General features: G+C 38.9%; 1 protein-coding gene and 1 non-coding gene across 2 annotated transcripts; both read right to left on the bottom strand.

Moving 5' to 3' along the window:
* Window positions 1-23,990: 23,990 nt before the first annotated feature.
* LOC110800711 (bZIP transcription factor TGA10) lies at window positions 23,991-36,573 on the bottom strand. The gene is made up of 11 exons (XM_022006024.2): window positions 35,986-36,573; window positions 35,764-35,876; window positions 35,052-35,191; window positions 34,759-34,923; window positions 34,547-34,615; window positions 34,330-34,389; window positions 33,953-34,030; window positions 33,750-33,816; window positions 33,266-33,537; window positions 31,735-31,974; window positions 23,991-24,292 (listed from the first exon to the last, which is right to left on the bottom strand). Exons 1-11 carry the CDS (start codon window positions 36,402-36,404, stop codon window positions 24,143-24,145), a joined length of 1,773 nt encoding a protein of 590 aa, XP_021861716.1. The 5' UTR covers window positions 36,405-36,573; the 3' UTR covers window positions 23,991-24,142.
* Window positions 36,574-48,830: 12,257 nt separating this feature from the next.
* Window positions 48,831-48,936, bottom strand: LOC130471142 (small nucleolar RNA R71). Its single transcript, XR_008931807.1, has one exon. It is a non-coding gene; the product is annotated as a small nucleolar RNA R71 (small nucleolar RNA).
* Between the last annotated feature and the right edge of the window lie 23,153 nt (window positions 48,937-72,089).

Raw genomic sequence — 72,089 nt, 5'->3', positions numbered from 1 at the left:
CATGCGCGCCACAAGCCCAGCCAAGGCAGCGCCCAGGCCTACCGCAAGGCAGGCCCAGCGCGCGCCAAGGGCCACGGCTGCGTGGGCCGTGCTACGCGGGCTGCTGCTCGCACGCGCATGGGCAGCCCTTGTGGCTGCCGTGTGTGTGTGAGTTTGTGCTCATGCGTGATTCCTGAATCTACAAGAGTCAGTGTATGATTAAATTTCTATTCCTAATTGGATAAATTAATTAAATAGAATTCATGTAGGATTCTAATTCCAATTAATTCGCATCCTACTAGGATTACGATTCCTTTTCCATAACTCTATAAATAAAGGCCTAGGGGTCATAATTTATACATAAGTTTCAAAGTATTCAAAAGTGAGTTTTTGAGAGAAAATTAAAACACACATCTTGCTCATAAAGTGCCGAAATTTTCTAGTACCTTAAGGGCGATTCTAGTTGGTCAATCTTAAGGCGGATCCGGACGTGCTGTGGACTATCTACGGAGGGACGACACTTGGAGTCCTAAAAGACTTGTTCTTGTTCGGTTCGGGCGCAGCTAGGGAGGGCACGCAACAAAGAGTATGCATCTAAATTATGCTATATGATTATGTGTAAATAATATGTTGTCCTGGGTTAATGGTTGTTTCCGCATGATATATGTAGTGTCATATGTATCATAACCTAACAGTGGTATCACGAGCCCCTTATTATTTTCATAATCTAAATTGCATGAACATGGTTAAATATTACAAATTTGCAAGAATTAAAAGGGGTGATTAATTTTCGTAATTGTTAATTAATTGCAAATTGCGTTTATTTAATTATATGTACGCAGTTTTTTCGGCAGTTTCTTCATTACTCATCCGAATTGAGTGATTTTTGTGTCAATTCCGCATGTAAAAGGCATTCTAAAATTTTCTGCCGAACCCAGAATTCTCAAATTCGAAGCCTAACTATGACTTTTCGAAGGTTTTAGTTTTTCGAATGCAAAATTTCGTAAATTTAAGATGTTAAATTAAATATTTGCGATTCTTGTTGATAAATCTTGAATTTTTGATTGACCTACTGCATATGTTTAACAAGTTTGAATGCCTAGTCTTGTTAATTATGCAATCTAATTTGTAATTATGATTAATTTGTTGAAAATTAGAATAAAATTTAGAATTAATTTGATTTTCATAATTAATTGTAATTTAATTAGAAACCTATGATTAAAAACCACCATAAAAATTGTAAATTTACGATAAATTTTAAATTTTTATGACCTAGACTTGAATCCATATCAATCGGAAATCAATTGGATAATAAATTTTCGATTTTTTCGCCCTAAAATTATGAAATTAATAATATTTATTAATTTGTCATTAATTTTAAATATAAATTTTAAATTTTTATGCGATTCGTTCAAATAACTTGCACGCACGAAGCAATGGACGCTTCGTGTTACCCTTAAGGGGTGTTGTATAATGCGGGCATGCGACGACGAGCAAGGGAGCTCGTCGCCCGTGCGGCACGAATGCAATGAGCAAGGGCGTAGTGCACGAGCACAAGGCAGCAGCCCTGCCTTGTGTCGTGTGCCACGAGCAATGAACGAATGGGCATGGGCGAAGGGCGAGCCAAGGCAGTCGCGTGTGGGCAGCAAGCGAGCTGCGCCACAACGCGCGCTGCCTCGCACAAGTGCGCGCAGCCTCGCGCGCAGCGAGCGCAAGCTCGCGTGCCACGAGCGCTGCGCCCAGCACTACTCGCGCGCGCAGCGCGCGATGTCGCTCGCCCAGCGAGCGATGTCGCGCCCCAGCGAGCGATGGCTCGCGCGCACAGCGCGCGATGTCGCCCGCCCAGCGAGCGATGTCGCGCCCCAGCGAGCGATGGCTCGCGCGCACAGCGAGCGAGCCAGCGCGCCCAGCGAGCGATGTCGCGCGCCCAGCGAGCGATCTCGCGCGCGCGCACTGCGAGCGATAGCTCGCGTGCGATGGGGCGCTGTGCGGAGGCTTGCGATAGGACAGCAGCAGCTATGCGACGAGCGCATGGGCTGCGCGCACATGGCCAGCAATGGCTGTGTGCGTACGGCCCATGGGCGTGCAACGCGTAGGGTGTTTTGCGTTACGATTAGATCGTTTTGAATGTTTAATTTGAAAATTTCAGTTCACGTAATTTTAATTAATTTTAAAATTAATAATTTGAATTAATTTCTTGGATTTTAATTTTGAATATTATAATTATAATAAATGTTATTTATTCTAATTATTTTACTAAAATTAAAATCATGAATTAATTTAAATGCGACTGAAATTAAATTAAACTTTTTGGATTCAATTATAAATTTATATGAGCTTTAAATTTTAATTAAATTTGTATGTTTCCGGTTAGACTAGAAATACAATTTTATGTTTAAAATTAGTAAAGCATATGAATTTATTGGTTTGAGTGGGAGCGCCTTTTAGTCATAAACTCTTGATTAGGTCTACAAATCCTTAAGGTTAAAACAACTCGATTAGAATTAATAAGGACTGAATAATTGGTAGATTATTGGTGCCCTTGATTAATTGCTGCAAATGTTTACGTGATGCATAATGTGTTTTACTAACCAGCTATGTGGGCCATTCATGATAATGAATGGGTGAATGGTATATATTGTATATGTACTGTTTTGCAGGTTATGAAGTGACTAGTATGGCCCAAATAGGATAGAAAATATGGTCTGCGTACCATTAATTTGAATGTAATTGGTCTAAAGTACCAAAGTTATTTTTCAATTCAAATATGGTCTGCGAACCATCAAATAATTGTAATTAGTTATAGCTTATCCTATTTGAAGAAAATGGTGCCTCCCACGGAGATTTTCAAGACGGACTTTGAAGTCAAAGCTTCAAGATGAAGTCGGGCCATACTAGATCACAAATATCTTATGCATGTTTTAAGTTATTTATTGTTTTAAATATGTCTTAAAATGCATGAGATCATAAGCTTGATTATGTTGCATGATTAAGGATTTTAGTTCACTTAAAATCTAACCAACATAGTAAGAGCCTTAAGTTCCAAACTTAAAAATTGAGTTAAAAGGTGCCATGCCAAAATATACACTTGCTTGGATATCCTTTACATCAATCTAGTAATAGTTTTCGCTCAGCGAGGTGTTACTTATTGGTCCTAAAGGGGCAAGGTACACAAATAATTGTGAGTACATGTTAGTTTTGGTGAAACTCAACGATATAAGTAAGGAGTCCTTTTATGTCGTGGCAAATTCGATAGGTTTACCTAATAAGTTCTTAGACGTACCTATCAACCAAGAATAGTTTCTAGACTATTAGCAAAAGGCTTTTGCTTACCTAAGATGTTCTAGGATTAAGTCGACAAACTGTGCTTAGTTCTTCAATGATTTTAGGATCTTGGAATCATTTTATTCACACCTGCCGGAACACATAACTTGAATAAAATGCTTAATAAACATTGAATTATGCATGTATGCTAGAATTTAAGTTTATTAAGAGAAACTGTGAATGGTTATTTATTTGTTTATTCTTTTTCAATTGTAGTTTTTAATATGGCAAACAACAATCAAAACATCATCATGGGTTCTGAGCTTATGGTCAAGCTGAACCTGACAAATTTTCTTGAATGGGAAGCTAAGCTAGTTGAAATAGTCAAACTCAATGGACTTGAGTATTTACTATCACATCCCATGCCAAGCTACTATGCCAGAGACATGACCCCTGAGAGATTTTACGCCTGGGATGCGGATCTCAAAAAGGTTATGAGTCTCATGCTGAACAATATCCCTGATGATTGGGCTAGAAGGTTTGTAGCCTATGAACCTTTTACGCTCATCAAGAATCTGAGGGATATCTGTCGTGGAAGTACGGAGGACAGGGACCTGAACGTCCATGAGTTGATTGAATCAATGTCTGGTCTAAAGGTTAGTTCTCCCAACAGGTGTTATAGGATGGAGGTCCAAGAAACACATGTTCAGCTCCTTCGCACTAAACAGAGGGTAGGCGTCCCACTGAGGTTCCATGTGGATCTTATGTGTTCATATTTTGATCGCCTAAGTCTACTAGGAACACCAATAAGCGAAAGGATGGCAGTCTCTGTCTTGCTCAATTCACTACACAGTGGGTTTGGTCGCTTCAAGCAACAATACCTAAGTGAACCAAGAGAAGAAACAGTTGCAGAATTTATTCACCTTGTCAGAAAGGCTGAAATAGTACTGGACTGTGAAGCCAAAGATTTACTCAAGGCTAGAAAGAGACCATTCAAGAAAGGTGGAAAGTCCAAGGGCAATGCTAAATCAAAGCAGGACAAGTCCACATCAAGCTGTCTTTATTGTGATGGAATAGGCCATTACAAAAGAGAATGTCCAAAGCTAAAGGAAGATCAGAAGAACGGAACAGTCGTTCCATCTTCAGGTATTTTCGTTATAGACTGTATACTTGCTAATTCAACTTCTTGGGTATTAGATACAGGTTGTGGCTCACACTTATGTTCCAATCCACAGGGACTAAGAAGAAGTAGAAAGTTAAGCAAGGGTGAAGTCGACCTACGAGTGGGAAATGGAGCACGGATTGCTGCATTAGCTGTAGGAACTTACTATTTGTCGTTGCCCTCCGGGCTAGTTTTGGAACTGGAAGAATGTTTCCATGTTCCAAGTCTTACTAAAAACATCATTTCAGTTTCTTGCTTAGATGCTAAGGGATTTTCCTTTATAATAAAAGACAATAGTTGTACGTTTTATTTAAAAGAGATGTTTTATGGATCTGCTAGATTAGTCAATGGACTTTATTTATTAGATCACGACAAACAAGTATATAACATAAATACCAAAAAGGCCAAAAAGGATGATTCAGATCTCACCTATCTGTGGCATTGTCGATTAGGCCATATAAACTTGAAACGCTTAGAAAGACTTCAAAGAGAAGGAATTCTAGAACCATTTGACTTAGAGGATTATGGTAAATGCGAATCATGTTTACTTGGCAAAATGACAAAGCAACCTTTCTCTAAAGTTGGAGAAAGAGCAAATGAACTATTGGGTTTAATCCATACAGATGTATGTGGACCAATGAGTACAAATGCTAGAGGTGGTTTCAGCTACTTTATCACTTTCACTGATGACTTCAGTAGGTATGGTTATGTCTACCTAATGAAGCATAAGTCTGAATCCTTTGACAAATTCAAGGAATTTCAGAGTGAAGTAGAGAATCAATTAGGCAAGAAGATTAAGGCACTGCGGTCTGATAGAGGCGGTGAATATCTGAGCTATGAATTTGATGACCATCTGAAAGAATGTGGAATTCTATCAGAATTGACTCCTCCTGGAACACCACAATGGAACGGTGTGTCAGAACGGAGGAACAGAACCTTGCTAGACATGGTCAGGTCAATGATGGGTCAGGCCGAACTTCCATTAGAATTTTGGGGACATGCACTAAATACAGCTGCACTCACTATAAATAGAGCTCCGTCTAAAGCTGTCGAAAAGACTCCATACGAATTATGGTTTGGAAAGCCTCCAAATGTGTCTTTTCTTAAGATTTGGGGATGTGAAGTATACGTCAAACGATTAATTTCAGACAAACTTCATCCAAAATCTGACAAATGTATCCTTGTGGGCTATCCAAAGGAAACAAAGGGGTATTACTTCTACAATACATCTGAGAACAAAGTGTTTGTTGCTCGAGATGGTGTCTTTTTGGAGAAGGATCACATTTCCAAAATGACAAGTGGGAGAAAAGTAGACCTCGAAGAAATTCGAGTCGAACAACAAACTCTAGAGAATGCTCAAGATGACATTCAGGATGAAACTCAGAGATCTTTAGAAGAATCTGGTGAGAATCATGGTCAATCTAGAAATGTTACCCCGCGTAGATCGCAAAGATATAGATCTCAACCGGAAAGGTACTTAGGTATTTTGACGAACGAGAGCTATGACGTTCTATTACTTGAAAGTGATGAACCTGCGACTTACAAGCAAGCTATGACGAGCCCTAGCTCCAAGCAGTGGCAAGAAGCCATGCAATCTGAATTAGACTCCATGTCTGAAAACCAAGTATGGGATTTGGTCGATTTGCCAGATGGCTACCAAGCCATTGGAAGCAAATGGGTTTTCAAACTGAAAAAGGACAAGGATGGGAAACTTGAAGTTTTCAAAGCTAGATTGGTTGCAAAAGGTTACAGGCAAGTCCACGGTGTGGATTACGATGAAACCTTTTCACCAGTTGCAATGCTAAAGTCTATTCGAATAATGTTAGCAATCGCTGCATATTACGATTACGAAATATGGCAGATGGATGTCAAAACTGCTTTCTTAAACGGCGTTTTAACAGAAACTGTGTTTATGACACAGCCTGAAGGTTTTGAGGATCCAAAGAATGCTAAAAAGGTATGCAAGCTAAAGAAGTCAATCTACGGATTGAAGCAGGCATCCAGGAGCTGGAATATACGTTTTGATGAAGCAGTCAGTGACTTTGGTTTCATCAAGAACGCGGACGAATCTTGTGTATACAAGAAGGTCAGTGGGAGCAAAATTGCTTTCCTAGTATAATATGTCGACGACATATTGCTTATCGGAAATGACATTCCTATGTTGAACTCTGTCAAGATTTGGCTTGGGAAATGTTTTTCGATGAAGGATCTAGGAGAAGCACAGTACATATTGGGCATCAAGATTTACAGAGATAGATCTAAAAAGATGATTGGACTTAGTCAAAGCACTTATATCAATAAGGTGCTTGATAGGTTCAAGATGGCGGACTCCAAGCGAGGCTACCTACCCATGTCTCATGGAATGACTCTAAGCAAGACTCAGTGCCCAAAAACACTTGATGAGCGTAGACGAATGAATGGGATTCCATATGCATCATTGATTGGTTCAATAATGTATGCTATGATATGTACACGCCCGGATGTTGCGTACGCACTCAGTGCTACGAGCAGATACCAGTCAGACCCAGGAGAGGCGCATTGGACTGCTGCCAAGAACATTCTGAAGTACCTGAAAAGGCACAAAGATGACTTCCTGGTCTATGGTGGAGATGATGAATTAATTGTTAAAGGCTATACGGACGCAAGTTTCCAAACCGACAAAGATGATTTCAGATCACAGTCTGGGTTTGTCTTCTGCCTCAACGGAGGAGCAGTAAGCTGGAAAAGTGCTAAGCAAAGCACCATTGCGGATTCTACAACTGAAGCGGAGTACATTGCTGCACATGAAGCAGCAAAGGAAGCTATATGGCTAAGGAAGTTCATAGGAGAACTTGGTGTAGTCCCCTCCATTAAAGGACCAATAGCCCTGTATTGTGATAATAACGGAGCTATTGCACAGGCAAAAGAGCCTAGACACCACCAGAGAGTCAAGCATGTACTTCGTAGATTTCACCTTCTACGAGAGTTCGTTGAAAGAAAAGAAGTCGAGATAAGCAAAATTGGAACTGATGACAACATATCAGATCCATTAACTAAACCTCTGCCGCAAGCGAAGCACAACTCGCACACTGCAGCTATGGGAATCAAGCATATTGGAGAATGGCTTTGATGTCTCTGTTTAATGTTTTAAAGTTTTAGAGTTTAAATCTTTGTAAAACATTATTGGTTAATCATTCACAATAAATGAAAGAAATTCATTTTTCCATTTAATTTGTGGTTTATTAAATGATGAGTCCCTTCAATTTGACGATATATTCAAGATAGACTGTCAGGACCAGTCCTGTGACTAAGAAATGTCTATCAAGTGAACTTGAATGTCAAAGGTTGAAGATGGTCCCTAATTGGAGTTTTCTATAAAATTGGACGCATAGAAAACGTTAGACGATTAGAGTGCAAGATGACTAGTAGTTCTGTTTCTTGAACTATGTGGACATGGCAATGTCATAATCATTTGCATAGATACTTACTTTGGGAAGACTAGTATCGGACAAGACCTATGAAACTTTACTGTAAGAGATGAAAGTCTGTCATAAGTAAATTTCATTAAATTATTAGACACTAAATCCTCAATACCTGAGTGATTTGAGATTACTTGTTTGAGAACTGGTTGCTTTGACGTTGACCAACCGTCGCACCGTAAAAGGAGGCTATAAAGGCAACGCTCAGGTAATCACCTATCAAACGAAGTCTAATCTCAAGATCGCAAGATTGGGATTGTCCTCCCATAAATCGGGATGAGATGCTTAAAAGTTGTACAAGGCCACTCGGAGAGCTAGAAACTGTGAAATGCATGGCCGTGCTCGGATGAATCATAGGCTATGATTATCTGTTTATTTGATCAGTTGAACTCTGAAACCGAGGAACACCTCTGGACATAATAAGGATGACAACTCTTACCTTATGTTCAAGAGCAAGCATCGAGCGACAAAGGAATTAGGAAATGCACACTTGTCCCTAAGGACAAGTGGGAGACTGAAGGAAATAATGCCCTTGGTCCAAGTATGCATTCTATGTTAAGTCTAATAAATGCGGTTCAGTATTAATTAACAAGTTAATAATTCAGTGAGATCAAGTGAGCTGAATGCCTAGCTAGAGGCCGCTTCAGTTCAAGTGGAATTAATGATATTAATCCACAGCTTACTCTTGACTGAACCCGTAGGGTCACACAAATAGTACGTAAACGGATCAAGTATTTAATAGCATTAAATACTCCATCTATGAATATTCAGAACCGACGGATCTTGGTTTCAGTGGGAGCTAAGATCGTCACAGGCAAGAAATGAATACTCCGGAAACGATGATATTGCCGGAAACGGAAATATGGATCGTATCGGAAATATGAATATTATCCAAGTCGTAGATGTTGCCGGAAACGGAAACATGGTACGTATCGGAAAATATTATTGGAAATGGAAATATTACCAGAATCGGAAATATTACCGGAAACAGAAATATTATCAGAATCGGAAATATTGCCGGAATCGGAAAATATTTCCGGAAACGGAAATATTAAATATTTGTTCGAAACGGAAATTAATTCCGGAATCGGAAATATTAAATATTGTTCGTATCGGAAATAGATTCCGGAAATGGAAATTTAATCGGAAGCGTATCGTACGAATTAGCATCGGACGAGGCTTGCCGGACGAAGGCCCAGCACGAAGCCGGGGCCAATCGCCCAGCAAGCATGCGCGCCACAAGCCCAGCCAAGGCAGCGCCCAGGCCTACCGCAAGGCAGGCCCAGCGCGCGCCAAGGGCCACGGCTGCGTGGGCCGTGCTACGCGGGCTGCTGCTCGCACGCGCATGGGCAGCCCTTGTGGCTGCCGTGTGTGTGTGAGTTTGTGCTCATGCGTGATTCCTGAATCTACAAGAGTCAGTGTATGATTAAATTTCTATTCCTAATTGGATAAATTAATTAAATAGAATTCATGTAGGATTCTAATTCCAATTAATTCGCATCCTACTAGGATTACGATTCCTTTTCCATAACTCTATAAATAAAGGCCTAGGGGTCATAATTTATACATAAGTTTCAAAGTATTCAAAAGTGAGTTTTTGAGAGAAAATTAAAACACACATCTTGCTCATAAAGTGCCGAAATTTTCTAGTACCTTAAGGGCGATTCTAGTTGGTCAATCTTAAGGCGGATCCGGACGTGCTGTGGACTATCTACGGAGGGACGACACTTGGAGTCCTAAAAGACTTGTTCTTGTTCGGTTCGGGCGCAGCTAGGGAGGGCACGCAACAAAGAGTATGCATCTAAATTATGCTATATGATTATGTGTAAATAATATGTTGTCCTGGGTTAATGGTTGTTTCCGCATGATATATGTAGTGTCATATGTATCATAACCTAACAAAATATAAGGGCGGTTTTGAGTAATGTGGGGCGGTAAATAGTAAGCCCCTTAAATAATTTAATTTTCAATATAACAACTTATTGAAATTAGCAGCATGTAATCTAAATATTTTTGGAAATCATTAAAATCAAATTATGATAATAGTTCAATATTTATACAAAAATCTAAATATTAATGATAATTTAAATTTATTAATTAGTAAATAAAAGGTCATCACACATATAATAAATAATTAAATACGATAATTGAGATACATTATGTAAAGAGGACAATACATAGAATTTAGAAATATTAAAATACATCAAGACCTAATAATTGAAAGACGGGAAATTAAAGCGTAAATACGAACATCATTATTTCTATTAAGATTTTATCTTAAGTTGAATAGTTCACGAAAGTGCTTCTGAACTTGGCCCATTTGTGTTCAACCAAATCATTCTTCAAAGACGTATTGATTTCTCTATCACGAAGATCCACTCGCGTAGCCATCAAAGGGGTTAAATTGGGATCTAGATATCGTCCGGCAGTAACAGTGAAAGTCGTTGATCTTCTCCTTGATGATCCTGCCTGCCAGATTCTCGGGTTTCTCTGTAGAAAATTCTCTTGGATCCCAGTAGTTCGGGTAATTGTCACGCTCATCTTCCAGGATCATATTGTGCATGATGATACACGCTATTACGATTTTCCAAAGCAGCTCGACACTCCATGCCAAAATCGGTTGTCTTGTTATTGCAAATCGTGCCTGTAGAAGACCAAAAGCACGCTCAACATCTTTTCTAATACTTTCTTATTTGATAGTAAACAACCTTTGTCTAGGAGCTTGTGGGGCGGTTATGGCAGAAACAAATGTTGCCCATTTTGGATAGATCACATCTGTAAGATAATACCCTTGGTTATAGGTACTTCCATTCACACTGAAATAAACTTGGGGAGCTCGACCATTCAAAACATCATCAAAGATTGGAGAACGCTGAAGAATGTTAATATCGTTGCACGTCCCTGACGTACCAAAAAAGGCATGCCAAATCCATTAATCCCAAGAAGCAACAACTTCTAAGATCATTGTCGACCTTTTAGATCTTCCTTGATACACCCCTTTCTAACCAGCTGGACAATTTTGCCACTCCTAATGTATACAATCGATGCTCCCCATCATGCCAGGAAAACCCTATTCTCTTCCCCTTGTCTAAGGACACGAACAAGATCTTCATACGTTGGTTTACGAAGATATTCTGTTGAGAATTCACGAATCACTCCGTCAACAAAATGCGTAAGGCATTCTCTTGCCGTACCTGGCCCGAGTTTTAGATATTAGTCAACTTGATCAGCAGCACAACCGAATGCTAACATCCTCATTGTTGCAGTGCATTTTTTTATTGTAGAAGCATCGAGCCGCATAGTGGCATCTGGAGTTGTTGAAATAATCGATCAATTACAGTCAACTTATTCACTATCTTCACGAATAGAGCTTTTCGTATACGAAACCTACGCCAGAATTTGTCCTCTCCATATAATGGATGGTCACTGAAGTAATATGCAAACAACCGATCATGTGCTCCTTCACGATCCCTTGGTACGACTATCCTTTTCTTTCTTTCAGGCTTTGAACCATCAACTTTTTATTTTTGCACAGCGATGTTAATGTTAGGTTATGACAAATATAAAACATATATTTCATGCGGAAAAACCATAAAGCCAGGAATCCAAATTAATTGCCACATAACAATTAGCATAATTTAGGATGCATACATTTGTAGCGTGCCCTCCCTAGCTGCTCCCGAACCGAACAAGAACAAGTTTAGGACTCCAAGTGTAGTCCCTCCGTAGATAGTCCACAGCACGTTCGGATCCGCCTTAGATTCAATTAACTAGAATTTAGCCTAAGGTATTATGTTATTCGGTTATAATTTGTGGCAAATTATTAACTTTAGTTTTTAACTTAAAACTATATGAATACTTGAATTGATGTGTTATAAATTGTGATTGCCATCACCTATTTATAGGGTAGGATTATCGGAACTAGAAACCTACTAGGATTTAATTAACCTAATCTTATTAGAATTAGATGCCAATTAAATCTATTAAGTCAGTGTTTAATTCAACAACTAACTCTAGTAGTTTTAGGAAAATAATCTTTAATCGAACTAATCCTAAACGCTTAAGGATTCGATGCATGCATGAACTAAACAAACACACACGCACAGCCCACGAAGGGAGCTGGGCGCGCGCGCGTAGAGCTCGGCCCAACAGCGCTGGCTCGCAGCCCATGCTTGGGTGCGCCAGCCTGCTGGCCTTGCCTTGCTCGCTGGGCCTGACCTTGCGTGCAGCTTGGCTGGGCCTTGCGTGCCTTGGAGGGCTGCTGGCTCGCCTTGCTGTGTGCGGGCTTCGCTAGGCGCAGGCCTGGCTTCGTGTTGGGCCTTGCGTCTAGCAATCTCGTCCGATGTTTATTTCGTACGACGCGCTTCCGATTAATTTTCGGATTCCGGAATTCATTTCCGATTCGAACAATATTTAATATTTCCGATTCCGCAATTAATTTCCGTTTCGAACAAATATTTAATATTTCCGATTCCGGAATTATTTTTCCGATACAGATAATATTTTCGATTCCGACAATATTTTCGTTCCCGACAATATTTCCGATTCCGGCAATATTTTCATGTCCGATAATATTTTCCGATACGTACCATGTTTCCGTTTCCGGCAACATCTACGACTTGGATAATATTTATATTTCCGATACGATCCATATTTCCGTTTCCGGCAATATCATCGTTTCCGGAGTATTCATAATTTGCCTTTTGACGATTTCAGCTCCCACTGGAACCGAGATCCGTCGATTCCGAATATCCATAAATGGGTATGTAATTAACTTAAATACTTGATCCGTTCACATACTATTTGTGTGACCCTACGAGTTCATTCAAGAGTAAGTTGTGGATTAATAATATTAATTCCACTTGAACTGAAGCGGCCTCTAGCTAGGCATACAGTTCACTTGATCTCACTGAATTATTAACTTGTATAATTAATTAATACTGAACCGCATTTATTAGACTTAGCATTGAATGCATACTTGGACCAAGGGCATTATTTCCTTCAGTCTCCCACTTGTCCTAAGGGACAAGTGTGCATTTCCTAATTCCTTTGTCGCTTGATGCTTTCTCATGAACATAAGGTAAGAGTTGTCATCCTTATTATGTCCAGAGGTATTTCTCGGTTTCAGAGTTCAACTGATCAAATAAACAGATAATCATAGCCTATGATTCATCTGAGCACGGCCATGCATTTTACAATTTCTAGCTCTCCGAGTGGCCTTGTACAACTTTCAGCATCTCATCCCGATTTATGGGAGGATAATCCCAATCTTGTGATCTTGAGGTTAGACCTCGTTTGATAGGTGATTACCCGAGCGTTGCCGTTATAGCCTCCTTTTACGGTGTGACGGTTGACAATGTCAAAGTAACCAGTTCTCAAACAAGTAATCTCAAATCACTCAGGTATTGAGGATTAGTGTCTAATAATTTTAATGAAATTTACTTATGACAGATTTTCATCTCTTACAGTAAAGTTTCATAGGTCTATCCGATACTAGTCTTCCCAAAGTAAGTATTTATGCAAATGATTGCGACATTGCCATGTCCACATAGTTCAAGAAACAGAACTACTAGTCATCTTGCATTCTAGTCGTCTAGCGCTTTCTATGCGTCCATCTTTATAGAAAACTCCGACCAGGGACCATTTTCAACTTTTGACATTCAAGTTCACTTGATAGACATTTCTTAGTCACAAGACTGGTCCTGACAGTCTATCTTGAATATATCGTCAAATTGAAGGGACTCATCACTTAATACTAAACCAAGATTAAATGGAATATGAAAATACATTTCATATATGATAAATGTTCAACCTCAATGTTTTACAACCATGGGCCTCAAACCCATCTTTAAACAGTTCATGGAATTCAAAGTTATGCTTGATTTCCAGTGCTACAATGTGAGTGTTGCTTCTCACTTGTTGCATAGGTTTAGTTATCATGCTTTGCCAATCTTAATATCCTTTTCATCGAATGTCTTTCGAGATAAGATGATAAGATCTTTTGAGTTTCTTTATTATGTGATCTAGTCTTTCTTACTTCAATATTGGTTCTACGCATTTTGCAATGAAGAACCATCAAGTCAGCAGACATGTGATCCACCCAAGTTCAATGAAGAACTCTTTAATGTAAACAACTCTATTTTATTGCTTCTTAGGGAATAATTACTTTTACTTCAACTGTTTAGGTTGCTAGTGATGCTTTGTTTGGATTTGCTTATCCAAGCAGTTCACGGATATGTGGAAGACTTTCCATCTGTATCTTAAACATAGAAATTAATATTTAATTTCCCACGCAACAACTCATGGTCTTCAATCCATGTTGCCATTTCAAAACACGATTCTCTATAGCTCGTCCTTGCCAATGGTTAACTCCAAAGGGATCTTGCTTGATCCTTTGTCAGTGTTTATGCGTGTAGCATCAATATTTAGCATATCTTTATTTCCTTGAATCAAGAACTTTTCTTATGTACCTTTTCAAGTACCATAAGTTTTTCTTGATATCAATCTAGTTGATCTTCACTTAGATCAATAGAGATTTGTATATGTTCGTCATGCCTAAAGCCTTACGATACATTTTCGGCGATCCTCATATCATATCATACATGATAAATTCTTTTGCAGGATAATTCCCAATTGAATTCTTTTCATGTAACTTTAGCTATCCAATTTCAGTAGATACTAAATCCAGCTAAATTCTTTGACATATAATATAGGTGAAGAATCTCATTAGATTCTTTGATGTTTAACTTAGTAAATGCTTATACATAGTTCAAACATTCATTACTTAGATTTATTCATATGGGTCGAATATCTCCAATGGAGTCTTTCATGTTTGATTTAGTAAATGTCATTACTTGATCCAAAACAATATTATAAGATCTTTGTAAATAGATCTTAATACCCAGTATGTATTAAGTTTCGCCTTGGTCCATCATTGATAAATAATTTCAAATCTAAGTCATTAGCATTTGAATGTTATTTCGCAATAGAGAGATATGTGTGTGATACACATAGGAACAATTAAAGTTTATGTACTCCCACTAAACTTCTTATATATCTACAAGAATCATGTACATTTTATGAAACTAAAATACTTATTAGCTTCACTAAAATACAATTCCAATTCCAATTCCCAATTGCTTGCTTAAATCTGTACTTAGATTTCATAAGCTAGCTTTCTTTTTCAAGTATTTATTTGGATCCACAAATCCTATGACATATCATGTACATAGTTTATTCCAACATTTGATTGCGGAAGATGTTTTGTCATCCAATTTCCATATGTACCAATATGCAATCATTGCTTGAATTATAGACTTGAGAATTACGATTATGCATGAGGCTTCAACACAATCCATGCCATGAATTTGCTTGTAACCTTTAGCAACTAATCTAGCTTTATGTGTGAACACAATTCCATGTTTGATGGTTTTTATCCTTAAAACCAATTTGCAACCAATAGATGTAAATCATTCTTGCAAATCAACAAAATTTAAATTTTGTCATCAGAACATTGAGTATGTTTTTATGGCCTTTAACCAATTAAACATTAAGTCTATATGGCCTCTAACCATTTTAGGGAATCTATATTTCGTCATAGATTTCTTACAAGTTACATACTCATTATTATCTTGATAATAGTTTGACTGCAAGTTGTAGGTTTCTTCACTATCTAATAGAAGAATCTCATAGTTTCAGTGACCTGAACTCTATGTTTCTTCAATATCTTATAGAAGAATCTCATAGTTTCAGTGACTTGAACTCTATGTCTACTTGGGTATAGAACATCAAACAATAGAATATCAACAGGCACTTTGAGAGCCCTTTGAATATTTGTTCTCCTTGAAGCACTTGTAAAGTCTTTTAAGAGATGTATATTCTTAAAATCCACTTCTAAAGTCCTTAAAGAATACGTGTTCGGATTTTCTAAAGAACTTCGAAAAGTCTCTGGAATGTCCGTTTATGTTTGTTCTTCGCCTCGAATACTTTCGAGGTCTATTTTCTCCCACTTTTCATTTTGGAAACGAATCTCCAAAAGGACATTATTTCGAGCAAACAAACATTATGTTCTCAAAAATTCGTAGTAGAAATAATACCCTTGTGTCTCATTTGAATAAATCACAATGAAACATATATCTATACTTGGGCCTTAGTTTGTTGAATAACAAACACTAAGCTCCCACTGAGTTTAGCAACCCTTTAGATATATATATATATATTATTGAAAAGATATTCTGAAATTACTTTTCAATAGCTTTGACTAATTTGGTTTAGTTTGGTGGTAGTTGAGCATTTTGTTTTAGAAATTATAGGAAATGTCTTTATGATTCATCATTGATCGAATCAAGTACTAATTGACTTCGATCATTCCAACTTAGATATGCCATATCTTAGGGAGCTAGATCGTGAAATTACAACACACAATCATTGATGATCATTTTTGGTCTTAAAGTAATCATCGTCATGATCTAACCTAGATCTTTATGATTTCTTGCCATGTGGATTTTATACTTCTGAATCTTTGAACTAGCCAAACAGATTCAAACTTATATCACTTTGAGTAAATAAACCAATATTGACTCAAATCTTGGTGAAATAATAAAGTCATAAAATCTTTCTTTAGCTTTGAACTCTATTCTCTAGGGGTTCTAACAATAGTTCATATCTTTTGTTACTTTCAACAAGTAAGACTAACTTGTCTTGAATGATCTTGAAATCAATCAACTTTCAAAAGTCCATCAAAATAGAGCTTTAGAACGTTAACTTGTTGATATGGTCTAAGCAACAATGCCAAAGATTATTGGAACTCAAATCAAGGGATTGATTTGAACCTAGTAAAGTTCTTCTTGTTAAAGAGTTGTTTGTTTTAATAAAGCATACATGACTCAACCCGTAAATGACCATTTCATTCAAATAAACAAACAAACATTGTTTTTGTTTTTCTTGAATGTGAGTCTTTCTGTGTTTGAAGCAGAAATTTAGGTATGCTGATTATGGAACAAAATAGCCATTAAGTTCCAGCCTTGAAAGGACTTAAAACAAACTAGATGACCCTACAACTAATGTAGCATTGCCATGCTTCATTTCCCACTTGTAGGTCATTAGTGTATCCTAGCTTCCATTGTTTGAGTTATTACCGAAGTAAGAACCTCGAGCGGTATATGATACCTAGGAAGTTTGATTGCTAGGTCACTTCTCTTTTAAACATAAACTTATAGGTAGAAACGGAATCGTAAATTCCTTTCATTTGTTCCTTGTTTTCCTATTTCTTGTACCCTTTCTTATAGTCTTAAGAATTGACTTCTCTAGTGTTGACTTTTATACTTTGTTAGACATGTCCAATGTCACTCCAACAAAGTTCTTACCATTTTATTTATGTTGAATATTCTTTTTTAACTAGATGATCTTACCAGAAGCTTCTAAAGTTCTCTAAGCATCGATCTATTCGAATGTCTAGAGACTAGACTCATTCGAGAATTAAATAGACAAAGATATTAGGTTGTTAACCATTGGTAAAGCTGAGCGTTTAAACTCAATGCTTTATGATCTCAAAACTACATTGTATTTAGAATTCACAAGCACCAATCGGTTTGCCATTCGACTTTGATACTCGAAAACAACCATAAAAGTCGATATAAGAAACGTACATTTAAATTGCTCATTTTCTCTCATTTTCGTGAATCGTTCTTGGATTCACTACCAATCGAGGAAATTTACTGTTACCTTTCTAAAAGGATTTACTAATAATTAAAACATACATTGAAGCATGCAAAGTCTAAACATTTATCATGAGTAACAACTTGAAAATTAGAGCAATCATGCAATTTTAAACAAGTCATTGGCATTTTATTCGAATTTATTGTTCCGGAAGGTGTGAATAAAATGATTCCAATACCCTTAAATCATTGAAGAATTAAGCACATTATGTATTTAGACTTAATTCTAAAATATTTTAGGTAAGCAAAGCCTTTGCTAATAGTCTAGAAACTATCTTGGTTGATAGGTACGTCTAAGAACTTATTAGGTAAACCTATCCCATTTGCCACGACATAAAAGGACTCCTTACTTATATCGTTGAGTTTCACCAAAACTAACATGTACTCACAATTATTTGTGTACCTTACCCCTTTAGGATCAATAAGTAACACCTCGCTTAGGCGGAAAACTATTACTAAGATTGATGTAAAGGTTATCCAAGTAAGTGTTATTTTGGCATGACACCTTTTAACTCAATTTTTAAAGTTTGGAACTTAAGGCTCTTACTATGTTGGTTAGATTTTAAGTGAACTAAAATCCTTAATCATGCAACACAATCAAGCCACAATCTCATGCATAATTAAGACATATTTAAAGCAATAAATAACTTAAAGCATGCATAAGATATAATTGTGATCTAGTATGGCCCGACTTCATCTTGAAGCTTCAAGTTCAAACTCCGTCTTGAAAATGGATTGGAAACTCCGCCTTGAATTTCACCATGGGAGACGCCATTTTCTTCAAATAGGATAAACTATAATTGAAACTAATTACAACTATTTGATGGTACGCAGACCATATTTAAATTAATTTTGGTGCATTAGACCAATTTTACATTCAAATTAATGGTACGCATACCATATTTTCTATCCTATTTGGGCCATACTAGTCACTTTTCATAACCTGCAAAACAGTACATTTACAATATACCATTCACCCATTCATTTATCAATGAATGGCCCACACAGCTGGTTAGTAGAACATATTATGCATCACATAAATATTTGCATCAATTAATCAAGGGTTCCAATAATCTACCAATTATTCAATCCTTATTAAGTCTAATCAAGTTGTTTTAACCTTAAAGTAATGTAGACCTAATCAAGAGTTTATGACTAAAACGCTCCCACTTAAACCAAGAAATTTACATGCTTTCCTAATTTTAAACATAAAATTGTATTTCCTAGTCTAACCGGAAACATACAAATTTAATTAAAATTTAAAGCTCATATAAATTATTATTTGAATCCTTTAATTTATTTCCAGTTTATAAATTAATTTAAATTTAATAAAGGTTTTAATTTTAGTAAACTAGTTAGTATCAATAAAATTTATAATAATTAAATTATTCAAAATTAAATTCCGAGAAAAACTAAATTACGAATTTTAAATTTAATTAAAATCGTTTTTCCAACTGAAAATTAAAATTAAATTAAAACGAATCAATCGAGTCAAGACGAGGCCATGGGCTTGCGCCCATGCCCCGTCGAGTCCACGAGGCAGCATCGCCCCACTCGAGTGATCGCCCAGCAAGGCACGAGCAGCCACGTACGCGTAGACGTAGCAAGTCGAGTCACGCCTACGCGCAGCAGCAGCAGCTCGCTCGCTGTGGGCGGGGCAGTGCTCGCTGCCACGGGAGATCCGTCGTTGCCCGCGCGCAGCCTACTTGCTTGCTTGGTGCCTTGCCACTCGCCCCATCCGCTCATGCATCGTCGCAGCACTCGACGCAAGGGAGGGCTACTGCCTTGTGCTCGTGTGCCACATGCTTGCTCGTTGCATACGTACCGCATGGACGACGAGCTCCCTTGCTCGTCGTCGCATGCCCGCACTATACAACACCCTTTAAGGGTAACACTTAGCGTCCATTGCTTCGTGCGTGCAAGATTCGTGAACGGATTTTATAAAAATCAAAACTTTATTATTTAAATTTATAGACGAATTAATAAATCATATTAATTTCATAAATTTAGGGCGAAAAATCGAAAATTTATTATTCAAATTAATTTTCGATCAAGTTTATTTTCATGGATGCAAATCTAGGTCATAAAATTTTAAAACTTTTCAGTTTTAACAAATTTAATGGGGGTTTTTAATCATGTATTCCTAATTAAATTGCTAATTAATTATGAAAATCAAATCAAAATCTAAATTATTCGAATTTCAACAAATTAATTACAATTACAAATTGGGTTGTATAATTAACAAGTTTAGGCAATAAAATTGTTAAAAATATATAGTAGGTCAATCATAGATTCAAGATTTACAAACAGAATCGCAAATATTTAATTTAACATCTTAAAAATTACAAATTTTGCGTTCGAAAAACTAAAACCTCCGAAAAGTCATAGTTAGGCTTCGAATTTGGGAATTCTGGCTTCGACATCAAATCTTTGATTTCAGTCAAAATTTTAAAACGCCGTTTACATGCGAAATTCACTATAAAATTATACGATTCCGACCATTATTGACTAAACTGCCAAAAATCCTGCGAACATATAATTAAATAATCGCACGAATTAATCACCCCTTTAATTCATTGCAAATTTATAAAATTTAACCATGTTAACTATAATTGATTATGGAATTAATTAGAGTCTCGTGATACCACTGTTAGGTTATGACAAATATAAAACATATATTTCATGCGGAAAAACCATAAAGCCATGAATCCAAATTAATTGCCACATAACAATTAGCATAATTTAGGATGCATATATTTGTAGTGTGCCCTTCCTAGCTGCTCCCGAACCGAACAAGAACAAGTTTAGGACTCCAAGTGTAGTCCCTCCGTAGATAGTCCACAGCACGTTCGGATCCGCCTTAGATTCAATTAACTAGAATTTAGCCTAAGGTATTATGTTATTCGGTTATAATTTGTGGCAAATTATTAACTTTAGTTTTTAACTTAAAACTATATGAATACTTGAATTGTGTTATAAATTGTGATTGCCATCACCTATTTATAGAGTAGGATTATCGGAACTAGAAACCTACTAGGATTTAATTAACCTAATCTTATTAGAATTAGATACCAATTAAATATATTAAGTCAGTGTTTAATTCAACAACTAACTCTAGTAGTTTTAGGAAAATAATCTTTAATCGAACTAATCCTAAACGCTTAAGGATTCGATGCATGCACGAACTCAACGCACACACACGCACAACCCACGAAGGGAGCTAGGCGCGCGCGCGCGGAGCTCGGCCCAGCAGCGCTGACTCGCAGCCCATGCTTGGGCGCGCCAGCCTGCTGGCCTTGCCTTGCTCGCTGGGCCTGGCCTTGCGTGCTGCTTGGCTGGGCCTTGCGTGCCTTGGCGGGCTGCTGGCTCGCCTTGCTGTGCGCTGGCTTCGCTAGGCGCAGGCCTGGTTTCGTGTTGGGCCTTGCGTCTAGCAATCTCGTCCGATGTTTATTTCGTACGACGCGCTTCCGATTAATTTTCTGATTCCGGAATTCATTTCTGATTCGAACAATATTTAATATTTCCGACTCCGGAATTAATGTCCGTTTCGAACAAATATTTAATATTTCCGATTCCGGAATTATTTTTCCGATTCCGATAATACTTCCGATTCCGACAATATTTCCGTTTCCGGCAATATTTCTGATTCCGACAATATTTCCATTTCCGATAATATTTTTCGATACGTACCATGTTTCTGTTTCCGGCAACATCTACGACTTGGATAATATTTATATTTCCGATACGATCCATATTTCCGTTTCCGGCAATATCATCGTTTCCGGAGTATTCATAATTTGCCTTTTGACGATTTCAGCTCCCACTGGAACCGAGATCCGCCGATTCCGAATATCCATAAATGGAGTATTTAATTCACTTAAATACTTGATCCGTTCACGTACTATTTGTGTGACCCTACGGGTTCAGTCAAGAGTAAGCTGTGGATTAATATTATTAATTCCACTTGAACTGAAGCGGCCTCTAGCTAGGCATACACTTCACTTGATCTCACTGAAATATTAACTTGTATAATTAATTAATACTGAACCGCATTTATTAGACTTAGCATTGAATGCATACTTGGTCCAAGGGAATTATTTCCTTCAGTTAACAACATATTTTAATGTATCCTCTATAACTTGTTGTTGCCTATTCTCCTCAATAAAATCTAGCAACATGTAATCATAGATTTCATCACTAGAAGTAGAAGATCTAGAATCAAAATTCTTATAATATTTATGTAGCATTGAATGATAATACTTGTATGAAAGTGAAAGTGAAGAATTATATCTGAATGGAGTGTCAAAATATAGACAATTTGATTCTCGTTGAACAAATTAATAACACAATGTGATATTTTGGCCACTCATTTCAAATTTTAGGATAATAAAATGTCAGAAGATAAGATTTTTGCATGGCAATAATGTATAAGTTTGCAGGAAAATGTATGTCTTTGAAGAAAAGTAAGTATTACATGAAAAGTGAAGTAGATATATCAATGCATGATTGGACTTCACAATGAACATATATTTTATTTTTTTTATTTCTCAATTTAATATTAGACCAGCTCGAGAAGTTCTACGTCTAATTCAAATCGCATCTTCTAATTCCAAAAAGCTTGGTGGGAGAAGACTTCGAAGGGATAAGGTTGATTCTGAAATTTTGAGGTGAGATGGGAGGAGTTGGAGTTCCAGCAATGGAGATTTGGAAAGGAGGGTGAGAGAGAAGAGAGAGGAGGCGAAAATTTCCTGTTTACTGTGAGAAAAAATAAATTAAAAAATAACAAAAGTTTGACTTGCGTCGATCAATTATTTGTGTGCGACGCAAGTAACAAGTCATTGCGTCGCTGTTTGACTAATCACCGACGCAAATCATTAAATTGACTTGTACGAGGTCTACTTGCGTCACAGATTAATAAACCACCGACGCAAATGACATTACAAATCCAAATTAGTAATTTTGCGTCGCTCATTCTAATGAGCGACGCAATTACACCGACGCAAATGAGTGTTTTGTACTAGTGAATAGCGCCTATTTTTAACCAAATTTAACTATTTCTTCCTTATGAAATATCTAAAGATTCATAGAAACTGATTCATACACCATATACCGATCATAGCCCGTTAACTCCTTAACTTAATTAACTAAAACATCACAAGAGGTGAATAAGAATGTACAAAGTAAACAGAAAGGCAAAGCCAATTAGCTAGACATGAATTATATCAAGAAATGGACTTCTGCATTTAAGAAACTATTCATGACATGAGCAATGCCAATCAAATACATACAATAGCAGTATCATGTGTCGAAAAAAGGCCTAGGATTCTCTCAATAACTTTTCTCAGTCTCTCTACCACCATATAATCAAAAGATCAAGCAGAAAGTAGTCAAGGGCAAGCCAAAGGGCAACGTAATGAAGAGCAAGAAGCCATTGAACATTGACAGGAAACAAAGCTTAACTAAACAATGCAAAATCAAAACTAAATGTAACAATGCATTCAGTAATTCATAGTGAAAACTAAACACAAAAAATATAACTAAATAAGAGAAATCCTTAACTAATTTAATTCTTAACTAAGCATGCCACACACTAAAGTACCACAAATCCAAACTAAAACTATTAAGAGATAACTAAAATGTAAATTTTTCATGCATATTCAAATGAATAATTTCAAAAAAATCAGTGTGACCTACGGTATATGCGAAGGAACTGAAACCTTAGATCTGCGAATTGAGTGTGAAATTGATTCTGAAAATTACACTTACATAATCTCAAAGAAAGGGAAACAGTCGGGCTTTTCCTCTGGTGGAATTCTTAGCGGTGTGCTTGGTTCGTGCCATTGTTGAGAAGAGAGAGTGCGGTTTTAGGAGAGAGTAAGTTGAAGTTGCACAGTTGGTTTACTGGAACCCTAGATCTGCAGTTCTTCTATGGCAGGCGGCGGAAAAGCTTCCATGGAAGGCATCGAGTTTCTTGGTTCGTGGAAGGAGAGAGACTTCCATGGCAGGCGGCGGAAAAGCTTCTATGGAAGGCGGCGAGTTTTTGGGTTCGCGGAAGGAGAGAGAAAGTCCGGTTTGGGTTTCGCAGAAGGAACTTGGAAATGAAAAATGAAGGGGACCGAAAAAAAAGGTCTTTTATAAGGCACGTGATTTCACGCGCGCGTGGAGAAGTCAGTTGATCTGACGGGCGCGTGAACGTCAGACAGTCTGACATGAAAGTTATTGTAATTAGAAAACTCTCAACCCTAATAACAAGATCGCTGGAAATAATGTGAGAGATTATCTAGTGCATGTTGCTAGTTTCAATCTAAAATTACGTAATCTAACTACACGTATACATACACTTCTCCAATGAGATTCGACCACCACGAGAATTAAGCGAAATTGAAGTTAGAGAAATTGGTAAGCAATAACTTAAAGAGGAAGCACATTGATGATAATTAGCTTATCCAAAAAAGAAATTATTATCAAAGTGGGATTATATTGTGAAACATTCGCATGCATGATTTCTTCTACTACTACGTACTAGCTAGCTTTCTTTGTTTGGGTTTGCTCATTTTATCGACCTATTCCTGTCGCGGCCTAGCCATCCATAAGGAGCTCAGAGCTCGAAGCCGGTGGAAATACTCTGCAATCGTCAGAAAACACCTTGCCGCTTGACGTGTTGTCAAGATTTGATACAGTCGTTGAAATGTTTGGTGCCTTAAACTGTCCGCCTGTTAAAAAATAACATAATCAAATTTTAAACAAACATAATATGGAATTATGTTAAGATTAAGATTAACACACACTATCACCCCTTATATGTTTCAAGCCACTATGAAATTAAAATCCAATTGATCTCGTCTCTTGACTAAAAATATGAATGTGAATTTTACCATACAGAAGCATATTTGTCGCTAGAGCTTCACATATTGGGTAAAATTCTAATGATATGACTAATGGACGGTTGGATGTTGATATGAAATATACAAGTACTTATTTAACACATTATTTTAGCTCTTAATATATAACTTTTGTGTATAAGTAAAAATTATTAAAAAAATTTGATATTTAGAAAATATATATATATATCGATACGAATTTAACATGACCCTGTGACTACAATTTTTACATATGAATCATAAAAAATGGTCAAACTAATAGTGTGAATAGTGTAAAAAAATAAAATTATGCGATATTTACAGAACGAATGAAGTATGATTATTTAGACTTCAGATGTGAATGGTTGAACAATACAAGGAGGAGCAAATCAAATACTACACTTGGCTATTAATGGTAGCATAGGATGATTAACTTTAATTTAGAAGATCGATTAACATTCAGATTTAACAACACATATGCTAACTACAAGATTAAAGGTTAAATAAGTAGATAATTGGAAGTAGCAATCAACAAGAAGATGTCAACACATGTACTATCATGTATGTACCTTGCATACGTCTCATTCATGTTTGTCAATTGATAAGGTATTAAATTAAGGTAGTGTTCTCTTCACCTGAATTTGAATTTCACTTATGTTATCTTATGTTATCTTATTTTATCTTATCTGAACTTATTGACCCTTATCTTATCTTATCTTATTGACACTTATCTTATCTTATCTTATCTTATTGACCCTTATCTTATCTTATTGAAACTTATAGTATTACCTTATGTAATATTTACCTCACCTTATCTTATCTTATTTTATTTTATCTTATCTTATCTTATCTTAATGGCCCTGAACTTATCTTATCTTATTGACCCTGAACTTATCTTATTTTATCTTATCTTAACTTATTGACCCTGAACTTATTTTATTTTATCTTATTTTATCTTCTTTTATCTTATCAGATCTGAAATAAGTGAATATAAGGTGAAGAGAACAGAGCCTAAATACAGATTAATCTATACTATTGTCAATAAATCAAACTATCAAAGTCAAGTTGTAACATGGAGGTAGCTTATGTCTTATCCCATTCCTTTCAACAACATGAAGTTAAGAGGATTAACTTTTATTTTTTTTCCTAAAATAAATCTCGAGATATAGTTGTCCATCGGCTTATGTTGGAAAACTGTAGGTCCCGGAACTCAAACATTCAAATTGATTTTTTTCTCCATTATTAATTTATTATACTTGTTCTTTTTTACAAATATCGCACAATTTTAACTTTTATATAATTCACGTCGTGTTTTTGACTATATATATATATATATATATATATATATATATATATATATATATATATATATATATATGAAAATATGTAATCATGTAGGATCTTGTTAGATTCACATCAATATATAATTTCTAAATCAGTGTGTGGCGCGGGCGATGCCCGGCAGGTTGAAACATTGAATAATTAAAATTTAGATTTTTCTTGAGCTCAATATTTAACAAAAATACTTGTATTCAATAGAGTGAAAAACATCCATTAAGTTCATCAACTACTAAAACATGCACGTCATTTATCATGCCAAGTAATTTTCAATTATATTATCTTATAATTTGTATAATTTGTTTTATCATGGAACTAAGTGCAGAAAATTAATAAACACTACATCTATGAGAAGTGCAATTCTATGGTTGGTGCTTATGAGACTTATTACATCATGGTTTTTCATGGTTGTCATAATGATTTAATGGATAATTTATTTATTTTCCAAAAATTCCATAAAAATTAAAAAGTCAGATAAATATTTAGTTGTTTTAGACTTCATGTTAACATGTGTTTATAAATTAATGTGAATAGATAAATCACAATTGGTGGTTGGTTAAGATGATACACGTGGGGTCTAGTGTTCAAACCTCATTGTACTGATTTTTTGTTGTCCTTGTCATGACATGACATAACACTTGGTGAATGGATGATGTGGCGTAATGGGGAGAGTACTACGTGACATATAGACGTTTTTCACAACTTCTTGTAATATACTCTCTCCGTTCCTATTTAAGTGTTCGCTTTCTAAAAATAGCGTCCCCTTATAAGTGTCTTATTTCTATTTTTGGACTACACTTTTCCCACTTTTTCATACACTTTTCTCACTTTTTCATACACTTTTCTCACTTTTTCATACACTTTTCTCACTTTTTCATGATCATAATTGTTTTTTCTTACACATTCTACACTTTTTCCACTATTTCATCCCACGTCCACTTTTATTTGTACTTTATCAATAAGCAATGATTTATTTTATCCTTTCCCCAAAAAACAATCCCAATCATTGTTTTTTTTACACGCTTTTCATTTTTCTTAATTACTGTGAATTCTCTCAAATATGACACTTAAATAGAAATAGAGGGAGGATTAGTGTAGATAGCAAACTTTTATACTTTTTACTTATACTTAATTCGAGAAAGTTAAAGTAAAAGTCATTTGTTGGGAATCATAAAATGTTTAAGGAACGGGGAGGCAATACTTTTTTTTACTCCATCCGTTCCTAAATACTCGCACCGGTTTGACCGGTGCGGAGTTTAAGACATCTAAATTGACTTATTATTTTAATGGGTGTTAGTTGATAGTGGGGTATTTTTTTAATATAGTTAGTGGAAAATGGCTAAGAGGTGGAGAGTGGTGAGTGGGTTGTAAATTTTTAAATGATTTTTTTGTATGGAACAGAGGTGTATGTGTGGTTAGTAAGTAAGTGTGAGAAATAATATAATATTGGCATAAATTTCCATTTATAGAAACGGTGCAAGTATTATGGGACGGCCCGAAAAAAAAGCGGTGCGAGTATTAAGGAAGGGAGGGAGTATATCACAAGTTTATCATTCTTTGTCGTATTACCTAACAATGATTATTATTCTGACATCAAATATTAATTCGAGGATAAAATTCACACGGAATATTTGTTTTGACAAATCAGCATTATGAGTACTTTATTAAAATTTGGTGAGCATTAATAATGAGACACGTAATCGTAAAATCTAAGGCAAAAAATTAGGGTAAATTATTGTCCCCTTTATTCACGTTATTTTCACTTATTTTAAGAAAAATAAATTTAGTTATATTCAGAAAAGATACATTCAAGAAAAATAAGGATTGACCAAGTACAGTTTATAACTGACATAAATTATCATAAGTTTAGATATATTCATGTAAAATAAGATAAGATAAGTTGAGAAAAAATAAATGAATATTTGACGAATAGAACGCAATTTAAGAGTCTGATCTCTTCAACTTATAACATCTTATTTAAATAAATTTCAAATCTAATAACTACAAATGAGTTCCAGATAATGTCCTAGTTGTATAAGTTAAATAAGGTCTTATAAATTCAGTTAGATCCAATAAGTTCTAGTAAGTTGTAATAAGGTCTAATAAGAAGTAAATAATAATTACTTTATGCTCCGTAGTTATTATTATAATAGGTTCGCAATTAACTATTATAAATATTCTAATGGTTAAAGGTCTATAAATAATCTAATGAGCTTTAAGTAAAGTCTAATAAGGTCTTATAAGGTATTAATGGCATTTAACATCTTATAAGTAAAATAAGATCGTATAAGTTAGATAAGGTTCTATAAGTTCAGGTCTTATAAGTTGAAAATAACACATCCTCAGAATGATCATGGCCTTATGGGTATCACAATTTCGCTCTCATATAGTAACTTTTGGTCCCACCATTTTTGTCCAGGCCCGACCCTATGGGTAGGCGAGGGGTGCGACCGCCTAGTTCCTAAGGCGGAAAGGGGCCCAAAATAATAGTTTGTCCAGTAAATTAGTACTAGTAATAAACAACACATTAAATACACATTAAATCTTTGATACATATCACAAGTCTAGAGGTCGACTCCTCACTGTACTGTAATTTTTTCATTTAAATTTATTTTTTAGCAACTAATTTTTTCATTTATAATACTCTGTACATATAGTGTCTCGATTATTTAAACCCTTTATTTGTATTAGCTCTGTGCTTTAATCTTTTACATGATAATTACGTTTTACGTTGAGTTTATGTACATAATATTTGACGTTTAGTACTCAGTTCTAATTGATATAACTATATGTGGGTGAAAAGGTGAAAAAATTACTTGGCTATGATTGGTCTAAAATTTTAAATTACTTGTGGGGTTGCTATTTTAGATTTAAATTTTAATCTCATGTGGGGTTGCTTACGTTAAAAAACCAATGAGAGTTCATAGTATGTTACTATTTCATACCCCGATGGTATATGTAACAACTTCCTTCCTTCGCTTCATCCACCTCAATAATTTTTTTTATTATTTAACTGAAAAAAGAATCAAATCCCTATTTATATCACTAAATTCGCTGATATCAAATATAAATAAGAAAAACGGATGAAGAGAGTAACAAATAAAAAAGCGGATTAGGAGTGGAACAGTCCGAGACAAAAAGGCTTATTTGTCGATCACTTTTCTGCCCTCGTGAATTTGAAAGGAAAAAAAAATGTATTTGAATTTCTCGTGTGAAAGAAGAGGGTGAAGAAATTCATTGAAATTGAAAAGAGGCATGTGAGAATAGAGAAGAGTTTTCCTCAAAGAATAAAGAACAAAAAAAAGTAGAGAGGAGTAATGACTAATGAGCGTGGGATGGGCCATGGAGTCCGTAGGTCAAGCGGTTATGACTCTGACATCATGCGTTATGGGCCTAAAAGATCTTTTGATGTTGATTTTTAGCGGGCCCACTTACTCTCTGTTTTTATGTATGATTTCTAACTTCCAATCTCAATTGTGCGAATGTCCTTTAATACTCGCATGACACCTCCATTTCCCATAAAACGGTCCTTTCACCAAATTCAATTCCAAAAAAAAACCTACTACGTTTTTATTTTTTGTTCAAGTGAGGATATCAACTAATTTGGTTGGTACATTTTGGCTGGTTTAAGGCCATAAACTAATATTGCCTAATTTAGTTTCTTTTGTGCCTAACCAATGAGTTCATGCTAATTGATTATTTTTAGTGATTGTATAGTAAAAGAGTATTGTATAAACTAAATTATTGATTGTAAAAGGGAAAAAAAAAACCATGGGTGTTGAAATATACACAATACACAACTCGACAGTTAATAGCCAAACATGTGATAAACACTCAAAGATCTGTTTGTATCAATTTGATCATATCTATGTTTATCCCGACACTCGATCTTAATAACCATACACCGGTTAAATCAATCACAAAATAAAGTACGTTTTTGTGTGGAAACAAGACAATTTATATAGTCACATGGAAAAATAGTACGACATATATGTGATCCATCTTAAAAATAAAATTACTCTATACATGTGATTTGGCTATTTCAAAAGGATGGAACAATCGGGTGGTCACATCTTCTAGGTGGAACTCTAGTGCCAGTGGTGTAGTGAGCCTAAAGTACATGATCAAATAAAATCCCAACTTGTTATGTACCCTCTGCATTTTCATGCTCATATGATTTTAGAGAAGGTAACTTTTCAATCCCAACTTGTTATGTACCCTCTACATATTCATACTCCTATGATTTTTTTCACAAAAATGTCACTTTTTTCTAACTTGAGCTTTTGTGATGGCTTCTTTAGGTCATCCCAAAAGTAGGTCTTCTTTTATTATGTAGGAAAGAAAGGGCACTCTAACATTTGTTTTATTATATTTACAATTATTATACGAGGTATGTTCATTATTAATATCCTTGCATGATAACTAATAGTCGTGTTATAGTGTAATTTGAACTGGTAACGTCAACGAAATATAGACAAACATGTAGATAAATTTAAATAAAAAGACATGTAGTACAATACATTATAACAAAATAAGTAATCTACCTAAATATTTTGGTAGGAGATGGAAACCATTTATTTTAACTAATTATAGTTAATTTCAAAAAATAGCTAGTAGTCTAGTATCTTATCAGATTATCTGATAATTAATTAACTGTCAGAGTATACTAATAATATGTTAATTGGATAGGAGACGAGTGACATGCAATGTCATGTAGTTTGGCCAGACAATATTTAATAATAATTTGTATAACGATAATCAAGAACGACTTGTTAACATATATAATAATTCAAATGTCGCGTTAAGTAATCCGTAGTACGCATGTATCTCTAGCGTTCGTTTGTTTTCACCAATAACTATGCATGCCTAATTATCAAGTTGAATTAATAAAATGATTTATAATCTAATTAAAAACTCAAAACCAATTATCCATCCAAAAGTGGTCCTCGAACTATATACTCCGTATGATATAGTAGTTGAGACGCTTATAATCAATTAATCTAATTATCAACTTTAAATAATAATGGAAAAATAAATAAAAAATTAAGTTCAACTAACATTATATATTTAATTAATTATGCTGAGCTGTCATTATTTATGCTAATGTCCCTCTCTAACCACAACACTAGGGTTTTCTTTTTAATTTTTGCCCTTTTCCTAAATTTGAGGGTCCATTTCAAAAACTATTAATAAATTAAAGGACATATATCCCTTTTTTAAAAACTCCAATAATTAGCCATGCTCTTGTAGTAGGTTATCTGATTGGAGTAGGTTTTCCAACCATAGCAACACCTGATTCTTTACTTCCATCTTTGGTCCCACTCTATTTCCTAAATGATCCTTATATGGCTCTTATCTATGCTCAAATTCGCAAAAATTAAAAGGCCGGATCCTGAAATATAATTAATATTTTATAGATTATTCGACTTTTAATTAAGTGATGTGACGACAAATTAGTTAAACATTATACTCGTTTTTTAATGATTCCCGTGGAGTGTTTAATTAATTGTTTTTACATCACATTTTAAATTGATTATGTATAATACGCATGGCATGCTTTGCCGAACGCATTTACTTAGTTAAGATTACATGCTAAGAGTAGTACTCCGCATTTTATTTCAGAATATTAATTTTAAAAATAATTTTGATTGTAAATACGGGGAAATAATTAATGATCAAGATTGTACCGTTATATGAATGTGAACTCAAAATGTTGTAACTAAAGAACGAAACGTGGACTTGTGCGGTTGGACTTTTTTTTTTTTTCATAATCGAAGATGAAATAAGTAGGAGGTTGACTCCAAAATAGAGAATGATTATTCATTAATTGGTGCAAGTTATGATTTAGATTTTACCCTATGTAAACTAGAGCAGCAACGATAAATGCAATTAAATAATAAGAAAAAGTAGTACAATAAAACTAAGTTTGAGAAATAATAAATTAGGTTATTAATTACCTGTCTTACAAAGTTCTCCATCGTCGAGAGCTTGTTGATAGCAAGAGCCATCTGACCCATATAATTGTTCATGTTAGGAGGGCAACTTAAGGCGTCGGAGGAGATTACATCGGAGAGAGATTGTTGGAGAGCTTCAAGGCCTTGCGACAGCGCCTCTTCAGCCTCGTGCGTCGATTGTTGCAACCCACATATGCCCATCAATTGTTGGTCACTTAACGGCTCAATTTGGTGCAAAATTATCTAACAATATTGCCAAAATCGCTAACAAATTAGATATGTTTCTTTTTATTCCATAAAACATTAAACATTACTTTTTCACGTCCCACCATTACAGACTACTACCTCCGTTTCAAAATGATCGGTCTTATTTCGTTCCATAATGTTTCTTTATATTGCGTTTTAAACTATTTTTGAACATGAAAATTTATTATTTCATCATTTTTACCTCATAATATTTACTCGAAAGTCCACTCCCTTTCCTCTTACTTTAATAATTTTTTCTTACACCAACTCGTCTTTGTATGATGTCATATACATTAAACTAGCTAGGCACCATAAACATTGACCAGCGTGTAATTTTGTTAATGTTTTAGTAACAAATTAATTAACCGAAATCTTTAATTACATAGGGGCCGGGTCCCGAGTCCGAGATAAGAATTAAAATAAAAAAAAGGTTGATAATCATTACGAATTAAAATGAATCGATCAAGTGTAGTTAGGTTAATAATTATTAAGTACGTAGTACTCTGTAATATGTAATAATCCAGGCTAGGCTGATGAATGTAGGAGGAGAGAGAAAAATAAGGGGCTAAGGTAGTAGCTTGAGCCGTGCAAGTTTGCCCATATTCATAAAACGAGAGTACAACCATATAATGGTTAGAAGGGTGTAATCCATAAGAAGAAGTAACAGACACTGCTTTAGGGTTTAAACCAGAACATCACCTCATTTTAGTCCTTTTAATAGAAACTTCCTTGAAGATTCCTTTCTTCATTTATTTTCATACCCTTCATGCAGATCTTCTTCTTCCCACACCCACTTTAATTACTCTATGACAAATTGTACTCCTAACTCCATAGTCCATACCATATCAAATCCCATGTCTTACTATACCGAACACGCTCTTATTATTTTACTTTAGTTTTATCTTTGTACGTACTTCATCCATTCCATTGAAGTGTTTCAATATTCCGTTTAAGGTCTTTCTATAAAGAAACGTTTTCATGTGTATGAATTTATCCATTATGTAAGTACGTGTAGTATCTTGTAATATCTTTTTAGCTCATCATCCTACATACTCTTCTTTTGAACCCCACTAGAAAAGTAACGTCAAGTTAGGGATAAAAGTGCAATACAAAGTCATAAAAAAATAAATATGTACTAGCTAGGGTTGTATGTTAAGGGTAATTAATTAATTAATTAATACCAAGTATGAAGTAATAAATTATGTTAGGAGTTTATAAACAAATAACGCATTGGACTAGTACATGTAGTACGTTAACAGAAAAAGTAGGTATGTAGTACTCCGTATACCTTAATGAGCTCGGAAGGGCGAAAACCACCCATCCACATGAAGCAGCGCTCTGCCGGGGTTTTCCACATTCCGGAAACAAGGTGGAACACGTCGGTTTTAGCCACCATGCTCTTGAGATTCATTACCACGTCGTAATGCGCCAAGCAATTATCTACGTACATTTTAAGCTCATTTTCTGATATATGTTCTTGTACCGCTGCCCGGAGCTCGCAGGTTAACCGGTGATGCTCCTCCAGCCATCTTGTGTATTCCAAGTCAAACACTGCTGCGTCTATAAAACAAAATTCAGTAGTTTCACATTATAATTATAATTATAATTAATTATTAGTTTCTACTGTTTGTTATGACTAAATAACAAACTTACATTTAACATTTAACAAGTAACAACTGCTTAGCTAGTTGTCAAACTTACATATCATGCAACTTGTGATTATAACATTATATTATATGCTTTACTTGTATGACCAAATTAAATTGTAGTACCTGAGCTTATGTTGGCTACACCAAGAGGAATACCATTGTCTGTTCCACCACCTCCGAAAAATATACCCTTAATAACAAGAAATTATATGTTAACTGCCACATACGTACGTGTGGGTAGAAAAGATATGATTTTACTCCTTCTGTCGGAACTTAATAGTAAACTCGACAAATTTGACCTAGAATTAATTAATTAATTAACTTACTTGGGCTCGGGCGCGTTGAAGTTCTTGTTCTAACTGAGCAAGTCTTATCCTACTTGATTCTAACTGCTGAACATATGCCTGCATGCGTTGTTTCAAGTTTCAACGGACGAAATTAATTAACAAAAATTACGAGTAAAACAAAATAAAACAGATCATTATTATTCTAATTCTAACTAAAAATCTTGATAATGTATTAATGTATAGTGGTTAGTAGATAAATTATGCAAATTGTACGACTTGAATAGGAAAGCTTAACAAACAAGGACTATATGATATATCATGAAAATGCCTAAAATTCATTTTAACTAATTAATTAAAATTAAAATTAAAATTAAAATTAAAACTAAAATTGCAAGGATTATTTGACATTGACTAACCTTTTTTCTAAGCCTGCTTTTCCTAGCTGCTTCTCTATTTTGAGCAAGTCTTCTCAGTGTCTGCTTGCAAGCAATACCCAAATTAATACAGTACAATTTTGAAAGCGTTATTCGTTGAATTTTTATGATTATTTTCCTTATGACTTTAATTAATATAAATTCATATGATGACTTTTTATTTTTAATGTGTTAGATATATAATTGCTAATTAAACAACCTTAGGGTCGGGTGTTTTTGGCCCTTCTTGCTCCGAGCTTGATGTTGGACCTTTGCGGTTTCCTTCACGCTGCTCTCAGTACAAGAAAATAAATGTAAATTAAACCCAACACATTTTTAATAATCCTCCTTTCATTTTCGAGCCAATAATAAAAATATTCCTACATCAATCGTTATATAATTAATCTTATAGGATCAACTTATATATATTACCTTGATAGACTTGGATTGTTCAGCGGTTGCTTCGTGTTGGTTTTTGGATTTATTATTAATATTATTGTTGTTGGACAACTCTATCGGTGGCGGCTGCTCTGATGGTCTCTTGGAACCGCCACTTGTTGATTGTCCTCCTCCGCCTAGTACTCCTCCAGAACTTGCCTTTGACAATAACCATAACAAAAATGAATTGAAATTTTCCAAGAGTAGTTAAAAACTTCTTGTTCAAGATGCATGTGAAAAGAAAAAATGAATAAAATTAAAAGTCAATAACGGTGAAAAAGTAGTACCTTGGTGATAGAAGGCTCAACATGCATAGGTTGAGAAGGGAAAATGTTAAGAGTTGGTGGTCTCATTCCGCCTCCGCCTCCGCCTCCGCCTCCACCTCCTCTTCCAAGTGGTGGTGATGTTGATGACGAGTTGTGATTTTCTGTCAAAAACCACGGAAATTCAACCAATGAATCAAACAATTGATTACATGAAACTCATCAGAAGGGGATGACCACGCTTGAACAATAATTAATTAAACATGTATCTGTTGCATGCACTTGATGAGTAGATGATGATAATATTTGAGTAATGACTTACCTTTGTTACTAACTATTGCAAGCTAAGCTAAGCTAAGCTAAGCTAAGAGAGAGAAAGAGAGTGACTTGTAGTAAAGTAGCTTAACATGCATTTTGAGCCCATCTGACACCCCTCCTCTTCAAAAAAAATAAAAAAAAATAAAAACAACTTGGGGATTTGAATTTTTCAGACAAAATCAAAAATGAAAAATACAAATTTGTTTATCGAGCTAGAAAAAGGAAAAAGGAAAAAGGAATTTTCTCTGATGATCTGGTCAAAGAAAAAATAATAGTACGGGAAGATTTTTCATCAGAACTTCTGATCATGCAATTCTTATGACCCAATCACATCCTCAAAAGGAATCTTCTTCTTACACCAAATATTTTCACCACAAAAAAATAAAAAAGACAAATTTAAAAAATCAAAATTACTCACGTCGTTGTTGTTCATGATCTGTTTGTCCATCAAGGTAAAGGAAAAGTGCTTGATCTAGCTCTCCTAGGTCGTACGCGCCCGCAGCACTACTACTGCTCTCTTTTCCCGCTCCCCTAAAAAAAAAAAAAGTTGCAACTGAATAAAAACGAAGGAAGTATTTATTTATATATATATAAGAGCGAAGAAATGGAGCTAGCGTGTGCTAAATTTGTTGTTACATACATGAAATTGTTTCCAGGAAGGGAAGAAGATGATGGAGATGATTGCATCATACTGAATGAAATATTCTGATGATGCTGCTGCGGAGAATGATGATGTTGTTGCTGATGCTGATGATGTTGCGGCTCTTGGTGGTGTTGATGATGATGATGATGATGATGATGATGGAGGAGAGAGAATTGTTGTAATTCTAAATGATGAGATTCATTACTAGTACTACTGCTACTCATATTAATATTTTTGTTGTTAATATTATTAGTACTAATATTACGGGGTGTCGTCGTAGTAGTGGCAGTGGCAGTAGTCGTTGTACCTGCTGCTGCGGCCGAGGCCGTGAAAGGATGAACAACACCAGAAGTAAGAAGTTGTTTCATGTCTTGTTGTGTTGCAGCAGCTGCTTCCACCTCTCCAAGGAAACCCATAGAGAGAGAAAGAGGAGGAGGAGGAGGAGGACGAGAGATAAAGAGAGAGTCGGTTATGATTAATTGGAAATGGTGATAGAGAGGAGGATAAAAGGGAAAAAAGATGGGATTGAAATTAATGCTATAGATAATAAAAGGACAACCTCTTCTAGCTTCTCTTGTTTAATTATTTCAATTCCTATTGATTTTTTTTGTGTGAAAGAGTTTGTTATTTTTATTTCAAAATAATAAAATTATTCGGAGAGTTGTTTTGTTTAGTCTTCGAGAACCAGACGACTTTCTACCCTTTTTCTTAACCCCTATTTATTTATTTTTTATTTATCTTTGGAGATAGAAATAGAAACCGGTGTTTTTCCATACTCTTTGTAATAAAATCACAATTTGAAAAAACAAATTATGAATATTTTTCCACTACTTATCCCAAAGGAAAAATTCAAACAATCAAAAAATTTATATTCAAGATAATTTTTTATTTTTTTTACCTTTTTAATTTTTTTTTTATTAAAGATCGTATGATAACATGTTAGACCATATGTATTATCACTCGACCCGCTTCTTACCTACTCCATAATTGACTGTATATCAATCATGTATTGTCTGATAGTTAAGTTAGTGTCTGACAATGTATAAACAATGCTTTTTTTTAGTGTAAACATATTTAAAAGGTAACAAATTTTGCCGAGCTTTTTAAGGAATGAAACAAGACTCACTTTGAGGAACTGGGAGGTTTACTTTAGAGATCTACGGTTCTCCGTACTTAAAGGCGAAAATCCTTATATAGAATAATTAAGAATTTGAATCGGAACTCAATTTGATATCATAGGTGTTCTAATATTAAGATGAGAATCGGAGGAAAATAGCGACCGAGATAATTTTATTTAAAGGAAAAAAAACACGGAAAATAAGGCTTGTTGTCTGAATCTTCTTGATGGTTGTTAGAAGGGGAGTACAAACTAAAATGATGAAAATGCCCTCCGATCCTTAGGTACACATGACATTACAGAGACGTATTTGTTTGGAGGACTATTTATGTTAGCTTTGGCAACAAATGTCAACTCGGCTAATTATAGTTGTATAGTGTTCTTTACAAAATATTTAATTAGTAGTTAATTAATTAGTACAACTAATTATTCAGTTAAATTCGCTTAAGCCTTTGATGGTACCAAATCGGAAAACGATTTTCTGTTTGAACATACGATATGGATATATATGTTGAATCAAGATAATCGAAAGGATCCGTTTTATGAGAGCTTAATTAACTGGTATTTAGATCCGATGATTGAATCAAAATTTATCTAAGAAAGATACAAAATAATAGGCAATTTTGAAGAGATTATGGGATCTAATCAACAAGGATTCTATATATGGATGACTTGTTCATTTTAAGATCGTTGACTGATGAAGCTTCAACAAAGGGGATCTTTACACAGCAAACGTGCAACTTATTCATTACTCCGTACTATTTACTACGTACAATATAATAATAATAATAATAATAATAATAATAATAATAATAATAATAATAATAATAATAATTGTTCCGGTGTTGAAGTGGATGAAACAATGGGTTTCGAATGAAGGCCCTTTTGTGTGTGTTGAAGATCTTGCTAGCTCGAATGTATTGTGTCCAAATCAACCTGCACAATAAACAAGTTACTAGCCTCGGGGGTGTTTCCGAGGAAAGCCCCTCCGATGCCTAAGTAAGAGCAATGCTCGGATTCTAGAGAGAGAAATTCCCTAGAAGAGTAGTTTTAAGGCGTGAAATGGACGTACCTTGGTATGTGAGCCATGACGGCTTATTTATAGTGTTTGTACAATAAATCCCTTAGGTCATTTATTGCAAGTGGGCCTTGGGCCTTGATTGATGGCTGAATAGCCTTTTGGAAGGTAGTGCTTGTGGGTTTGATGCTGTTATATTGAGCCATTGGGCTTTGGACTTAGTGGCCCAATTGATAGTCAATTGGGAGCCCAAACAACATGCCCCCCAGACCCGGTCCATTTAGGAATAAATGGGCGGGTTTCTATGTGTCAGAAGTTGGAAAGTTTTCCCTCTCTTTTTTTCAAAAAGGGCGTTGGAACCATGCATCAGTGGGGCAGGTGTCACATGGATGCTTCATGAATGGCGTTGATCGAACGGCCCAGAACAAAGTGGAAGTTAGGCGGTTTCAGTGGGTGGTGGCCTATAAATACTCGACCCAACCCTTTTGTTCAAAACTTTATTCGCAATAATCTTTCTCAAATCCTCCAGAATTCCGGTGGTTTTTCTTGTGAGTTTCTTTCAGATCTTCGCGAATTTGCCAAGAATCAGCTTCGGGTCTTTGTTCCGTTCGACTTGTAGGCGATTTCCGCTCCGAGGAAGGTAATTTGTTTCTCGTTTTCTCTTTTTTATTCTCCGGTTCTTCGTATTTCGGCACTCTTTCTTTGGAGTTTTTGCCATGGCTGGGGGAAGGTGGAAAACGAAGACGGGTGTGGTATCCTCGTCTAGTGGCTCCGAGGATAGATCGGCGAAGACCTCTTTTGAGGCTGAAGAGCGCTCAAGGAGTGGGGCTCGCGCTGGGCCGAGTCACGGAACCGGCGCTACTGGCCTTTTTCCCATTCGCCCTTTCTTCCCGAGGCGGTGGGAAGAGGCGGATCCTCAGGGTAAACTTGCGGCTCTCTTTGATGATCCGAGTGAGATTGCTGGTCCTGATGGCACGACCGTTGATGGGGAGTGGTTGGTTGAGGCTCGCCGAGGACATTATCATCGGCTCGCCGAAGATCTTTATGGCATTCAGTATGCCTTGGGCTACTGGTGTGAGCTTCCGCTTCAGAAGCACGCTCGGGTGACGAGGCCGCCCCCGGGCTTGATTGCTGTGTATCTCCACCACTTTGATTACGGGCTTCGATTTCCTCTAGATCCGTTCGTCTCCCGAGTGTTGGAGGAGTATAACATTTCTTTGGCGCAGTTGACGCCGAAGTCGATGCGCCATATCATTTCTTATCGCTGGACATGCGACTTTCTGGGTTATCCCCCGTCTCTCGAGGTTTTCAAGGAGATACATGAGCTCGGGAGGAATCAGAATGCCCAACATGGTTGGTGGACCATTACCAACAAGCGACTTCAGAAGAGCGATTCGCAGTATCTGACTGCGTTCCCTTATGTGTCTTCGGTTCATAACTGGAAGAAGCAATGGCTTCTAGTGCGGGTACCCGTGGATCCGAAGCATCCCCATTATTATGCGCCACCGAGGTGGTTTGTCAGGGTGGATCCGGAGATGTCTAGGGTTGGCCCGGTCGATCTGAGGAATCCGGATCATGTTGCTCTTCTGGAGTGGTTCCGAGCGAAAACGACTAGGGAGCCTTTGCACTGGCTTCCTAACTTCCATTATATCACTCAGGAGGCTCTCCTCGCTGCTGCCGGTCTCAGTCCGATCTATGATAGGGGTGAGATTTCTTGTGCTGAGATCGTGCTTCAGCTGAGGTATTTGCCTCTCCTTGGCTTTGCCTGTATCTGACTCTCTCTTGTTTTGTTGTAGCTTACGGCGAGGCTGCTATTGACCCTCAGAAATTGGGGTACTCCTTGGAAGGCGAGGTTCTTGAGAGTTGCCCTCCTTACGATTTCAAGGCGTCCAACCCTCGGCAGCCGAGGCTAGATACTTACAAGTTCTCGGATCACGCCTTGGCCCATCTTGAGGACGTCCGAGCCGACCCTTGGTCTGCCGACTGCCCTGGAGAAGCCATTCCGAGACAGACTGTTCTGCCTGAGCTGGTAACTACTTATGATCCGGTAACATTCTTGTTTTACCTTTTTGGGTATGAGGTGTTTACTGCTGGGGTAGAGATTGATCTCTCTCCTTTGGTTGCAGGGTCCCGAGGTGACAGTTGCTGCTCCCGTTGTTTCGTCTGCTTCCTCTCCTCCTTCTTTTAACCTTTCAGAGGTAAGCGTTGTTCTTTCTCCATCTTCCTTGTTCTATTTTTTGCCTGCTTTCTCACTCCTATCCTTTCTAGGAGCCGCAGAGGTTGAAAAAGCGAAAATCTTCCGAGGAAGAAGCTTCTCAGAAGAAGAAGTCTGCTTCGGGGGCGAGCCCAAAGAAGAAGAAGAAGAAGTCTTCCAAGGTAACTCCCTCCCCCGAGGTTCTTGAGTTTCTGAGCCAACGGCCTTTTTTGACTAAGGAAAAGGTTCAACAGGTTGTTGCCTCGGATCCAAGCCTCGCTGAAGCAGGAGAGCGGTACCTTGCACGGCAGGAGAAGGAGATGGTTCTCCACGAGAATCTGCGTCTCTTCATTCCCCTCCCTGGCCAAAGGTTGAAAAGCGTCGCCGTGCTGGTGGCTAATGATCCTGTGGATCAGCCTTTGGCCAAGGAGACTGATGTTCCTTCGCCGTTGAAGCCCTTGACTCCAAAGGAAGTGTTCGTTGAGGACATTACCCACGAGTTAGAGGGAGCTGAGGTGGATATTCCTATGGTTCCCACTGAGGGTATTGCTTCTGAGGAAGCTGCTGCTGCTGAGATGGGAGAGGATCCTCAGACTCCGCCTAGGGTAGTGGTGGAGATTTCTGATTCTGAGGCTGCGGAGAACCTAACTTCTGCCGCCGAAGGTGCCGAGCAGCCTTCGCCTCTCCAGCTTGCTGAAGGTGGGCCCTCCGAAGGTCGTGGGATTAAGAGGGTTCGTGAGACTTTTAATCTGTTGATGGCTGCCGATTTAACTTGTTCATTATTTCAATTTTTGAGGGTCCTCGGGTACGTGTCGAGTTGACTGATGTGCTTGTACTTTCCCCCCAAATATTGAATAAAAATGATTGTTTGTTAATTGACTGCTTCTTCTCTCTCTTTTCTACCACTTCCGAAGTATCTGTTTCTCGCTTTTGAGTCCACCATCTCGCTAAGTTGTTTCCTTGTTTGCGAATTCTCCTGATCCGTAGATTTTCCAAGACTCGTTTCGAGTTTTGCTTAGGTTCTGCGGGTGGATTCTTTAGCTTTGGACTTGTCTTTTTCCCTGGAGTTTCGCTTCCGAGCTTCTCAGATTTGAAGGTCTGTTAGGAAGCTACTCTGAGCTTTTTAACTCCTGACGTATTTAGTCTGCTTCTGAGCTTTTCAGATCCGTGGATCTATTTTAAGTCTGCTTTTGAGCTTTTCAACGTATGTAGGCGTACTTAGAGTCTGCTTCTGAGCTCTTCAGATCCGTGGATCTGTTGAGTCTGCTTTTGAGCTCTTTTGATGTTTGTAGACATTAGAGTCTGCTACTGAGCTCTTCAGATCCGTGGATCTGTTGAGTCTGCTTTTGAGCTCTTATGTCTACTTCCGTTCTTCCGACTTCTTGTGGTTCGGAAACCTGGGCAAGAAATCGCAAGCCTGACTATTATGAGTTTCGGGGATCCATGGATCTGAGTCGAACTCTTTTAACTGTTCGGGGCTTTTTTGCGAACGGAATATCCCTGGGTATCGCGAATCCGAGGATTCTGGACGGTACCTTGCGGGTTGTTTCGAATTAGCTATTTCTTGGGCCTTTTGACCCCAGGAAATGGCTACTTCGGGTTTATTTTAGCTTCGAATTGATCAGATCCGAAGTTGCATGCATAAAGACATAGTGATTGAATAAAAAGACAAGGGTATGTTTAATGAAACACATGGTGCCAGTGGCTTTCCTCTTCTCATTAAACGACTTACTTGGATTACAAAAGGAAGGAAGTTAGATCATACAAAATATTTCTTGAGAACATCGGCATTCCAATGGTTCTTCAAGATTGTTCCATCTAATTGTTTAAGCATAAAGGTGCCAGTCCTCTTTTCAGAGTGGATGATGTATGGTCCTTCCCATGTTGCCGAGAGTTTCCCATGGATCTTTCCTTTCTGAACTGCAGCAGCGTTTCTGAGCACTAGGTCGCCGACCTTTAGAGGTCTGGCATTGACTCTTCGGTTTTAGTGCTTGCTGACTCTTTGCTGATACGCTGCGTTCAGAGTTCTGGCCTCGTCCCGAGCTTCATCTAGTAGATCCAATGATTCGGACAGAAGTTGGTCGTTGCTTTGACCATGGACTCCATCATACCTATTGTATGCCTAGACCCTTAAGCTTTCTGTTCCGATCTCTACAGGGATGACAACCTCGGAACCGTAAACCAGGTGGAAGGGAGTTTGTCCTGTGGCTTCCTTTTCGGTGGTCCGAAGGGACCAGAGTGTTCCTGGGAGCTCTTCTAGCCATTTGCTTTTTTCGTCCTCGACTCTCTTCTTGAGTGCATTAAGGATGAGCTTGTTTGCGGCTTCGGCTTGGCCGTTGCTCTGAGGATGGCACACTGCTGAGTAGGCGAGGTGGATACCGAACTGTTTGCACCATCTTTGCAGTGGTGTGTTGTCAAATTGCTTCCCATGGTCGAAGACCAGTAGCCTCGGTATTCCGAACCTTGTGATGATATTTTGCCAAATGAACTTGCGGACCTGCTGCTCTGTGATGGAAGAGACTGCTTCGGCCTCAATCCACTTACTGAAGTAGTCAACCCCCACAATCAGCCACTTCTTCTGATTCACCGCCGAAGGGAATGGACCAATGATATCCAAACCCCATTGTGCAAATGGTAAGGGGTAGAGTGTTGCTTGCAGGGTTTGGGCTGGCTGGTGGATTGCAGGTGCGAACTTTTGGCACTTCTCGCATTTTCTTGTCAGCGCCTTTGCTTCGGAAACCATGGTGGGCCACCAAAATCCGGCCCTTAGTGCCTTGTGTGCCAGTGCCCTGCCTCCAATATGATTTCCCCATATGCCGAGGTGGATTTCCCTTAGGATATAATCTGCATCGGTTGGGCCTACACATTTCAGCAGTGGGGCTGAGAATGACTTTCTCATGAGCTCTCCGTTGGCGTCAATGATGAACCACCGGTTGAACCTTTTCAGCTTCCTTGCTTGCAGCTTGTCTTCGGGAAGTTCTCCCCTCTCTTTGTATGCAATGACTACGTCCATCCAACTTGGCTCGGGACGTACATTGCAAACTGTAGGGGGTGGCATGTCGATGCTCCTTTCTTGGTGTACTTCCACATGGACTGACCTGTTTAGGTCAGAGAGCGTTGAGCTTGCAAGTTTGGACAGCGCATCTGCTTGTGTGTTTTGACCTCGGGGAATGAGTATGACTTCAAAGGATCTCAACTTTGACGTTAAGGATTTGATTTTTGCTAGGTAAGCTGTCATGCTTGGCCATTTGGCCTCGTACTCCCCTCGGATCTGGTTGGCTACGAGCTTAGAATCAGTCTTGAGACAAACATGTTAGGCTTCAAGAGATAAGCACAACTCTATCCCTGCGATTGCTGCCTCGTATTCGGCCTCATTGTTGGTTGCTTTGAAACCGAACTTTAGGGCGTACTCTATGCTTTTTCCCACTGGGGGTATCAGCACTACTCCGGCTCCCGAGCCGTTCACTGTGGAAGATCCGTTAGTGTAGACCTCCCATGTTCTCTTGGTGTCATCTAGCACCTCTTGATATGAGCATTCGGCCAAGAAGTCTGCGAGTGCCTGTGATTTGATGGCCGTCCTCGGCTGATACTTGATTCCGAACTCAGACAACTCGAAAGCCCAAGCAGCCAATCTTCCCGACCTTTCTATCTTGTCTAGCACTTTCTCCAGTGGCTGGTCAGTTAGCACCACTATTTGATGGGAGTCAAAATAGGGCCTTAATTTTCGAGCTGCTACTACAACTGCGTATGCTACCTTCTCAATGAGTGGATACCGAGTTTCGGCATCCGTCAGGATTCGGCTGGTAAAGTAGATTGGCTGTTGCTTCTTTTCTTCTTCACGGAGGAGCACTGCGCTTACGGTCCCGGGGCTGATTGCGACGTATAAGTACAGAGTTTCCCCCTCTTTGGGCCTGGCTAGCGTTGGTAGTTGAGCTTGGTGAGCCCTGAGATGTCGGAATGCGTCTCTTTGCTCTTGTTCCCATGTCAGCTCGGGGTCCACTTTCCTCGGGACGCCTTTCTTTTTGATGAATTATGCTTCTCCTCCTGGGAGGGTCTTGGGTTTGAGAGCTTTGAAGAAGGGTGCCCCTTTATCCGAAGCTTTCGATATGAATCTTGACAGTGCGGCTAACCTGCCCGTTAGCCTTTGCACGTCTCTTTTTGTCTTCGGTTCGGGTAGATCTAGCGCAGCCCGAACCTTGTCGGGGTTCGCGTCTATTCCCCTTTCGCTCACCATGAATCCGAGGAACTTCCCTGACTTTACCCCGAAGACACACTTCTTCGGGTTCAGTTTCATGTTGTATTTCCTCAGGTTGGCGAAGGTTTCGGCCAGGTCTTTGATGTGATCCTCTTCCTTCACGCTTTTTACTATGGAATCGTCCACATAAACCTCGACGTTCCTTCCCTTTTGATCGGCGAAGACGTGATCAACTAGTCTTTGGTAGGTGGCTCTGGCATTTTTCAATCCGAAGGGCATCATTCTGTAGTTGAACACTCCCGCGCTCGTGATGTAGGCGGTCTTCGCTCTATCGTCGGGGTGCATGAATACTTGATGGTACCCTGAAAATGCGTCCATGAATCTCAGCAATGCGTGGCCACTGGTAGAGTCTACCACCTGATCTATCCTCGGGAGGGGATAGCAATCTTTTGGGCAGGCTCGGTTCAGATTTGTGAAATCGACACATATGCGCCATGAGCCATTCACTTTCTTGACCATGACCACATTGGCCAACCATTTGGGGTACATGCAAGGCTCGATGAAGCCTGCCTCTTGCAATTTCTTCACCTCTCCGGCGATAGCTTTGTTCTTCTCCGAAGAGTAGTTTCTTTTTTTCTGTTTGATTGGTCGAGCTTCAGTGCTGACATCCAGCTTGTGACAGATTATTTTCGGATCTATGCCTGGCATGTCAGCTGCTGACCATGCGAAAATGTCTTTGTGATCTCTCAGCAACTGAATCAGCTCTATTCGAAGTCCTGAGCCTAGGCCTTTGCCTATTCGGACATTCCTGTCTGAGTCATCCTCGAGGGAGATGTCCTCCATTTCTTGATCTGATTCGGGGGAGAGGGTTTCCGGCCGAGCATCAACCTCTGCGAGCTTTACCAGACTGCTCGACTCCGCCTTTCTCCTTGTGGCCTCTTTTCCTTCGCTTGGAGGAGGGCTTTTTTCATTCTCGTCTTCAGGGTTGTCTCCTAGCTTCGGTTTTCGGATGGCCGTGTGACAAGTTGACCTTGCCAACTCTTGGTCGCCTTTTATCCGCTCGGCTAAGCCTGCGTCCGAGACATACATCATCATCTGGTGGTATGTAGATGGGACTGCTTGTATTTTGTGGATCATGGTCCGTCCCATCATGACGTTGTACACTGAGTCGCAGTCCATCACTAAGAATTCCTCTCGGACGTTTCTTGCCGCCAGGCCTTGACCGATTGTAACGGGTAGGGTGATCTTTCCTCGGGGGATAGCTGCGGATCCGTTGAATCCGATCAATGGGTAACTGACCTTGGTCAGTGACTCTTCTCCCTCTTCGAGGATGAGCTGTTCGAAACAGTTCCTGAAGATGATATTGACAGCGCTCCCTCCATCGACTAGTACCCTATGGACGTTGTGGTTGTTGAGATCCATTTCGATCACCAACGGGTCGTCATGTTTGTACTGGGTCCCGATGCAATCATCAGCGGTGAAAGTCATGTTCGGGGGGTAGGCTGATTCTCCCCTACATTGCTGAAGTTGACTCGGTGGGAGAGGGCCCTTAAGTGCTTCTTGCTGGCGTTGTTGGATCTTTGTCCTCCGAACACCACGAGGATTGGTTTTTTCTTTTTCCCTTCGGTCTCGTGGACCCTTTTCTGGGCTTGCTCTTGCAGCTTACCAGATTTTGCTTTTTCTTTTTCTTCTCTTTCCGCCCTATGGTCAAGCAGGTAACCCTTGAGGTAGCCTCGTCGAATGAGGTCTTCGATGTTGTCCTTCAACGAGTTACACTCCTCGGTGGTATGGCCGAAGTCATCGTGGAATTCACACCATTTGTTCTTGTTGCGGTGGCGGGGGTTTGACCTAAGCTTTTCTGGAAGCTTCCACTTTTCATCGTCCTTGTGGAGGTTGAAGATTTCTCTTCGGGGTATGGTGAGTGGGGTGTAGTTGGTGTACTTGGGTTGAAATTCACCCTTCTTCCCATCTTTCTTGGGGCTCGCTTCTCTCGCACCCACCTTCTCTTTTCCCTTTCTTGAGTTACCCTCGGGCTTACTCTGATTTGTTCTGTTATCTTTCGGATCCGAGGAACCTCTTAGCCTTGCTGCTGCCTTGTTGAACTCTTCCTTTCTGATGAACGCATCTGCCATTTGGAGTACGTCTGATGAGTCATATTTGTATAGGGTATTTTAGGCGCATTTAGGTTGCATTATTAGGCATTTATATCATTTTAGTTGCATTTAGGATCACATTTGCATAAGTTATCGTTGTCATACTCTATTACGCCCCGTTTGTGTTTTCTTAATGTTTCAGGTGATTTTACGGTCATTTGGATGCTTTCGGAGTGTTATGAGTTGATTTGGATGATGAACGGATGGAATGTTGACTCGAGGATCATTGCATATCTCTAGGGATAATTTTGAGTCAATAACGAAGCTAAACGCTATTTTTCTAAGCATCAAAACGGACAAGCGTTCACTCTTTTGATGATATCTCAAGTTATACATGTCGGAATGAGGCGATTTTTATTGGCCTAGAAAGTAGACTTCAAGAGCTTTCCAACGACAGGTCACACGTCCTTATAGGCATTGTAGAACAAGAGTTATGACATAAACAAGATGGCTCGACTATCCGATTCGCCCGAAGCCCAAAACGATGGCCCAATCTTCCCCTTGGGCGCGAAAACCAGCGACCCACCAGCGGGCCCGCTGGTTTCTCCGCCCAACTACTTCCACACGCGGGTTCATGCTTTCATCTTGGTGATCGTCCAATTAAATCATAGCCTATGTAATTGTTATTTTCCTTTTTTGTTTAGAATTTAGGAAACACTAAAATACCTCAAGGGAATTAATGTATTCCCTTAGGCTTTAATTTCTTTTCACGTTTTTCAATAGGAAGAACACTTGAACGCCAGTTTTTTTGGTTTTCTATTCTTCCCTTTTTCCATTGTGGAACCCTAGCTTTCAATTTTCAATTCATCAATCTAGAGGTAATTCAATAATTTCTTTTGCTTTTATTCTTTCTTATTGTTTTCGTTCCTTAGTTTAAATTTTCCTTTGATTATGAAATTCATGTTTATTATTTCTATCATGTTTGTTAATTCAATTATGAGCGAGTAGTCGTATTCTAGGGCTAAGTAAGGGAAACCATGTTTATACCATGATTATTATGCATAAAGTTTGTTAATTTATAGATTATTGCTTGAGTATTCCGATTGATTTGTTTTAATTGTTGATTCATGTTATCGGCCAATTTCATGAATTGATTATCTAGCTAATAGGAATTAGAATCGAAAGATCGTATTTTTAGAGGCTTAGTGCAATTGGCAATTCTGATTATGTTAGCGACCGTACTGCATATGTTGAATTGAAAGTGTTAAGACCCGACCGTAGGCTTAGCATGTACTTTAATTACTCGGCTTAGTTTATTCATTTCCGAATTGATTTATGTTCTTGGATTGGTATAAGCATGGTGAACCGAACAGACGCCCTAGACCTTTAATTCATTGATAAATTACGCATTTTTATTATTGTTTTAGCTTTAGTAGTTAATACTCAACTCAACTTTCGTTATTGAAATAGTTCGTATAATTGGGCAAAAACTAATAGAACTTGTCTCCCTGTGGGATCGACCCGTATTTGCTAAGTATCTGCTAACAACAGACACCGTGCACTTGCGGTATCACTTTTTAACTCATCAAGTTTTTGGCGCCATTGCCGGGGAGATGGCTAGATTCTATTAGTTTTAGTTTGATTATTTGAACTGTTTCCATTGTCTCATTGGAACTCTCAGTTCCAATTGAGGCAAATCTCACTGCGTTTTCTTTCGTTGTTGTTTATGCCCAGGTCTGCCAGAACGGGTACCTTGGTTCCTCCCGATCCCGATCTTGGAAAGACCCTTCGTCAACTAAAAAAGCAACAGAAAAAGAAGAAGCAGTCAGGGTCCCAAGACTCACAGACTCCACCGAGTCACACGATGTCTAAATCCCTGAAATCATATGGGGTTCCTTCCTCGAATAGTGTTCCGACTGGGCTCACAATGCCAACTATTGATGCAGTCAACTTTGAGATCAAGCCCGCTCTAATCTCCATGGTCTCACAAAGTCAATTTGGTGGCCATCCATCTGAGGAACCCACCAACCATTTGCAGAGGTTCAACCAACTGTGTGGTACTATCAAGCATCAAGGGGTCACTCAAGACCAATTGAAAGTCATGTTGTTTGGTTTTAGCCTTCGTGATAAGGCTCAAACATGGTTGAATGATGTCAAGGAGACAGAGTGGAGTGCTATTTCACAGGCCTTTCTAGAAGAATTCTTTCCACCCACCAAGACTGCTGAAATAAGGCATAAGTTGACTACATTCACTCAAGAACCTGGTGAATCACTTCGAGAAGCCTGGGATAGATTTAAGGCTTTGCAGCGGTCGTGTCCGCATCACAACATTGAAAAATGGTTCTTGGTTCAGATTTTCTACCATGGTTTGCAAGATGAAACAAAGAACACGGTTGATTCTGCTGCTGGGGGTGTTTTTCTTGACAAAGAAGTGGATGCAGGTTATGATTTTCTTGCCAATTTAGCTGCCAACCATTACAGCACCACCAGATCCACATCTAAGAAAGGAAAATTGGATGTCGATGCTTATGCTCTATTGTCCTCACAAGTGGCAGCCTTGAACCTGAAGATCGATTCTTTGAAGGCTCCTCAGTCTAGTACTCCCCCAATGAGTATTAATGCTATGTCTAGTGTAGCTCCAGTGACAACTTCTTACTGCGAAGTATGTGGAATCCAAGGTCACTTTGGTCATGAGTGCTCTTATAGTTTACAGGATACTACGCAATTGGAGCAAGTGAATGCTTTTCAACAGAGACAACCCAATGACCCATACTCCAATTCATTTAATCCGGGTTGGAGGAATCATCCAAATTTCTCATATCGGGGAAACAATGTTCAGAATCCTCAACCCCAGCAACAATGGTCGCAACCACAGTTCCATCCACCTCAACCACATGTTGCTAGGCCTCCATTTCAACAAGGAGCCTCACATAATGCTCCCCCGGGGTTTAATAGGCCCCCGCATCAAGGATATCAACAACCCCCTCAGAGCAGTGCTACTCCAGAGCCTAACATGGGTGATCTGTATAAGCTCATTGCAAATATGCAGAAGACCGCAGAGATAGCTCAAAAGAACCATGATGAGAGCATCAAAGAGTTGAAGAATCAGAATAGAATGTTGGAGAATCAAGTTGCTCAACTTGCTGACACTCTATCTCAAAGGCAACCGGGTACACTACCAGGGCAACCTACTCCGCCCCAGAACAGAGAAAGTGCCAATGCTATCACTCTTAGAAGTGGCACTAAATATAATGGACCCCCGATGCCCACTGATGATGCAACTCTTGCTAAGGAGAACACAGATGGACCAGGGAAAGCAATTGATGCAGAGCCTCAAGTCCTGGAAGTTGGTAATGCTGATGATGTTGGTGCAAATAAGGGAAAAGAGAAGAATTCTGATTCTCTCCCTATTGTGCCTAAGTTACCTTTCCCTCACCGGATGCAGAAAACTAAGGTTGATCAACAGCTTGGTAAGTTCTTGGCAATGGTCAAGAATCTTGAGGTAACGGTCCCTTTTACTGATTTAATATCTCAAGTTCCTGTTTATGCAAAATTTTTGAAAGAGATGATCACTAAGAAAAGGGATTATGGTGGTGTGGAGAGAGTCGCTCTAACTGAAGAGTGTAGTGCGATATTGCAAAATAAGTCTCCACCCAAACTTAAGGATCCGGGTAGTTTTTCCATCCCCTGTCATGTAGGTGCATTGTTCATTGATAAAGCATTGTGTGATTTAGGTGCAAGTGTGTCTGTCATGCCCCTTTCTGTCTGTAATAGGTTGAATATGGGAAAACTAAAATGCACACAAATCACGTTGCAAATGGCAGATCGTTCTATAAAGTATCCCTTGGGTATTTTGGAGGATGTCCCTGTCCGGGTGGGGAAATTCTACATTCCTGTTGATTTTGTAGTGCTAGATATGGAGGAGGATAGTCAAATTCCCATAATTTTGGGTAGGCCATTTTTATGTACTGCAGGTGCTGTCATTGATGTCAAGTCTGGGTCTCTTACTTTGAGTGTTGGTGATGATACTGTTACTTTTAATCTAACCAATGCTGTCAAGTCTCCTATGCTTGAGAATACTTGTTGCAGGATTGATATTGCAGAAGAAATTTCTCTAGACAACATTCCTAGAATGTTGTATGATGATCTATTGCTGGCGACTCTCACCTTGGAGGCCCGAAAAGGAGAAGGAGATTGTGAGATTGATTCCTTGATCTCGGATTTAGATGGAAGTGAAGCTGAGAAGGTCGATGGTTTTGAGGTATTAGAAACTGTTTGCTCTATTTCCGAGCCACAGGTAACGAAAGTAGAACTAAAACCGTTACCATCCCACCTTAAATATGCATTTCTTGATGATAATGAGGATTTTCCTGTGATCATTAATGCTGCACTCGATGATAGCCAGCTTTCTAAGCTTCTGACCGTGCTCCGTATGCACAAAAAGGCAATCGGGTATAGCATTGACGATCTCAAGGGCATTAGTCCTGACTTTTGTATGCATAGAATTAATTTGGAAGCAGATCACCGCCCTCGCATCCAACCACAACGTCGTTTGAATCTTAATATGCAAGATGTGGTGAGAAAAGAGGTAGTGAAACTACTTGATGCGGGCATCATCTATCCCATTTCAGATTCTAAATGGGTGAGCCCGGTGCAAGTCGTTCCTAAGAAGGGGGGGACAACGGTCATTAAGAATGATAAGGATGAGCTTATCCCTACTCGTGTTGTCACAGGTTGGCGTATGTGTATAGATTATAGAATGTTGAATACGGCCACCCTGAAGGATCACTTTCCCCTCCCCTTTATTGACCAGATGCTAGAAAGATTAGCAAAACACAACTTTTTCTGTTATTTGGATGGATATTCAGGTTTCTTTCAGATTCCCATTCACCCGGATGACCAGGAGAAGACGACGTTCACCTGTCCATATGGAACTTTTGCATACCGCAGAATGCCGTTTGGCTTGTGCAACGCCCCTGCTACATTTCAAAGGTGTATGATGGCCATTTTTTCTGACTTCATCGAGGATATCATGGAGGTATTTATGGATGATTTTAGTGTTTATGGTTCTGACTTTGATGTATGTTTGCATAATCTTTCTAAAGTGCTTAAACGTTGTTCTGAGGTGAATTTGGTATTGAACTGGGAAAAGTGCCACTTTATGGTCAATGAAGGAGTGGTACTTGGTCATCTTATTTCTGAGCGTGGCATCCAAGTTGACCGAGCAAAGATTGAGGTGATTGAGAAACTTCCCCCTCCTGTGAATGTCAAGGGAGTGAGGAGTTTTCTCGGTCATGCGGGTTTCTATCGCCGTTTCATAAAAGATTTTTCTAAAATTGCGAAACCCCTCACTCAATTATTGCTCAAGGATGCCACATTTGAGTTCACTGATGCTTGTTTGGAGTCTTTCGACAGGATCAAGAAAGCATTGATAACTGCTCCAATCATTCAGCCTCCGGATTGGGATTTGCCGTTCGAAATTATGTGTGATGCGAGTGATTATGCTGTTGGAGCAGTGCTTGGCCAAAGAAAGAACAAGGTGTTGCATGCCATCTATTATGCAAGCAAAACCTTGGATGGAGCTCAGATGAATTATGCTACTACTGAGAAAGAGCTCCTTGCGGTTGTTTATGCTCTTGACAAATTTCGGACGTATCTTGTTGGTTCGAAAGTCATTGTACACACTGATCATGCCGCCCTGAAGTATTTGTTGGCCAAGAAAGAGGCCAAACCGAGACTTATTCGATGGATTCTTCTTCTCCAGGAATTTGATTTGGAGATTCGGGATAAGAAGGGTGCAGAGAATGTTGTTGCAGATCATCTCTCTCGGTTGAAATTTCAATCTAGCACAGACGGGCCTATCAATGATTCGTTTCCTGACGATCATCTATTCTCTGTGTCTACTCAATCCCCATGGTATGCGGACTTCGCAAACTATTGTGTCGGTGGCTCCCATCCTCCGGAGTTGACATATCAACAACGTAAGAGATTCTACCATGATGCTAAGCGGTATTTTTGGGACGATCCACATTTGTATCGGAAGTGCGCCGATGGTATGTTTCGTAGGTGTGTAGCGGATTGGGATACCCACGGGGTTCTTAAGCATTGCCACAGTTTACCTTCTAGTGGTCATCTTGGTGCTATTCCGACCGCCCATCGAACTCTTCAAAGTGGTTTCTATTGGCCTTCTATATTCAAGGATGCTCGTTTCTTTTGCAATGCATGTGACGAATGTCAACGAACGGGCAACGTTTCGAAAAGGCAAGAGCTACCACAAACCGGAATTCTTGAGGTTGAGCCATTCGATGTATGGGGCATTGATTTTATGGGACCATTCCCTTCTTCATGTGGGAATCGGTACATCTTGGTTGCCGTTGACTATGTTACAAAGTGGGTGGAAGCTATTGCATCTCCAACCAACGACTCTAACGTCGTAAAGAAGCTTTTCAAGAAAATCATATTTCCGCGCTTTGGAGTCCCAAGGGTCGTGATTAGTGATGGGGGTTCCCATTTTCATCAAAGGACTTTTAAGGCTCTTCTGAAGAAGCACGGAGTTACTCAAAAGGTTGGCATGGCTTATCATCCTCAAACGAGTGGCCAAGTTGAAGTTTCTAATCGACAGATCAAGAGAATTCTCGAAAAAGTAGTCAACAAGTCTCGAAAAGATTGGTCGTTGAAGTTGGATGACACATTGTGGGCATTACGCACGGCCTACAAGACTCCGTTGGGGACAACTCCGTATAGGTTGGTGTATGGCAAAGCTTGCCATTTACCAGTTGAAATGGAATATCTCTCTAATTGGGCCGTCAAGGAGATCAATATGGATTTAGAAGCGGCCGGTGAAGCGAGACTTCTTCAATTGAATGAGCTAGATGAACTTCGGTTTGAAGCTTACGAGAATCATAGGCTCTATAAGGAGCAAACGAAGAAGTTCCATGATAAGATGATTCAAAAGCGGGAGTTCAACATCGGTGATAAGGTCTTGCTTTATAATTCACGACTACGGCTTTTTCCAGGAAAGCTTAAGTCTAGATGGTCCGGGCCTTTTACTATCACCGAAGTCAAGGAACATGGAGCAATTGAGGTTGCTAGTGAAAATGGCACCAAGTTCAAAGTGAACGGTCAACGTTTGAAGCTATACACTGAAGGAACGTTTATTGGAAAATTGGAGACGATCTATCTCTCCGATCCACCCACCGACGCTTGACTATTGAGGTTTGGAGTCAAGCTAATGACTTAAAACGAGCGCTTATCGGGAGGCAACCCGATTTCTAACTCTTTTTCTTTTCAAATTATTTTCTATTTATTTCAATTTTTAATCTAATTTATTTTATTTATTTGGTTATTTTATTGAAAAAAAAAAATAAAAAAAAAAAATAAAAAAAAAATAAATTAGAAACAACAAAAGAACAAAAACATTTTATTTTGATTTCGATTGAATTCGTATAATTTTATTTTATTTTTAGATTAGTTTTCGTTCATCGTATTTATTTGTTTATTTATGTATTCTGTGTGTTTAGTTTTACTAACGATCCTAACTTTTGATTTCAGTGGTACTTGATAAAAAATTTCTAGGATGTATAGGTGCAAGTTCAAGTCAATTTGGAAATCCCGGTGCATCAAACGTGAAAGCAGCGCTCGCCCAGCGAGCAGCTTGGTCGTTGCCTCGTGCACGCATAAACCAGCGCCCATACAGCGGCCTCGCTGGCCAAATATGCCTCAATTGCTACACATTCTGCCTTGCGCGCTGGCCATACAGCGGCCTCGCTGGCCAAATATGCCTCAATTTTACACTTCCTGCCTTGCCCGCTAGCCGTCCAGCGCTCTCGCTGGAATTTCCGCCCCACCTGATTCAAAATAAGCATGAAAATACTGAGTCAGCCACCTTCGCAACTCCATCACCTTCGCAACTCCATCACCTTCGCCGTCCACCACCTCCTCTCTCGCCCAGTCCAACCACCGTCGCCCACCTTCGCACTCCGCCTCTCCCTCTCCCTCGTTCGTCACCCCCGCAACCACCGACGACCAGCCTGCGCACCATCGAACCACCATCCCCTTCGCACTTCTCCCTCTCCCTCGTTCGAACCCCTGCGCACCATCGAACCACCCTCGAACCACCAGCAACCACCCCGCTACTCTCTCACCACCCCCACTCCAGCCCATCACCTTCCCTCCTCTTCACCTCCACCATTATCTTGTTCATGAATTTTAAAACCCTAACTTTTAAAATCAATTTGGGGATTTTTGATTCTTTGTAGGCATTGGTAAATTGTGTAGCATTGGTGCTTCTTTGTGGACTTCATGTGAATTTGCAACCAAATTCTAGTCTTTGTGGTGCACAAAAGTATTAGAATTTCAATTTTTCTAAAAGTTTATTCACTTGGTTCATATTTTGAAAAGGAAATTGGAATTTTGATGTCAATGTTGATTGTCGAATCGAATGGTTATCGTTGTTGGTGAATATTGATTGAATTGATTGGTTGAAATTGGTTGGCGTTAGCTGGTTGTTGAATTTGAATTCTTGGCATTGGAGGATTATTGTGATTGTTGAGTTGTTTGTTGGGATTGATCGTTGAATATTGAATTGTGCGCCGATTTGGTTGATTGGAGATTTGGAGTACTTTGAATTGTGGTTGTTTCATCATGAGAACAACTAAACCAACTAGCTCTCACCCAATATCCATTGCACCCCCACTTGCACCTACAAATTCCATTGCAAAGAAGCGTAATCCTACCCGCAAAGCAAGAGCCAAGCCACCACCAAAGAAATCCACCAAAGCACCATCTAAAGCCACTCCATCCACTACACACAAACAACCCCCCACCCCACCATCAACTTCTACGTGTCCCAAATATCCATGGTTGAGTGACACTCAACAAGAGACTTGCTTAGCCTTGCAAAATCGGAGCATCATGCCCACTCTTCGTTATTCGGCCAAGCATGCTAAAGCCATTGGGATAGATGATTGCTTGCAAGGTCTTGCAAGAAAATATGGATGGTCCAAGGTTCTCAATTTGAAAGTCGAGGTTTATCCGGAATTGGTGATTGAATTTCTTTCTTCGATTGAGGTTGTTTCGGAGACAGGTGACATATCTTTTTACCTTGATGGGGTGGAAAGAACTATGACTTCGACGGAGGTCAATGAGCTTTTTGGATGGCCATGTGATGGGACCATCGGTCCTACGGAGTTCGAGTCATTCGACGGAGACAAAAATGGGCATCAATTCTTTTCTAAGGCCTTTTGGAAGGAGGTGACGGGTCGGGATGATTGGAGAGTTGGTCTTTCAAAGGCCTTCTCCTTTGTGAATCCAGCTATTCGTCTTTGGCATCGGATCATGACACAGGTGCTTTATGCAAGGAAAGATCTGGGTAATCTCACAACCAAAGATTTCAAGATGCTATGGTGGTTTGTGCATGGTGACAAGGACAAAATGGGTCAACTTGACTTTGGGAAGTTCCTCATTGATGCATTCATTCGAGAGCGCCAAAAGAAGAAGGAAAGCATCACTATAGGGAGTTTTGTCACTCTCTTTGCCGAGCATGTCGGAGTCCCCTTGTCTTCTTTTGCAACTTTGACAAACATGGCTCCCCTTACTCATCAAAGGTTGGAAAAATTTGACTGGTTATCGGCATGTGGAACTAGCACATATATGTGGTATACAAAAGGGGTAACGGAGGGCGCATGCAAGGTCCCTTATTCACTCCTCCCTAATCCTGCTACACGGTTGAGTTTGCCTAATGCTTTGTTGTTCACCCCTATTACCAACAAAGCGGCCACTATGCAAGCAAGCGTCGATCTCCGACAACATGATACCACTACTTCAGCGCATGAGCCCTCATATCCACCTGAGGTGCATGATCTTGCGACCCCGAGCTCTGCCCCAGTCACCATGGAAGCGTTCCGAACGCTCCTAGATTGCTTTACTCAGTTCTCCAAGGATATCAAGGCTAACTTTGATGGCCTTGACAAGAAGGTTGAAGCAATGGGCATGGAGATTGGCTCTTTGCGTCGTCAGTTTGAAGCTTCTGGCCCCACCGCTTCTACTGTCGCCAGTCCTACCGAGTCTTACTCGGCCGACGAGGCTCATCACGAGTGAGCACTTTCCATCTCTCTCCCTTGTTTGAGTTATATTGTTGCTATTTTCACAGTGAGGGCACTGTGTTTTGTTTAGCTTGGGGGAGGGATATCTATCTTTGTTGCTTTCTAGTATAGTTTTATTTTTTTGTTTAGGTGTTGTACGCTTTGTACCGTCCGTTAGGGGTGGGAGTTTACGTGCAACGAAAAAAATGTACTGCTTTCCTAGTGTTATTGTTCAATTTAGTTGCATTCTTACTTGCATTCATATGTCTTTATACCCTGCATTGTGCAATTGACTTTCAAACTATGTTCGGGCTTTATTTGACTCTCTTGAGCTTCTTTTGAACTTAGTTATGATTCTGAAATTCAGTCGGTCATGCTATACATTGATAACTGCTTGGCATTGTGTGAACCAATTGAATGGTATGCGGTAAGATGTTGGTCTCGTGTCAAGAATAGCTAGCCAATTATCTTGTAGGTCACCTTACTATGTGTTTGTGTGATTGATGTGACTTGTTATCGTATGATTTTGGCTTGAGATTCATTAGTAGTTTAGTTGCAACTCACGCATGCCGCGTATGACAGAGGCCATTCTCTTAGGAAGCCTTCAGACGAACTTAGAAACATCAGTTCCTGCCTTTCATACCCATGTCGTAGCCTTGTCCGTTTATTGTTTTAACTCCACAAAATTGAGCCCTATTAGCCCCGTTGGTTACTTGTCCCGAGTCTAGCTTGGGGGAGCTTCGGTGTTCGTAATGGTTTCATTGATGTTGATTGATTGGCACACTAAGCCAATAGTTCGTGGTTCGAGGCTATGTTTGGATTTGTGGTTCGGAAATGGTGTATATTATTGTTGGCACCCAAGCTTGTAACAGTTAGCATTAGATTTATTTATGTACTTTCGATTTCATTATCTAGTTTCATTTTCATTCAAAAAAAAAAAAAAAAAAAAAAAAAAAAAAAAAAAGAAAAAAAAAAAAAAGAAAAAAAGAAAGAAAAAAAAAATAGAGAAAAATCAAAGAAAAAAAAAAAAAATATATGTTTTTCGTTCTTGTATGTAATTTGAAAGCAAGGAAAGGGGAATGAAGAAAGATCATTGACATTATATTATGTTTTCCCTTGGTTGTAACTTGGTTGATTGTTAGGGTTTCATGGTTCGATGGAGTTGGATTTGCGGCATTATCACGCCGACGCATATAGTTCACATTTGCTCCCCAAGTTGGACCTTACTCTCACTTTTTCCCAAATTATACCCTACCCTTCCTTTTCACCTAGCCCCATTACAAGCTTATTATAAAGACCTCTTGATCGGCATGTTTGTTTTGTGATTGAATGAAAATCGTTTCTTGCTATTGTCATCTTACCCTATGTTGCATCATATATTTATATTCTACAAGGTATGCGGCGACGACTAGCTTGATTGAGAATAGTTTGTGGCTAAGCTTGGTTGTTTCGATTGTGGATCACGATGCTTTGTGGTTCTATTTGTATCTGAGCTAGATTTCCGTCTCAATAACTCTGTTTGATTGTTTGCTCGAGAGTTAGGTTGGTCTTACCATGGTTTTATGAAAGTCAGGTGCGTCTTGCTTCTCTATCTTTGGTTTAGTGTTGCTTGGGGACAAGCAACAGTCTAGCTTGGGGGAATTTGATGAGTCATATTTGTATAGGGTATTTTAGGCGCATTTAGGTTGCATTATTAGGCATTTATATCATTTTAGTTGCATTTAGGATCACATTTGCATAAGTTATCGTTGTCATACTCTATTACGCCCCGTTTGTGTTTTCTTAATGTTTCAGGTGATTTTACGGTCATTTGGATGCTTTCGGAGTGTTATGAGTTGATTTGGATGATGAACGGATGGAATGTTGACTCGAGGATCATTGCATATCTCTAGGGATAATTTTGAGTCAATAACGAAGCTAAACGCTATTTTTCTAAGCATCAAAACGGACAAGCGTTCACTCTTTTGATGATATCTCAAGTTCTACATGTCGGAATGAGGCGATTTTTATTGGCCTAGAAAGTAGACTTCAAGAGCTTTCCAACGACAGGTCACACGTCCTTATAGGCATTGTAGAACAAGAGTTATGACATAAACAAGATGGCTCGACTATCCGATTCGCCCGAAGCCCAAAACGATGGCCCAATCTTCCCCTTGGGCGCGAAAACCAGCGACCCACCAGCGGGCCCGCTGGTTTCTCCGCCCAACTACTTCCACACGCGGGTTCATGCTTTCATCTTGGTGATCGTCCAATTAAATCATAGCCTATGTAATTGTTATTTTCCTTTTTTGTTTAGAATTTAGGAAACACTAAAATACCTCAAGGGAATTAATGTATTCCCTTAGGCTTTAATTTCTTTTCACGTTTTTCAATAGGAAGAACACTTGAACGCCAGTTTTTTTGGTTTTCTATTCTTCCCTTTTTCCATTGTGGAACCCTAGCTTTCAATTTTCAATTCATCAATCTAGAGGTAATTCAATAATTTCTTTTGCTTTTATTCTTTCTTATTGTTTTCGTTCCTTAGTTTAAATTTTCCTTTGATTATGAAATTCATGTTTATTATTTCTATCATGTTTGTTAATTCAATTATGAGCGAGTAGTCGTATTCTAGGGCTAAGTAAGGGAAACCATGTTTATACCATGATTATTATGCATAAAGTTTGTTAATTTATAGATTATTGCTTGAGTATTCCGATTGATTTGTTTTAATTGTTGATTCATGTTATCGGCCAATTTCATGAATTGATTATCTAGCTAATAGGAATTAGAATCGAAAGATCGTATTTTTAGAGGCTTAGTGCAATTGGCAATTCTGATTATGTTAGCGACCGTACTGCATATGTTGAATTGAAAGTGTTAAGACCCGACCGTAGGCTTAGCATGTACTTTAATTACTCGGCTTAGTTTATTCATTTCCGAATTGATTTATGTTCTTGGATTGGTATAAGCATGGTGAACCGAACAGACGCCCTAGACCTTTAATTCATTGATAAATTACGCATTTTTATTATTGTTTTAGCTTTAGTAGTTAATACTCAACTCAACTTTCGTTATTGAAATAGTTCGTATAATTGGGCAAAAACTAATAGAACTTGTCTCCCTGTGGGATCGACCCGTATTTGCTAAGTATCTGCTAACAACAGACACCGTGCACTTGCGGTATCACTTTTTAACTCATCAACGTCCGCTATTTTGGAGGGGTTTTTCATTGTCAGTTTGTCTCGGAATTTCCCCTCCCGTAGCGCGTGCTTCAAGGCGAAGATTGCTACGTCTGGCTGCAGGTTCGGAATGTTGGTGGATTCCTTCATGAATCTGGCCATGAAGTCTCGCAGGCTCTCATCTCTTTCTTGCTGTATAGAGGTTAGCTCGGCAGTGGTTCGTTCTGGGCGATTGTTGCTCACGAACTGTACACAAAACCTCTTTTTCAGCTTCTTCCAACTTTTGATCGATCCCTTCGGCAGCGATCTGAACCATTCTCCAGCAACTCCTGTCAACGTGGTTGGGAAGTATTTGCACCAGCAGGCTTCGGAGTAGGGACTCATAAACATCTGCTGTTCGTAAGAGATGACATGGTCCCTCAGATCTGTGATTCCGCTGTACGTTAGGTGCGCTGGTAGTCTCACTTTGGGAATTGTATCCATGACAATATCATCCGAGAATGGGGAAGATGCCGGAGTCATGATTCTCTTTCCTAGCCTCTCCCTGATACCTTCGCTTCTCGAGTTTCCTCTAAGGGACTGCTCGGGGGCGTGTAGGGGGCTAGGAGTTCGGTCACTTCTCCTTCTCGACTGGCCACTGCCCTCGGGTTGTCTACTGGACCCACAGGGGCTACCCAGCCTATCATGAACTGAAGGTCGCAGTCTGCTATGGACCGAGCTTCGGATCCGAGTTCGATCACTGGCCCCACTTTGGAGAGCTTGGGGTGTTGGAGACGGTGTTGCGAACCATTCTGGCTGCTGTGCAGCTCTCTGTTGCGTATCCCACGTGCTCTCTCTCCACCTTGTCATTAGGTGCGTTCCTGACATTGTGGAGAGATCTTGCTCGGGCCTCACATTGTCCTCATCAGTCGAGGGCATGTTCAGCAATACCTGTCACCTAGCTCTCCTCGCTTCTCGCCGTGCTGCTGCCTGGGCTTGTTCTTTCTCGTTGAAGAGGAAGTTCTGCATGATGGTCATGGCTGCAACGAGCTCTTCTCGAGAAGGGAGTGGTCTGCTAGTCGTGGCGGTGGCCCTTGCTGGCTGCGACCTCGCCACTGAGTGCAGCTGTTCACCTCCATCGGATTTCGAATCCGTTTGGACAAGGACATCTCCCACCTGGTTGTCATTGTTGGGCATTTCCATTTTTTACGTGGAAAGTGAAGTGTTTTTTCAGAGCTTTCAAGTGTTCTTCCCCACAGACGGCGCCAAATTGTTCCGGTGTTGAAGTGGATGAAACAATGGGCTTCGAATGAAGGCCCTTTTGTGTGTGTTGAAGATCTTGCTAGCTCGAATGTATTGTGTCCAAATCAACCTGCACAATAAACAAGTTACTAGCCTCGGGGGTGTTTCCGAGGAAAGCCCCTCCGATGCCTAAGTAAGAGCAATGCTCGGATTCTAGAGAGAGAAATTCCCTAGAAGGGTAGTCTTAAGGCGTGAAATGGACGTACCTTGGTATGTGAGCCATGACGGCTTATTTATAGTGTTTGTACAATAAATCCCCTTAGGTCATTTATTGCAAGTGGGCCTTGGGCCTTGATTGATGGATGAATAGCCTTTTGGAAGGTAGTGCTTGTGGGTTTGATGCTGTTATATTGAGCCATTGGGCTTTGGACTTAGTGGCCCAATTGGTAGTCAATTGGGAGCCCAAAAAAAAAAAAAAAAAAAAAAAAAAAAAAAAAAATAATAATAATAATAATAATAATAATAATAATGTTACAATAGTATACGGAGTTTATTATGTGAATATTGTAATATCCTAGATAAACGGAATTACTTAGTTAGCCTTCCTAATGTAATATATATATACGGTTGAGAATTAATGACAAATCACGAGATTGAGTATTATCTGTCATGGTATCAAGAGCCTAGGTTAAACCTAGAATAATTTTTTTTTCCGCAAAAGTTGGAGGAGTACAGCTGCCTGTTCACAGATGGGCGACGATGGTGTACCACCACCTGAGAAGGTGAACCTTCCCATCGACCTTGACTATCATCTCGGGTCCGGTGATGGGCCAGGCATCGTCATAACGCCGGTGAAGCTTCGTGGTTTGGTTAACTATAACGAGTGGGCGAAAGTTGTGAGACGTTCGATGATTTCGAAATTCAAATTTGGGTTTGTCGACGGTTCTGTTACCGAGCCTTCTACAGACGCAAACAAGATGAAGCATTGGTATGCTGTGAATTCTATGGTGGTGTCGTGGATTACGAATACAATTGATGAGAATCTCCGTTCTTCCATTGAAGACTATGATATTGCGTTCGAATTATGGTGTCACTTGAGGAAGAGTTTGTCACATTAAGATGGCATTGAGTAGCTGTAAACATGCCACCACGGAGGGGGTTACGGAGTATTTCAGCCGAATGTCGAAAATTTGGAAGGAGTATGTACAGTACGCAAGGGTGCCGCGGTGTACATGTGCGGGATGTACGTACAATATAGCGAAGCAGGTAGGGGACATAAGGGAGGAAAATCGCCTACAATATTTTTTGATCGGCCTTGACGATCATTATGAGGCCATTCGGGCCCAATTGTTGGCTCAAACGCCCCTGCCTTCTGTCGATGAAGCATACCAGACCGTAGTTAATACGGAAAATATGAGGGTTAAAGGAAGTACGGGGAAGGAGAATGTGATGGCGTTTAAAGTTGAAGCCAAGACTAGAACAACTTTCGGAGACGTGTCTGACAAGTTTTGCACCCACTATAATCGTGAGGGGCATGTAGAAGAAAGCTGCTATCAACTCATTGGGTTTCCTGATTGGTGGGATGAGAAAAAGCGGGGTGGCTGTGGCCCAGGAAGGGGTGGAAAGACTGGTTTCCGTGGAGGGAAGGCTAGATGTGGTAGTGCTAGCACAGCACGTGCTAACGCTGTAACTACAGTTGCTGCCAGCAGCAGTGCAGTGGCGACACACGGAAGCAACGCAGGGACAGTACCTGTTGTGACTGATTTGCAAGGTATTGCGGGGGTCTCGACAGACTAAGTGCAGCAAATTATGGATATTTTGTCTAAGCCTAAGGCAAAATTACAAGATAATCCAGACTTAAGTTGGATTATTGACACAGGAGCTAAAATCATGTGACGGGAAATATTTCACTTTTGAGAAATATTACTACGTCTCAAGATTGTTCGGTTGTGTTGCCAGATGGTGTGTCGGCGAACTCGAATCAATATGGTTCTATGACATTGGGAGGAGGATTAGTTCTTCATAATGTTTTATTTGTGCCTAAATTAAACTGCAATTTAATTTTTGTAACTCAATTAAGTGACGAATTGAATTGTTCAGCTCAATTTACTAACAAAATATGTGTGATTAAGGACCATATGACGAGGACGGTGATTGGCGTGGGTGATCGACATGAAGGACTATATTTTTTCCGCGGAGTTCCGAGAGTGAAGGTGCTTGCAGTGAGATGTATGGTTAACTTGTGGCATCAACGTATGGGGCATCCGTCGGAGAAGATATTACAGTTACTCCCTCCTGTGAGTCGTAGGCATAGGAAGAATAATAAAGTTTGTGATGTATGTCCGCGTGCAAAGCAATGTAGAGAGAGTTTTCCCGTTAGTGATAGTTATGCTATTAGAATGTTTGAGTTGGTTCATATTGATTTATGGGGTCCTTACAAAACTCCATCATCTTGTGGAGCAAAATATTTTTTAACGATTGTTGATGATTTCTCTAGAAGTGTGTGGATTTATTTGATTAGTAATAAAACTGAAGTTGAGTTGATGTTTCAGAATTTTGTTGCTATGATAAAGTGCCAATTTAATCAAATCATCAAGGTGGTTAGGAGTGATAATGGTACGGAATTTAACTGTTTGCAAGGATATTTTTTTAAGCATGGCATGTTGTTTGAATCTTCGTGTGTTGGAACGCCTCAACAAAACGGGCGAGTTGAAAGAAAACATCAACATATTTTGAATGTGGGGAGAGCGTTACGTTTTCAAGGGAATTTTCCTAAAAGGTTTTTGTAACACCCTAATAATTCCTTGCTTTTATAAAACCATTTTCCAACTTAAAATAAAGGAATTACTAAAGTATTACCGCCACTGTGATAACGGTTAAGGCTAGTACCAGAATTACGCAGCGGAATTAAATGTCAACTAACTTTTAAAAAACATAATTAATGAAATATTGAGGCCTCCTACAATTTGGAACCATAATGGCCCAAAACCCAAAGTATAAATAATTCAAACATTTCAAACATAATTAAAGTAAAGTTAAATAGTTCAAAATACGAAAAACATGCAACTCTCTCGATCATCCCAAGCCATATGATTCCGATCTACCAACCTGCTATTTTATTCTACTCCCCATCAATGCAAGAGCAAATGATAGATCATCATAGGGTCATTAAGGCAAAGGCCATGACCAAAACACACAAAGAACGTAGTAAGCAAAAGCTGAGTACTTACAAGCATAGAGTGAAATGAAACTAAAACATGCATCACTCACTAAGTACTAATCAACATGCAAAAGCCATATAATAATTAACAACCAATCATGAATACAAGACTCGACACTTGACTCGACTCTTGACTCACAATTTAATTAGAATAAGCTTCGAACGGGCCAAAAGAATAATCCACAAAGGGAAAAGGTGATGGGAGCCAACCATACACCAAATATATAATAATAAAATCGGGCCATACCGAGTGCCGGGCCATACCGACGGAATTCCTGCGCATAATATAAATGAAACAACGTCTTGTATCATTAGTAGGAGTACGAGCTTTCCGGCAAGACTCCCCCCATTGTTCATACTCAAGGTATATACGTTCCAAGAGTTTCGAAGCTTGTTCTGGTTGCACTTTACGTTTATTAATATTTTATTAAGGGCGAACTCAAGACTCACCAACATGCACACATACAATTAATAAACAACAACCAAAACAATCTTATTTTAAATGCTTTAGGACTTGTGATCAACAAGGCAAGACACGTGTGATATTACTACCATGTTCCTCCTCACCAAGGTGAGACTCCACATCATGCACATTAACATGAGGGTTGTGCCCTTGCACGACAAATCCTAATTCATTTCATACATAATATTCCCAACTGAACCCTACATGTGCGGTGGCTTACGTGAGTTAACCCTTCACATGTGGTAAAATAAATAGTACAACGAGGTACGATCAATTGGCTCAAAGTATGCTAGACATCCCATACAATAGCGTACAAATAAATAATCCATCCCTTGCATGTGAAATAAACCATACATGCATAAATATTGAACAACATGATTGACAATGAAATTCATACTCATAATAATCCCAACATGCCTGTTCTATCAACAATTCAATAATTCCAATAATAATAATTCACGTGATTGTCCACCAAATCAAATATGAACTCACCAAGTTCACGTAATATGATTTACATCAATAAATAATCACGTAATGTCCCTTGACAAATAATGTGGTCGCCCTAGGCTTGTACGTACCTTGAATACCTAAGCGTAGGGGCCACTTTGCAATAACGAGCACTCAACTAGAAATCACCTCCTATCATCAAAATAATGAAACTTAAATTATTTCCATGTTCATTAAATTTTCAGCAATTTTATAAAATTTAAAACCTCCTTTAGACTTTAGAATTCAATCGTTTTTCAATAATAAAAACGTCTCAATTTGCAAAATCAATCCCTAGTACGAAAACATACTTTTCCCGCCTTTAAAATCAATAAAAATCAACACTTTAAACCTTTATTCAAATCTGAAAATATAATTGATTACCATAATTAAAATCATCACCTAATTATTCTAATCAATTGACTCATTAGGTCTAGGTTAAAACCCTAACTTGAAAATCCCAATAAGGCTGCGTTCTATTCACCTGATTTTCACTTATTTTTCCTGAACTTATCTTATCTGAACTTATCTGAACTTAAATGAACTTATCTGAACTTATCTGAACTTATTAGAACTTATCAAAACTTATTTTAGTTATAAATTATACTTGGTCAACCCTTATTTTTCCTGAACTTATCTTATCTGAACTTATCTGAACTTAACTGAACTCATCTGAACTTATCTGAACTTATTTTTCCTGAAATAAGTGGAAATAAGGTGAACAGAACAGGGCCTAACACTAGTTTATTATCATAAAAATCAATGCTTTATTCAATAAACTAATCTGAAAATTCATCCTTTAATAATTAAAACAAACCTAATGAATCACAACACGCAAATCCTCAAACCACGGTATTCATAACCGGTTCCCAGTATTTTAATTACTCAAAACAATATTAATATAATAATTTAAAATACGGAATTTAAATAGAATAGGTAAGGAAGGAGAGAATTATACCAATCCGGCCTATAGCACGAAACAACCACGAATTAATGTGATTGGGCGAAAAAGATTGAACAACGAACGAACAAGCAACAACGTCAACACACAACGCACCACTCGTGGGCGTGTGTGCAGCGACGAAGAGGAACGGGCAGCAGGGGCGCGCAGCAGTGCTGGCGAGAGGGGAGTAGCGCGCTGGCGCGGGCGAAGGGAGTGAGGGAGTGTGGGCGCGAGGGCGAGAGAGAGCGGGAGTGTGGGCTTGCGGCTGGGCGAGGGAAGGCAGCAGCGGCAGCACCACACAACAACAACACACGCGCACAAAGGGGGGATGGGCGATGTGCCGTGCAAGGGGCACGAGCAGCAGCGGGCACTCGTGTGCGGGACGAGGGCCGGACGAGCAAGGAGGAGAGAGAGAAAGAGGAGTGTTGGGAAAGAAAGAGAGAAAAGGGTTTATGACAAAATAGGGGGTCATTTAATGATGGGGGAGTCCTATTTATAGGTTCACTAATCCCTTGATGGGCTAGGCTTAGGAGATTTGAGTTGGGCTTAGGAAATAAATGATTTGGGCTAGCTTAGGATTTAAATTAAACTCTATTGATTGGGCTCGTTTAGTAAAACAAATTGGACTTTTTATTTAAAACCCGAAGCTTTAAAAATCATTTGCAACTCATTTAATTTCCCGACTCAAGAATTAAATTCATTTCGTAATTAATTAAAATAATAAATATTCTAATTAATTAAAATACATTAAATAAAATGCATTTAAATATTATTTAAATGTTAATAAAACGTAAAATGCTTTATAAATATAATAAAATATACTTATAAATATTATAAAAATACGAGGTATTACAATCTACCCTCCTTAAAAGAAGTTTCGTCCCGAAACTTGGGTTCGGAAATCAAAATTCAATTCAAAACTTGAGACTTTATGAGACTTTCAATACGTTCATTTACAAAAATTTTAAGTTGCTGTACTCTTTACATGATTAAACAGGACAATAATAAGTGCAAATTCAATAAAAAGCACTAAATTGAGCATAAAATAGGGGAAAACAAGGTAAAAAACCCGAAATTCTACCGCACTCTACCCCCCTTAAAAGACACGAGTTACGACCCCGTAACTCAACTAACCTCGGGAAAAAGCTTGGGATATTTCTTTCTCATTTCGTCCTCCGCTTCCCAAGTGGCTTCCTTAGATTCTTGATTAGACCACAAAACTTTGACAATTTTCACATCTTTAGTACGCGTACTACGCACTTTGCTATCAAGGATTTTGACAGGTCTTTCCTCAAAGGTTAGACTTTGGTCTAATTCTATGGTCTCCGGTTGCAACACATGCGATTTATCCGGGATATATTTCCTTAACTGAGATATGTGGAACACATTATGCACTCTATGCAAGTCCAAAGGCAAGACTAGTCTATAGGCTACCTTTCCGGTTCTTTCTAAGATCTCATATGGGCCTATGTACTTAGGGCTTAACTTCCCTTTCTTTCCAAATCTCATGACACCTTTCATTGGTGACACTTTGAGTAACACTTTATCACCTATGTTGAACTCTTCATCCCTACGTTTCAAGTGTGCATAGCTCTTTTGGCGATCCTGCGCCGCTTGAATCTTTGATTGGATGGTTTGGATTTGGTTCATGGTGTCCTCTATTGTGAGGGGGGTCGAAAAAGCACGAGGCTAATGCGTGACCTCATCCCTCATGGGCGTGACGTTTCTTTTTGTCAAACCAAGTGTAATTGGATTTCCTATGAGTTTACACCCAATTGACTAGTAATATAGGAGTCGCCATTCAGTTTTTGACGACAATGAGAAAAACTGACAAAACCCGGTTATCGTGACATAAAGGGAGTGCAATTATGTTTGACCACGACGGCCATAGGTTCCCTTGTGATCTCTGGTGTGGGGATCTCTCAACGTACACCTACAAGGTAGAGATTGAGGGTTCGGGGGACTGTAACTACCGAGAGGAGTATTCGCTCTTCGATAACTCTAGAGGCAGGATATCCTTACTAGCTCAGCATAAATAATTGGAGGGACATGCGTTAACTATTAAACTAATCTGAATTGATTTTAACAATATGCAACACATAATACTAGATCGATTGCGATTATCTGATTTTTAGATTGTTTTAAGGGACCTAGTGAAGGAAATAATGCCCTTGGTCCAAGTATGCATTCTATGTTAAGTCTAATAAATGCGGTTCAGTATTAATTAACAAGTTAATAATTCAGTGAGATCAAGTGAGCTGAATGCCTAGCTAGAGGCCGCTTCAGTTCAAGTGGAATTAATGATATTAATCCACAGCTTACTCTTGACTGAACCCGTAGGGTCACACAAATAGTACGTAAACGGATCAAGTATTTAATGGCATTAAATACTCCATCTATGAATATTCGGAATCGACGGATCTTGGTTTCAGTGGGAGCTGAGATCGTCACAGGCAAGAAATGAATACTCCGGAAACGATGATATTGCCGGAAACGGAAATATGGATCGTATCGGAAATATAAATATTATCCAAGTCGTAGATGTTGCCGGAAACGGAAACATGGTACGTATCGGAAAATATTATCGGAAATGGAAATATTGCCGGAAACGGAAATATTGTCAGAATCGGAAATATTATCGGAATCGGAAAATAATTCCGGAAACGGAAATATTAAATATTTGTTCGAAACGGAAATTAATTCCGGAATCGGAAATGTTAAATATTGTTCGTATCGGAAATGAATTCCGGAATCGGAAATTTAATCGGAAGCGTATCGTACGAATAAGCATCGGACGAGGCCTGCCGGACGAGGGCCCAGCTCGAAGCCAGGCCATCGCCCAGCAAGCCAAACGCGCGCCACAAGCCCAGCCAAGGCAGCGCCCAGGCCTACCGCAAGGCAAGCCCAGCGCGCGCCAAGACCGCGGCTGCGTGGGCCTCGCTGCGTGGGCTGATGCTCGCACGCACGCGCATGGGCGGCCCATCGTGGCTGCCGTGTGTGTGTGTGAGTTTGTGTTCATGCACGATTCCTAAAACGTGCAGAGTTCGGTTAATGATTAAATTCCTAATTCTATTTGATAAATTAATTAATTAGAGTTCTTGTAGGATTCTAAGTTTAATTAATTCGTATCCTAATAGGATTCCAATTCTCTTTCCATACCCCTATAAATATGTGGCCTGGGTTCACAATTTATAACGAGTTTTCAAGTATTCAAAGTGAGTTTTTGAGAGAAAAATTCAGTCACACATCTTGCTCAAAAGTGCCGAAAATTCTAGTACCTTAAGGGCGATTCTAGTTGGTCAATCTTAAGGCGGATCCGGACGTGCTGTGGACTATCTACGGAGGGACGACACTTGGAGTCCTAAAGACTTGTTCTTGCTCGGTTCGGGCGCAGCTAGGGAGGGCACGCAACAAAGAGTATGCATCTAAATTATGCTATATGATTATGTGTAAATAATATGTATTCCTGGGTTAATGGTTGTTTCCGCATGATTTATGTAATGTCATATGTATCATAACCTAACAGTGGTATCACGAGCCCCTTATTATTTTCATAATCTAAATTGCATGAACATGGTTAAATATTACAAAATTGCATGAATTAAAAGGGGTGATTAATTTTCGTAATTGTTAATTAATTGCAAATTGCGTTTATTTAATTATACGTACGCAGTTTTTCGGCAGTTTCTTCGTTACTCATCCAAATCGAGTGATTTTTGTGTCAATTCCGCATGTAAAAGGCATTCTAAAATTTTGACAAAAATAAGTATTTTTCTGCCGAACCCAGAATTCTCAAATTCGAAGCCTAACTATGAATTTTCAAAGGTTTTAGTTTTTCGAATGCAAAATTTCGTAAATTTAAGATGTTAAATTAAATATTTGCGATTCTTGTTGATAAATCTTGAATTTTTGATTGACCTACTGTATATGTTTAACAAGTTTGAATGCCTAGCCTTGTTAATTATGCAATCTAATTTGTAATTATGATTAATTTGTTGAAAATTAGAATAATTTAGAATTAATTTGATTTTCATAATTAATTATAATTTAATTAGAAACCTATGATTAAAAACCACCATAAAAATTGTAAATTTATGATAAATTTTAAATTTTTATGACCTAGACTTGAATCCATAACAATCGAAAATCAATTGAATAATAAATTTTCGATTTTTTCGCCCTAAAATTATGAAATTAATATTATTTATTAATTTGTCATTAATTTTAAATATAAATTTTAAATTTTTTATGCGATTCGTTCATATAACTTGCACGAACAAAGCAATGGACGCTTCGTGTTACCCTTAAGGGGTGTTGTATAGTGCGGGCATGCGACGACGAGCAAGGGAGCTCGTCGCCCGTGCGGCACCAATGCAATGAGCAAGGCATGGTGCACGAGCACAAGGCAGCAGCCCTGCCTTGTGTCGTGGGCCACGAGCTATGAACAAATGGGCATGGGCGAAAGGCAAGCCAAGGCAGTCGCGTGTGGCCAGCAAGCGAGCTGCGCCACAACGCGCACTGCCTCGCGCAAGAGCGCGCAGCCTCGCGCGCAGCGAGCGCAAGCTCGCGTGCCACGAGCGCTGATCCCAGCGTTGCTCGCGCGCCCAGCGAGCGATGTCGCGCGCACAGCGAGCGATGGCTCGCGCGCACAACGAGCGATGGCTCGCGCGCACAGCGAGCGATGGCTCGCGCGCACAGCGAGCAATGGCTCGCGCGCACAGCGAGCGCTGGCGAGCGCGCACAGCGAGCGATGGCTCGCGTGCATCGAGCGCTGGCGCGCGCGCAGCGAGCACCACTTGTGCGATGGCTTGCGATGGAAGATGCAGCAGCTATGCAACGAGCGCATGGGCTGCGCGCACATGGCCAGCGATGGCTGTGTGCGTGTGGCCCATGGGCGTGCGATGCGTAGGGTGTTTGCGTTGCGATTAGATCGTTTTGAATGTTTAATTTGAAATTTTTCAGTTTACGTAATTTTAATTAATTTTAAAATTAATAATTTAAATTATTTTCTTGGATTTTAATTTTGAATATTGTAATTATAATAAATTTTATTTATTCTAATTATTTTACTAAAATTAAAATCATGAATTAATTTAAATACGACTGAAATTAAATTAAACTTTTTGGATTCAATTATAATTTCATATGAGCTTTAAATTTTAATTAAATTTGTATGTTTCCGGTTAGACTAGAAATACATTTTTATGTTTAAAATTAGTAAAGCATATAAATTTATTGGTTTAAGTGGGAGCGCTTTTTAGTCATAAACTCTTGATTAGGTCTACGAATCCTTAAGGTTAAAACAACTTGATTAGAATTAATAAGGACTGAATAATTGGTAGATTATTGGTGCCCTTGATTAATTGCTGCAAATGTTTACGTGATGCATAATGTGTTTTACTAACCAGCTATGTGGGCCATTCATGATAATGAATGGGTGAATGGTATATATTGTATATGTACTGTTTTGCAGGTTATGAAGTGACTAGTATGGCCCAAATAGGATAGAAAATATGGTCTGCGTACCATTAATTTGAATGTAATTGGTCTAAAGTACCAAAGTTGTTTTTCAAATTCAAATATGGTCTGCGTACCATCAAATAGTTGTAATTAGTTTTAATTATAGCTTATCCTATTTGAAGAAAATGGTGCCTCCCACGGAGATTTTCAAGACGGACTTTGAAGTCAAAGCTTCAAGATGAAGTCGGGCCATACTAGATCACATTTATCTTATGCATGCTTTAAGTTATTTATTGCTTTAAATATGTCTTAATTATGCATAAGATTGTGGCTTGATTATGTTGCATGATTAAGGATTTTAGTTCACTTAAAATCTAACCAACATAGTAAGAGCCTTAAGTTCCAAACTTAAAAATTGAGTTAAAAGGTGCCATGCCAAAATATACACTTG

The sequence above is a fragment of the Spinacia oleracea genome, chromosome 3, assembly GCF_020520425.1.
Source record: "Spinacia oleracea cultivar Varoflay chromosome 3, BTI_SOV_V1, whole genome shotgun sequence".
Taxonomy (NCBI): Eukaryota; Viridiplantae; Streptophyta; class Magnoliopsida; order Caryophyllales; family Amaranthaceae; genus Spinacia; species Spinacia oleracea.
The sequence above is the reverse complement of the archived record's forward strand: the minus strand, read 5'-3'. Positions and strand labels throughout refer to the sequence as shown.

What these genes read in the sequence shown, in the direction of transcription:
- LOC110800711 (XM_022006024.2), bottom strand. Translation starts at nt 36,404, where the DNA reads ATGGGTTTCCTTGGAGAGGTGGAAGCAGCTGCTGCAACACAACAAGAC. An exon ending in CTTCCTGGAAACAATTTCAT is followed by an intron (nt 35,877 to 35,985) that starts GTATGTAACAAC and finishes TTTTTTTTTTAG; the next exon opens with GGGAGCGGGAAAAGAGAGCA. An exon ending in AGATCATGAACAACAACGAC is followed by an intron (nt 35,192 to 35,763) that starts GTGAGTAATTTT and finishes GGTTTTTGACAG; the next exon opens with AAAATCACAACTCGTCATCA.